Here is a 72,089-nt window from a genome sequence, read left to right on the forward strand (position 1 = left end):
GACAAAGGAGGCAAAAATATACAATGGAGAAAAGACAATCTCTTTAACAAGTGGTGCTGGGAAAATTGGTGAGTCATGTGTAAAAGAATGAAACCATAATACTTTCTAACACCATATACAAAAATAAACTCAAAATGTATTAAAGATCTAAGTGTGAGACCAGAAACTATAAAACTCTTAGAGAAAAACATAGGTAGAACATTCTCTGACATAAATCACAGCAAGATCCTCTATGATCCATCTCCCAGAGTAATAGAAATGAAAATAAACAAATGGGAGCTATATAAGCTTAAAAGCTTTTGTACAATGAAGGGAATTATAAGCAAGGTGAAAAGGCAGCCTTCAGAATGGGAGGAAATAATAGTAAATGGAGCAACTGACAAAGGATTAATCTCCACAATGTACAAGCAACACACGCAGCTCAATACAAGAAAAATGAACAATACAATCTAAAATTGGGCCATACATTGACATGAATCAGCAATGGGTGCACATGTGTCCTTTCATCCTGAACCTCCCTCCCACCACCAAAATCAGTTTAGTTCAGTCGATCAGTCATAACCGACTCTTTATGTCCCCATGAATTGCAGCACTCCAGGCATCCCTGCCCATCATCAACTCCCGGAGTTCATTCAAACTCATGTCCATCGAGTTGGTGATGCCATCCAGCCAGCTCATTCTCTGTCATTCCCTTCTCCTCCCGCCCCCAATTCCTCCCAGCATCAGAGTTTTTTCCAGTGAGTCAACTCTTCGCATGAGGTGGCCAAAGTACTGGAGTTTCAGCTTCAGCATCAGTCCTTCCAGTGAACATCCAGGACTGATCTTCTTTAGGAGGGACTTGTTGGATCTCCTTGCAGTCCAAGGGACTCTCAAGAGTCTTCTCCAACATCACAGTTCACAAGCATCAATTCTTTGACACTCAGCTTTCTTCACAGTCCAACTCTCACATTCACACATGATCACTGGAAAAACCATAGGCTTGACTAGACTGACCTTTGTTGGCAAAGTAATGTCTCCGCTTTTCAATATGCTATCTAGGTTGGTCATAACTTTCCTTCCAAGGAGTAAGCATCTTTTAGTTTCATGGCTGCAGTCATTATCTGCAGTGATTTTGGAGCCCCAAAAAATAAAGTTTGACACTGTGTCCGCTGTTTCCCCATCTCTTTCCCATGAAGTGATGGGACCAGATGCCATGATCTTTGTTTTCTGAATGTTGAGTTTTAAGCTACCTTTTTCAGTCTCTTCTTTCACTTTCATCAAGAGGCTTTTTTTCTGCCATAAGGGTGGTGTCATCTGCATATCTGAGGTTATTGATATTTCTCCCGGCAACCTTGATTCTAGCTTGTGCTTCTTGCAGCCCAGTGTTTCTCATGATGTACTCTGCATATAAGTTAAATATGCAGAGTGACAATATACATCCTTGACATACTCCTTTTGCTATTTGGAACCAGTCTGTTGTTCCATGTTCAGTTCTAACTGTTGCTTCCTGACCTGCATATAGGTTTCTCAAGAAACAGGTCAGGTCTGGTATTTCCATCTTTTTCAGAATTTCCCACAGTTTATTGTGATCCACACAGTCAAAGGTTTGGCATAGTCAATAAAGCAGAAATAGATGTTTTTCTGGAACTCTCTCGCTTTTTCCATGATCCAGCAGATGTTGGCAATTTGATCTCTGGTTCCTGTGCCTTTTGTAAAACCAGCTTGAACATCTGGAAGTTCACAATTCACATATTGCTGAAGCCTGACTTGGAGAATTTTGAGCATTACTTTCCTAGCATGTGAGATGAGTGCAATTGTGTGGTAGTTTGAGCTTTCTTTTGCATTGCCTATCTTTGGGATTGGAATAAAAACAGACCTTTTCCAGTCCTGTGGCCACTGCTGAGTTTTCCAACTTTGCTGGCATATGGAGTGCAGCACTTTGACAGCATCATCTTTCAGGATTTGAAACAGCTCAACTGGAATGCCATCACCTCCACTAGCTCTATTCATAGTGATGCTTTCTAAGGCCCACTTGACTTCACATTCCAGGATGTCTGGCTCTAGATAAGTGATCACACCATCATGATTATCTTGATCATAAAGCTCTTTTTTTTGTTGTTTTTTTTACAGTTCTTCTGTGTATTCTTGCCACCTCTTCTTAATATCTTTTGCTTCTGTTAGATGCATGCCATTTCTGTCCTTTATCAAGCTCATCTTTGTATGAAATGTTCCCTTGGTATCTCTAATTTTCTTGAAGAGATCTCTAGTCTTCCACCATAATGTTGTAATGTAATTATTCTCCAATTAAAATAAATTAACTAATTTTGAAAGTGGGCCAAGGAACTAAGCAGACATTTCTTCAAACAAGACATACAGATGGCTATGAACACATTGAAAGATGGTCAACCTCACTCAATATTGGTGTAATGCAAATCAGATCCACATAGAAATACCATCTCACACTGGTCAGAACTACTGCCATCCAAAAGTCTACAAAGAATAAATTTTGGAGAGTGTGTGGAGAAAAGAACCCTCTAACACTGTTGGTGCAAATGCAAACTGGTACAGCTATTATAAAGAACAGGAATCTGTTCTTGTAAAGATCAGATTCCTGTTCTTTATAATAATAAAAACAAAAGTTTAAAATAAAACTTAAAATACAATGTGGAGATTCCTTAAAAAATTGGATATAGAACTGCCATGTGACCCAGCATTCCCACTGCTGGGCATAAACACTTAGGAAACCAGAAATGAAAGCGATACATGTCCAATGTTCATTGCAGCACTGTTTATAATAGCTAGGACATGGAAGCAACCTAGATGTCTATCAGCAGACGAATGGATAAGGAACTTGTAGTACATATACACAATGGACTATTACTCAGCTATACAAAGGAAGACACCTGAGTCAGTTCTAATGAGGTGGATTAAACCGGAGCCCATTATACAGAGTGAAGTAAGTCAGAAAGAGAAACACCAATACAGTATATTAAGGCATATATATGGAGTTTAAAAAGACAGTAACAATGGTTCTGTATGCTAGGCAGCAAAAGAGACAGAGATGTAAAAACAGACTGTTGGACTATGTGAGAGAGATGAGGGTGGTATGATTTGAAAGAATAGCATTGAAATCTGTTATTACTGTATGTAAAATAGATGACCAATGCAAGTTTGATACCTGAAGCAGGGCACTTAACCCAGAGGGATGGGGTGGGGAGGGAGGTGGGATGAGTTCCAGGATGGAGGGGGGACACATACATGCCCATGTCTGATCCATATCAATGTATGGGAAAAGCCACCAAAGTATCATAGAACAATTATCCTCCAAATAAAATAATTTAAATAAATGACTAAATAAAAGTGTATTATTATTATTTGTACATTTATTCCTTTTTTTGCTTTTCTACTTTTCTTTTCCTATTGCAATTAATCTTTAATATATATATATATCTTCTTTATCTACCCCTATTTAACTTTGCATTTCTATTCTTTCTTTTTCTAACCATATTTGTTAGATTATTTTGTTTTAATTGTTTTATTCCCCAGTTGACACTTTGCCTAGCTTTGTTTTCCAGTTTGTGCTTTAATTAGTTTTGTTCTTAACTGTTGGATATCATTTTTGGTGTCCTTTGTTTGCTGGCTTTCTCCATTGTATTTTGTTTATTGGGCTGTTTTGGTTTTGCTTATGGGTGTATATGTATGTGCATATATTACATGACTTTACTTATTTGCCTGATTTTGTAATTGGCATTTGTCGGGGGGGCGTGCCTTCTGTATCTCACTTTTGTGAATTTGCTTCAATCCTGTTTTATTCCATATCAAACCACCTGTGGATCTCTTTTCTTGGCCAGAGATCAAGCAACGAGCCTTTGGAGTGGGAACACTGACTCCAATATCCTACACTAACAGAGAACTCCTAAACCTAGGGAGTACCAAATAGTGAGAACTCCCACAAAGGCAATGACTTGTATACAAGGCCTGGCATTACACAACTGTCAGCAGAACCCTGTGCAGGATGCCCCATCCAAAAAACGAGCAAGATGAAAATAGAAACCTAATCATCAGCAGACAAGATTACCACCTAACTGAACCCTGCCCAGCAGAGGAAGAAAACACAACAACTCACCTCCTCCCACCAGAGTGCAAACACAAATCACACCTTACGTGGAGCTTATACCAAACACTGTACTGATCTTATGAGGGCAGAAACCAACAGGAAGAAAGAATTTGACTATGAAGCCTGGGAAGAGGAGGCTTTAACAATAAGTTTTTAAATAATAATAATAATAAAGAGAGAAATACTGCACAAAGGAACAACTTAGAGACACACAAGGCCAAATAAATGAAGAGGAAATAGGTAAACTACCTGAAAAAGAGTTCAGAATAATAAAAGCAAAAATGATCCAAAACGTCAAAAATAGAAGAGAGAAAATGCAAGAATCAATTAGCAAAGACCTAGAAGAAATAAAGAATAAACACAGAGAGACAAACAACACAATTACTGAAGCTAAAAATACTCCAGAAGGAATCAACAGCAGAATATCTGAGGCAGAAGAATGAATAAGTGAGCTGGAAGATAGAATAGTGGAAATAACTGCTGAAGAGCAGAATAAAGTAAAAAGAATGAAAAGAACTGAGGATAGTCTCAGAGACCATTGAGACAATATTGAATGCACCAATATTTGAATTATAGGGTTCCCAGAAGGAGAAAATAAGAAAAAAAAATGAGAAAAAAATTTAAAAGATTATAGTTGAAAATTTCCACAATCAAGTCCAAGAAGAGCAGAATCCTGTACTGGATAAACCCAAGGAGAAACATGCCATGACACATATTAATCAAACTAACAAAGATTAAACACACAGAAAGAATATTAAAACCATCAAGAGAAAAGCAAGAAGTAACATACAAGGGAAACCCCATATGTTTAATAGCTGATTTTTCAGCAGAAACTCTGCAGGCCAGAAGGGAATGGAATGATATATTTAAAGTACTGAGAGGGAAACATCTACAATCAAGATTACCCTACCTTCAAAGATCTCATTCAAAATTGATGAAGAAGTCAAAAGCTTAACAGAGAAGCAAAAGATAAGAGAATTTAGTACCACCAAACCAGCTTTACAACAAATGGTAAAGGGATTGATGTGGTCAGGAAATAGAAGGAAAAGATCTACAGAAATAAACCACAAATAATAAAGGTAAAGACCATATATATACATATATATATCTCAATAAATATTTTAAATGTAAACAAATTAAATGTTCCAACCAAAAGACACAGATTGGCTGAATGGATATAAAAGCAAAACCCAAATATATGCTGTTTACAAGAAACCCACTTCAGACATCAAAACACATATAGACTGAAAGTGAGAGGATGGAAAACCAGGAGTAGCAATCCTGATATCAGACAAAATAGGCCTTAAAATAAAGAATATTACAAGAGACCATGAATGACACTTCATAATGATCAAGGGATCAGTCCAAGAGGAAGACATAACAATTGTAAATATCTATGCACCCAACATAGGAGCATGTCAGTACTTAGGACAAACACTAACAGACATAAAATGAGAAACAGATAGTAACACAATAATAGTAGAAGAGTTTGACATCCTACTTACACATATGGGCAAATCATCAAAACAGAAAGTTAACAAGGAAATACAAGCCTTAAATGACACATTAGGCCCGCTGGAACTCACTGATTACTTCAGGACATTCCATCCAAATGCAGAATACACTTTCTTCTCAAGTGTACATGGAACATTCTCCAGGATAGAGTGCATCTTGGGTCACAAGTAAAGCCTCAGTAAATTTAAGAAAATTGAAATCATATCGAGCATCTTTTCTGACAACAACACTATGAGACTAGATATCAATTACAAAAACAACAACAACAACAAAACAAACCTTGTAATAAAACCACAAGCACATGCAGATTAAACAATACATTTCTAAATGGACAAGTTACTGAAGAAGTCAAAAGGGAATTTAAAAAATACCTAAAAAAAAAAATGACAAATGAAAACAAAACAACTCAAAACCTATGGGATGCAGCAAAAGCAATTCTAAAAGGGACGTTTAGAGCAATACAATCCTTCCTCAAGAAATAAGAGAAACATTGACTAGACAACTGAAATTTACACTTAAAACTATTGAAAAAAGAAGAACAAAAAACCCACCAAAGTTAGCAGAAGGAAAGAAATCATAAAGTTCAGAGCAGAAATAATTGAAAAAGAAATGAAAGAAACAATAGTAAAGATTAATAAAGCTGAAAGCTGGTTCTTTGAGAAGATAAAATTAACAAAACTTTTAGTCAGACTCATCAAGAAAAAAAGAAAGAAGAATCAAATCAACATAATTAGAAACGAAAATGTAGAGGTTACAACAGATAATGCAGAAATACAAAGGATTATAGTAGACTATTATTAGCAACTATATAGCAAGAAAATGGACAACCTGAAAGAAATGGGCAGATTCTTAGAAAAGTTCAATCTTCCAAGACGGAACCAGGAAGAAATAGCTATCACAAACAATTCAATTACAAGCACTAAAATTGAGACTGTTATCAAAAATCTTCCCCAAAACAAAAGCCCAGGACCAGATGGATTCACAGGGGAATTTTATCAAATGTTTAGAGAAGAGTTAATGCCTATCCTTCTAAAATTCTTTCAAAATGTTGTAGAGGAAGGTAACATCCAAACTCATTCTATGAGGCTACCATCACCCTGATACTGAAGCCATGCAAAGACAACACAGGAAACACAATTACAGGTAAATATCACTGATGAACATTGATGCAAATATCCTCAACAAAATTCTAGCAAACATAATCCAACAGTACATTAAACAGCCCATACACCATGATCAAATCATGTTTATTCAAAGCGTGCAAGGATTCTTTGATATATACAAATATCATTCATTGTGATACACTATATTAACAAATTGAAAGATAAAAATCATATGATAATTTCAATAGGTGCAGGAAAATCCTTTGACAAAATTCAGCACCTATGAATGATAAAAATCTTAAAAAAATGGGCATAGAAGAAACCTGTCTCAACACAGTAAAGGCCATATATAATAATCCCACAGTAAACATTATTCTCAATGGGGAAAAATAGAAAGCATTCCCTCTAAGATCAGAACAAGACAAGGGTGTCCACTCTCACCACTATTAATCAACATAGGTTTGGAAGTCCTAACTGTGGCAATAGGAGAAGAAAAAGAAATAAAAGGAATACATATTGGAAAAGAAGTAAAACTCTCACTGTTTGCAGATGATATACTATACAAAGAAAACCCTAAAGATACTATCAGAAAATTACTAGAGCTAATTAGTGAATTTAGTAAAGTCACAGGATACAAAATCAATACACAGAAATCACTTGCATTCCTATATACTAACAACAAAAAATCAGAAGGAAAAATTAAGGAATCAATCCTATTCACCATTACAACAAAAAGAATAAAATATCTAGGAATAAACCCACCTAATGAGACAAAAGAACTGTATACAGAAAAGTATAAAACACTGATGAAAGAAATCAAAAGTGACATGAACAGAAGGAGAGATATTACATGTTCCTGGGTTCAAAAAATCATTATTGTGGAAATGTCTCTACTACTAAATATAATGTACAGATTCATCTTGCTGCTGCTACTAAGTCGCTTCAGTCGTGTCCAACTCTGTGGCCCCATAAACAGCAGCCCAACAGGCTCCCCCGTCCCTGGGATTCTCCAGGCAAGAACACTGGAGTGGGTTGCCATTTCCTTCTCCACTGCATGAAAGTGAAAAGTGAAAGTGAAGTTGCTCAGTCGTGTCCGACTCTTCATGATCCCATAGAGTGCAGCCTATCAGGCTCCTCTGTCCATCGGATTTTCCAGGCAAGAGTACTGGAGTGGGGTGCCATTGCCTTCTCAGACAGATTCATCTTAATCCCTATCAAACTACCAATGGGGGTAATTTTTCACAGAATTAGAGCAAAAAATCTAACAGTTTATATGGAAAGACCAGAGACTCTGAATAGATAAATCAGTCTTGAGAAAGAACAATGGAACTGGAGGAATCAACCTTCCCTGACTTCAGATTATACTACAAAGCTGCAGTTATCAAGACAGTATGGTATTGACACAAAGACAGAAATATAGACCAATGGAACAAGATAGAAAACCCACAAATAAACCCATGCACCTACGGGTACCTTATTTTTGCCAAAGAGGCAAGAATATACAATGGGGCAAAGACAGCCTCTTCAATAAAAGGTGCTGGGAAAACTGGACAGCTACATGTAAAAGAATGAAATTAGAACACCTCCTAACACCACACACAAAGATAAACTCAAAATGGGTTAAAGACTTAAATGTAAGACCAGAAACTATAAAACTCTTAGAGGAAACCATAGGCAGAACACTTGATGACATAAATCAAAGCAAGATCTTCTATGACCACCCCCTAGATTAACAGAAATTAAAAAAAAAGTAAACAAATGGGGCCTGATTAAACTTAAAAGCTTTGCACAGCAAAGTAAAATATAAGCAAGGTGAAAAGACAACCCCCAACATGGGAGAAAATAATAGCAAATGAAACAACTGACAAAAGATTCATTTCCAAAATATACAAGCAGCTCATAAAATTCAATGCCAGAAAAGCAAATAACCCAATTAAAAAGTGGGAAAAAGTCCTACACAGACATTTCTCCAAAGAAGATATACAGATGGCTAACAAACACATGAAAAGATGCTCAACATTGTTCATTATTAGAGAAATGCAAATCAAATCCACCATGAGACGTCACCTCACACCTGTCAGAATGGCCATCATCAAAAAGTCTACAAACAATAAATGCTGGAGAGGGTGTGGAGAAAAGGGAATGCTCTTTCACTGTTGGTTGGAATGTAAATTGATACAGCCACTATGGAAGACGATATGGAGATTCCTTTAAAAACTAGGAATAAAACCACCATATGACCCAGCAATCCCACTCCTAGGCATATACCCTAAGGAAACCAAAATTGAAAAAGACACATGTATCCCATTGTTCATTGTAGCACTGTTTACAAAAACTAGAACATGGAAGCACCCCACTCCAGTACTCTTGCTGGAAAATCCCATGGACGGAGGAGCCTTGTGGGCTGCAGTTCATGGGGTCGCTAAGAGTTGGACACAACTGAAGTGACTTAGCAGGAGCAGCAGCAGCAGAACTTGGAAGCAACCTAGATGCTTCCAAGATGCTATCATCCATGGACAGATGAATGATAAAGAAGTTGTGGTACATATACACAATGGAATATTACTCAGCCTTAAAAAAGGACACATTTTTGTTAGTTCTGATGAGGTGGATGAACCTAGACCCTTTTATACAGAGTGAAGTGAGTAAGAAAGAAAAAGATAAATATCTATCTAATGCACGTATATGGAATCTAGGGAAATGGGACTGAAGAATTTATTTACAGGGAAGCAGTGGAGAAACAAACATACAGAATAGACTTATGGACATGGGGAGAGGAGAGGAAAGATATGGAAACAGTAACGTGGAAACTTACATTACCATATGTAAAATACATAGCCAAGGTAAATTTGCTGTATGGCTCAGGCAACTCAAACTGGGGCTCTGTATCAACCTAGAGGGATGGGATGGGGAGGGAGATGTGAGTGAGTTTCAAAAGGGAGGGGATATATGTATACCTATGGCTGATTTCATGTTGAGGTTTGACAGAAAACAACAAAATTCTGTAAAGCAATTATCCTTCAATAAGAAAATAAATTAAAAAAAAAACATAAAGGGAAAAAAAAACTCTCTGGGACATTCTAATCATATTTCTTTTTGATAGCTGACTGTTCATATTTTGATGCTCCACCAAATCTTCATTCTCAAAAAGTCAAAAAGCAAGACCATAATCAAAGCCCCAAACCTGATTTCTTTTAATATTGGGTTGGCCAAAATGTTCATTCGGATTGTAAGAACTTTTGGCCAGCCCAGGAATTACTGTTCCTATTTTCAGTGTTGAAACTTCAGAGTTATTTTTGTGTCTTTCTACATCACTCTGTGCATTGAACTATTCAATAAGCATTATCAATTTTTCCATTACAATGTTTCTCACATAGGACTCCAGAAACCTAGTTCAATATTTCATAACACATTTATGAACTATTAAAAGTATCTCCTAATTGTTTCCTTCAAGTAATATTTGCTCTAGTGCAGTCATTTCCATATAGAAATAAAATAACTCTAAGTATTCAAAGTACTCAAAATGATCCTCTAGATTTCAAGACAGAAAATCATAGATTTGTTTTACATTAATTTGATGTCTTAAAAATCAGAAAGAAGCTTATTTTTTACCAATATTTAACATATATGTTGATGCTGGCTTCCAACTCAATTTATAAGTTTATGATTATTTGACAGGGGCTTCCCTGGTGGCTCAGAGGTTAAAGCATCTGCCTCCAGTGTGGGAGACCCGGGTTTGATCCCTGGGTCGGGAAGATCCTCTGGAGAAGGAAATGGTAACCCACTCCAGTATTCTTGCCTGGAGAATCCCATGGACAGAGGAGACTGGCGGGCTACAGTCCATGGGGTCATGAAGAGTCGGACACGACTGAGCTACTTCCCATATAGAAATAAAATAACTCTAAGTACTCAAAGTACTCAGAATGGTCCTCTAGATTTCAAGACACAAAATCATAGATTTGTTTTACATTAATTTGATGTCTTAAAAATTAGAAAGAAGCTTATTGTTACCAATATTTGACAATAATGGGAGACATGTTATCTTGAAGAAAGAGAGGAAGGGCCATAATATGGAGGAGTTGGATCTTTCACTCTTCATTTTTCTTCAGTTTGCATTAGATATTGTTGTTTATTCATTCCAGTTCAGTTGATTTAAAGACTATATTGTCTATTTTTAAGGAAATGAATGACCAATATTGACCAAAGTCCCTAAAAATGTTAGATGTTGACTTAAAAATATTCACAATCTAAAAGTAGAGAGTGTTTTATTCTGTAAGAAATTTTAGGACTTCAAGTCCGGGAGATAGCACCTAAAATAACCCTGAAAGAATTGCTCTGAGGAGGCAGAGGGAAGAGGAAGCTTATATAGAAGTTTTTCAACAAAGAGTAGCTAGTCTGAATGTCAATTTTTCTGTAAATTAAAGAAAATCAGATATCCCAAGTTAATCTATATATGGGGAGATGTAAGAGTCTGGGCTTAATTAAATCATTCCTTTGATATGCACCTCAGCTATCCTGGGCCAGTATCCTGTTTTCATATCCTGAGTTCCTCAGAACTCACAGTAGGGAGTGGCTAGAGTATGATTACTGCTAGATAGCAGATATTCTTCTTGCTGAGTTCTCTAAAGGCTCACCTGGTCATATTGGAGGGCTGCAATTGCTGATGACTGTGACATTTTTGTTTACTGATATGGCAGGAAATATTTCATTTCTCTAAAGATGGAAAATTATATTAATATTGCAAATACAAATGGATTTTATGAAAATTCAGCATACACTTCTAAAAATAGCACTTCTTCAGTTTATCACAAGATAAAAATGACATTAGATCAGATGTAAGAAATTTTTGAAATGTTGCTAACATTAGCAAAAATACTTAAATATATATTTATATCCACTACTATTAATGATGATGATGTATATGTGCTTTGAGATAATGGCTAGTGCTAATGCAAAGTATCACAATAAGAAATACATCGTAAAATAATATTTATGTCATTTAAATTTCATCCTTCTTAAATTTTTATCTTTGAATATACTTTATAATATGCATATTTAGCACAACAGGAAATGTATATACTTTCAACCAAATAATTATCTGTATATTAGAAAGTATATAATCAAATAGTTTTTATTGAGTGTGTGATCACAAAAGACACCACTGTTCTAGTACATCTTTTGTATCATGTTGATTATGCTTTATGAAATACTATATAAGTCCTGCCACTTCCATGTTAAAAGTCTCCATAACTTTCCCATTGTTACTGAATAAAGTATAACACTTTAGCAAGGCTTCTAGTGTGTAGTTCCCGCTAACGTTTCTACCTTTTCTTTTATTTTTTTTTTTGCCATTTTCCATCAATTGTTTGCATGTTGGAAATCTCCAATTATTAAGCTAGTTCTGCCCCCCAAGACTTTGATAATTTGATGTGCAAGATATTAAATTACATAAGATTATTTAACTTATTTATCCCATTACCAAAAAGTCATATTTCTCAGAAACATCTGAATTTTCAGTTTGTTTTAAATATCAAAAGATGTGCCAACACTCGGCTTTTACTCTTGAATGGCAACAAGAAGATAGAGCTGATATTCCTTTTGAACTAAACATGTATTCTCCAGGTCATCACATTTTCAGTCTCTCTCTTTTGTCTCTGTCATTCTAAGGCCAAATGTCAACTGATATTTTTCACCAGTTTTGGCTGTGGTAAAACAAAATACACAAGGATTGTAATGTATTTTAAGAGAAATGGAAGAGTATGCATATGTATATGGAAGAGAAGCATTTCCTTTCATCTAGGCACTTGTATCTCTTAACACCTACTTCTTCTATAAGAAAAACTTATATAACTCAGAATTACATGAAGCACATTTAGACTTATTCTTGTGGTTTTATTCACACTGTTTTCTCTACTTGAGAAATTTCTTCTTTATCCTTTATAACTAAAACAATTCATGTAACACCTCTCTTTTTTTTATTATAGATACTTAGAGTCTTCAAGTGACCATTCAGTTCTTCAACAACTAAAACTTTGCAAGATATTTGTTATGAAACATTGAAGGTCTCACAAAAGGTATAGAAGGTCCCAAGTAGTCTTCAGTTCAGTTCAGTTCAGTCACTTAGTCGTGTCTGACTCTGCAACCCCATGAACCACAGCATGCCAGGCGTCCCTGTTCATCACCAACTCCCAGAGTCCACCCAAACCCATGTCCATTGAGTCAGTGATGGCATCCAACCATCTCATCCTCTGTTGCCCCCTTCTCCTCCTGCCCTCAATCTTTCCCAGCCTCAGGGTCTTTACACTTAAAGGAAAAAAAGAAAAAAGAAAAAGGAGATCAGTTAAGGAAACAATAGAAACTGTGGTCCAGCTAAATTTAAAACCAAAAAAAAAAAAAAAAAGATGCGGAAGGATCATAGATGCCTGAGGTAGAGTTGCTATCTGAAAATTGATCTCTAGGCCACATGGTAAAGTACATTTGGCCTTAAGCTCTGAAGTGAGACCCTATAGGGAATGCTTATTGATTCTAGCTCAATGGTCTAGATAACTGCTAGAAATGGAAGAAGTAAATCATTTTTGCAAGAATGGTTCCCCATTCCCATTTAAAATTCCAAACAATTAACAGGTAGTAAAGTTCTATCCATCAAAGATCATAACATTTAAAAAAAAAAGCCATTATTACAAAAAGTAATAGTTTTGGCAATTTGAACCAGAGATCAAATTGCAAACATCTGTTGGATGATTGAAAAAGGAATAGAGTTCCAGAAAAACATCTAGTTCTTTTTTATTGATCACACTAAAGACTTTGACTGTTGGCTTCACAATAAACTGTGGAAAATTCTTCAAGAGATGGGAAGAATCTCTTGAATTGCCTCCTGACCTGCCTCCTGAGAAATCTGTATGCAGGTCAAGAAGCATCAGTTAGAATTGGATATGGAACAATAGACTGGTTCCAAATCAGGAAAGGAGTATGTCAAGGCTGCATACTGTCACCCTGCTTATTTAACTTATGTGCAGAGTACATCATGAGAAATTCTGGGCTGGATGAAGCACAAGCTAGAATAAAGATTCCTGGGAGAAATATAAATAACCTCAGCTATGCAGATGACACCATCCTTATGGCAGAAAGCAAAGAAGAACTAAAGAGGCTCTTGATGAAAGTGAAAGAGGTAAGTGAAAAAGTTGGCTTAAAACTCAATATTCAGAAAACTAAGATCATGGCTTCCAGTCCCATCACTTCACGGCAAATAGATGGAGAAAGAAAGGAAACAGTGAGAGACTTTATTTTGGGGGGCTCCAAAATCACTGCAGATGGTGACTGCAGCCATGAAATTAAAACGCACTTGCTCCTTGGAAGAAAAGCTATGACCAACCTATAGAGCATATTAAAAGCAGAGATATTACTTTGCCAACAAAATTCTGTCTAGTCAAAACTATGGTTTTTCAGTAGTCATTTATGGATGTGAGAGTTGGACAATAAAGAAGGCTGAGCACTGAAGAATTGATGCTTTTGAATCGTGGTGTTGAAGAAGACTTTTGAGAGTCCTTTGGACTGCAAGGAGATACAACGAGTTAATCCCAAAGGAAATCAGTCCGAATATTCATTAGAAGGGCTGATGCTAAGGCTGAAGCTCCAATACTTTGGCCACCTGATGTGAAGAACTGACTCACTGGGAAAGACCATGATGGTTGGAAAAATTGGAGGCAGGAGGAGAAGGGGATGACAGAGGATGAGATGGTTGGATAGCATCACTAACTAGATGGACACGAGTTTGAGTAAGTTCCGCGAGTTGGTGATGGACAGGGAAGCCTTGCGTGCTACAGTCCATGGGGTTGCAAAGAGTCAGGCACGACTGAACGACTGAACTGAACTGGACTAAACTGAATTACAGAAAGTAAGTAGAGGGGGACAAAAGCTAATAGATTTAGAGCTCTAAGGGATTCAGTTATTGTATTATTCAGATATAGAATATAGAACAGCACCCCACTCCAGTACTCTTGCCTGGAAAACCTCATGGACGGAGGAGCCAAGTAGCCTGCAGTCCGTGGTTTCGTTGAGTGTCGGACACGACTGAGCGACTTCACATTCACTTTTCACTTTCATGCATTGGAGAAGGAAATGGCAACCCACTCCAGTATTCTTGCCTGGAAAATCCCACGGATGGAGGAGCCTGGTGGGCTGCAGTCTATGGGGTCGCACAGAGTCGGACACGACTGAAGCGACTTAGCAGTAGCAGCAGCATACATATAATGGTTAAAAAATAAAGGACATCATCACGAAAGTCATCCATCAAGTCTAGCATATTGGAAATTGACATACAACTTCAAAACACAAGTGGAACTTCTAAATATGAAAAATAATACAATTACTCAAACACATACACACACACACTCTCACATTTAAGAAGAAAAATAGCAGGATAGATAACTAAAAATAGAATTAATGAAGTGGAAGATGCACCAGTAGAAATGACCAAAATAGCAGCTCAGAAATGTAAAGATATTGAAATTAAAAAAAATTATGTGAAAATATATGGAGATTTTAATTTAAACGTCTTGCATAAGTCTAACAAAAATCACAAAAAGAGAATAAAGGTAATTGAAGGAGAAGCAGTTTTCAAGGAGATAATGACTGAAAAATTTTCTAGAACTCTTAAAAACAATAATGTACAGGTGAAGAAACCATACCCAAGCATCTGGAAAGAAGGCCAGAACATTTAAAAAGAAACAATAATTATAATTACAGCACCTTAGAATACAGTAAAACCAGGCCTTCAAAGTTCTGAGACAAAATAATCTGGATTACCATATGATGTTAGATTTTCACTAACTGTTCTAAGTAAGTTTTTTCTACTTTTAACCATGTTCTTATATAGTCCTCCCCCACATTAACTCTAAGGTTGTTCTTGTGCTTTGATTAATATGATATTATCAAATTTGAAGCTTAAAAGCCCTTGGGAATTGAAGCATAGCTTCCTGCTTCTGGGAACTCAACCTCTATAATATGAAGAAGTCTAGGATAGCTCACTGAAGGATGAAAGTATGTGAACTCACTCCAAGTGAGATCCTCCCAGGTCAACTGTGGCAAAATAATACACTTACAACCCTACCAAAGATGTTCACATCCTAATCTATGGGATATGCGGGTATATTACCTTACTAAGCAAAAGGAACCTTGCATTCAGATGTGATTAAATTAAAAGCCTTGAAATGGAGATGTTATCCTGGACTATTTGAGTGAGCCTAATGTCATCACAGGATCTTTAAAAGAGTCAAAGTAAGTCTAGTTCAGTTAAGTCACTCAGTAGTGTCCAACTCTTTGTTACTCAATGGACTGTAGCATGATAGGCCTTCCTGTCCATTGCCAATTCCTGAAGATTACTCAAACTCATATCCATTGAGTCAGTGGTGCCATCCAACCATCTCATCCTCTGTCATCTCCTTCTCCTCCTGCCTTCAATCTTTCCCACCATCAGGGTCTTTTCCAATGAGTCAGTTATTCACATCAGGTGGCCAAAATATTGGAGCTTCAGCTTCAGCATCAGTCCTTTCAATGAATATTCAGGACTGAGTTCCTTTAGGAGGGACTGATTTGATATCCTTGCAGTCCAAGGGACTCTCAAGAGTCTTCTCCAAAACCACAGTTCAAAAGCATCAATTCTTTGGCACTCAGCTGTCTTTATGGTCCAACTCTCACATCCATACATGACTGCTGAAAAAACCATAGCTTTGACTAGACAGAATTTTGTTGGCAAAGTAATGTCTCTGCTTTTGAATATGCTGTCTAGGTTAGTCATAACTTTCCTTCCAAGGAGTGAGCGTCTTTTAATATCGTGGCTCCAGACACCAGCTGCAGTGATTTTGGAGCCCCCAAAATAAATTCTGTCACTGTTTCCACTGTTTTCCCATCTATTTCCCATGAAGTGATGGGACCAGAGGCCATGATCTTTGTTTTCTGAATGTTGAGTTTTAAACCAACTTTTTCACTCTCCTCTTTCACTTTCATCAAGAGGCTCTTTAGTTCTTCTTCACTTTCTGCCACAAGGGTGATGTCATCTGCATATCTGAGATTATTGATATTTCTCCTGGCAATCTTGTTCTCAGCTTGTGCTTCATCCAGCCCAGCATTTCTCATGATGTACTCTTCATATAAGTTAAATAAGCAGGGTGACAATATACAACCTTGACATACTCCTTTTCCTATTTGGAACCAGTCTGTCGTTCCATGACTAGTACTAACTGTTGCTTCTTGACCTACATACAGACTTCTCAGAAGGCAGGTCAGGTGGTCTGTTATTCCTATTTCTATCAGAAATTTCCACATTTTATTGTGCTCCACACAGTCAAAGGCTTTGTCATAATCAATAAATCAGAAATTTAGATGCTATCTGGATTATCTGAGTGAGCCTAATGTCATCACAGGATCTTTAGAAGAGTCAAAGCAAGAGATGACAACAAAAGAAGAAATGAGAGAGAGAGACATAAAGGGGGTGAGGAGAAGAGATTTGAAGATACTACACTGCCATACTGCTGGCTTTGAAAAGAGGAAAGAGCCGCAAGCCAAGGAATGCATTCAACATCTAGAAGCTGGAAAAAGTAAAGAAATAGATTGTTCCCTAGAGCCTCCAGAAGGATTTCATCTCTACTAACACATTGATTTTGTATAATACATTCCTTTTGGAATTGTTATGAGATAATAAATTGGGGTTATTTACAATTACTGCTTGTATTGTTTTTTCCAGCTACAATGGAAAACTAGTACATAAGTGTGTCCCAACCATAGAGAGACAATTTTTCTTCCTAGGGGACATCTATCGGGAGATATTTTGCTTGTCACAGTTTTGGGTGTTCTGATGTCATTAAAAAGATAGAAACAATCAGTTCAGTTCAGTTCAGTTGCTCAGTCGTGTCAGACTCATTGTGACCCCATGAATCGCAGCACGCCAGGCCTCCCTGTCCATCACCAACTCCCGGAGTTCACTCAGACTCACGTCCATCGAGTCACTGATGCCATCCAGCCATCTCATCCTCTGTTGTCCCCTTCTCCTCCTGCCCCCAATCTCTCCCAGCATCAGAGTCTTTTCCAATGAGTCAACTCTTCGCATGAGGTGGCCAAAGTACTGGAGTTTCAGCTTTAGCATCATTCCTTCCAAAAGAAATCCCAGGGCTGATCTCCTTCAGAATGAACTGGTTGGATCTCCTTGCAGTCCAAGGGACTCTCAAGAGTCTTCCCCAACACCACAGTTCAAAAGCATGAATTCTTCGGCACTCAGCTTTCTTCACAGTCCAACTCTCACATCCATACATGACCCCTGGAAAAACCATAGCCTTGACTAGACGGACCTTAGTCGGCAAAGTAATGTCTCTGCTTTTGAATATGCTATCTAGGTTGGTCATAACTTTTCTTCCAAGGAGTAAGCATCTTTTAATTTTATGGCTGCAATCACCATCTGTAGTGATTTTGGAGCCCAGAAAAATGAAGTCTGACACTGTTTCCACTGTTTCCCAATCTATTTCCCATGAAGTGATGGGACCAAATGCTATGATCTTCGTTTTCTGAATGTTGAGCTTTAAGCCAACTATTTCATTCTCCTCTTTCACTTTCATCAAGAGGCTTTTTAGCTCCTCTTCACTTTCTGCCATAAGGGTGATGTCATCTTCATATTTGAGGCTATTGATATTTCTGCAGGCAATCTTGATTCCAGCTTGTGTTTCTTCCAGTCCAGTGTTTCTTATGATGTACTCTGCATATAAGTTAAATAAGCAGGGTGACATTATACAGCCTTGATGTACTCCTTTTCCTATTTGGAACCAGTCTGTTGTTCCATGTCCGGTTCTAACTGCTGCTTCCTGACCTGCATACAGATTTCTCAAGAGGCAGGTCAGATTGTCTGGTATTCCCATGTCTTTCAGAGTTTTCCACAGTTGATTGTGATCCACACATTCAAAGGCTTTGGCATAGTCAAGAAAGCAGAAATAGATGTTTTTTTGGAACTCTCTTGCTTTTTCCATGGTCCAGCGGATGTGGCAATTTGATCTCTGGTTCCTCTGTCTTTTCTAAAACCAGCTTGAACATCAGGAAGTTCACAGTTTATGTATTGCTGAAGCCTGACTTGGAGAATTAATCGATACTGCTTAATATCATATAATACATAGAAGAGCCCCATGAAACATAATATTGTTAAGGTTTGTTACCTCTACCCTAGACTAACAAGCTCATGTTGATACACAAACTGAATGAACCCCGAATAAGACCAGCAGAAGAGCCATCCAACTGAACACAGACTAAAGTGAAGACTCAAAATCAACACCAAATAAAATAAATTGTGTTCTGCTACATAGCAGTATATAACTGATACGCACAGCCAGAAAAATCAATGTATGAAAAATTAGACCAGAAAAAAGACACTTTCAGATGAGTCAGTTCAGTTCAGTTCCATTGCTCAGTTGCATCTGACTCTTTGTGATGCTATCTGATCCTCAAATATCTGCATCCTGATTCACATGCTACTTTTGTTTATGATTTTATTTCTGTTGTTCTAGCACCATATATTATATGTTATTTTTATTAATTCATAAAGAAATTTACAGAGAGAGATATATATACCCCTTTAACATTTTACTTATTTGCTTACTATTATGTATCTCAGACTCTTCTTATGACATCATTTGTTCATTCTTAAGAAGTTAATTTGGCATAGGTCTCATTGTTAATCTCACCTTTTATTTATCTGAATTTAAAAGACATTTGCTCCTTGGCTAAAAGCTATGACAAACCTACACAGTGTATTGAAAAGCAGAGACATTACTTTGCCAACAAAAGTCTGTCTAGTCAAAGCTACGTTCTTTCTATTAGTCATGTATGGATGTAAGAGTTGGATCATAAAGAAAGCTGAGCACTGAAGAAATGATGCTTTTGAACATCATTGTTCAAAAAGAGCCTTTGGAGAAGGCTCTTGAGGGTCCATTGGACTGCAAGGAAATCAAACCAGTCAGTCCTAAAAGAAATGAATCCTGAATGTTCATTAAAAGGACAAAAATATATAAATGGGATGAAATTAAATTTAAAGGATTTTGCACATCAAAGGAAACTATAAACAAGGTGAAAAGATAACCCTCAGAATCAGAGATTATAATAGCAAATGAAAAAAATGACCAAGAATTCATTTCCAAAATAAACAAACAGCTCATACAACTCAATACCAGAAAAGATAAGCAACCCAATCAAGAAGTGGGAAAGAGACCTAAACAGACATTTCTCCAAAGAAGACATACAAATGGCTAACAGACACATGAAAATATACCCAACATTTCTCATTATTTGAGAGATGAAAATCAAAACTACAATGAGATATCACCTCATACTGGTCAGAATGGCCATCATCAAAATATCTACAAACAATAAACCCTGGAGAGGACGTATAAAAAGGGGAATCCTCTTGCAGCGTTGGTAGGAATTTAAATTGATACAGCTTCTATGGAAGATAGTATGGAGACTCCTTAATAAACTAGGACTAAAACCATCATATGACCCAGCAATCCCACTACTAGGCATATACCCAGAGGAAACCAACATTTAAAAAGATACTTACACCCCAATGTTTATTACAGTACTATTTACAATAGCTAATAGAGGTGGCAAGAATACACAGAAGAATGGTACAAAAAAGATCTTCATGACCCAGATAATCATGATGATGTGATCACTAATTTAGAGCCAGACATCCTGGAATGTGAAGTCAAGTGGGCCTTGGAAAGCATCACTAAAGACAAAGCTAGTGGAGGTGATGGAATTCCAGTTGAGCTGTTTCAAATCCTGAAATATGATGCGGTCAAAGTGCTGCACTCAATATGCCAGCAAATTTGGAAAACTCAGCAGTGGCCACAGGACTGGAAAAGGTCAGTTTTCATTCCAATTCCAAAGAAAGGCAATGCAAAAGAAAGCTCAAACTACCACACAATTGCACTCATCTCACATGCTAGTAAAGTAATGCTCAAAATTCTCCAAGCCAGGCTTCAACAATACATGAACTGTGAACTTCCTGATGTTCAAGCTGGTTTTAGAAAAGACAGAGGAATCAGAGATCAAATTGCCAACATCCACTGGATCATGAATAAAGCAAGAAAGTTCCAAAACAAAAACAAAAAACAAAAAACAAAAAACCCCCCACATCTATTTCTGCCTTATTGACTATGCCAAAGCCTTTGACTGTGTGGATCACAATCAACTGTGGAAAATTCTGAAAGAGATGGGAATATCAGACCACCTGACCTGCCTCTTGAGAAATCTGTATGCAGGTCAGGAAGCAGCAGTTAGAACTGGACATGGAACAACAGACTGGTTCCAAATAGCAAAAAGAGTATGTCAAGGCTGTATAATGTCACCCTGCTTATTTAACTTATATGCAGAGTACATCATGAGAAATGCTTGACTGGAAGAAACACAAGCTGGAATCAAGATTGCCTGCAGAAATATCAATAATGTCAGATGTGCAGATGACACCACCCTTATGGCAGAAAGTGAAGAGGAACTAAAAAGCCTCTTGATGAAAGTGAAATTGGAGAGTGAAATAGTTGGCCTAAAGCTCAACATTCAGAAAACGAAGATCATAGCATTTGGTCCCATCGCTTCATGGGAAATTGATAGGGAAACAGTGGAAACAGTGTCAGACTTTATTTTTCTGGGCTCCAAAATCACTGCAGATGGTGATTGCAGCCATGAAATTAAAAGATGCTTACTCCTTGGAAGAAAAGTGATGACCAACCTAGATAGCATATTCAAAAGCAGAGACATTACTTTGCCGACTAAGGTCCATCTAGTCAAGGCTATGGTTTTTCCAGGGGTCATGTATGGATGTGAGAGTTGGACTGTGAAGAAGGCTGAGCCCTGAAGAATTGATGCTTTTGAACTGTGGTGTTGGGGAAGACTCTTGAGAGTCCCTTGGACTGCAAGAAGATCCAATCAGTCCATTGTGAAGGAGATCAGCCCTGGGATTTCTTTGGAAGAAATGATGCTAAAGCTGAAACTCCAGTACTTTGGCCACCTCATGCTTAGAGTTGACTCATTGGAAAAGACTCTGATGCTGGGAGAGATTGGGGGCAGGAGGAGAAGGGGACGACAGAGGATGAGATGTCTGAATGGCATCACAGACTCGATGGACGTGAGTCTGAGTGAACTCCGGGAGTTGGTGATGGACAGGGAGGCCTGGTGTGCTGCGATTCACAGGGTCACAAAGAGTCAGACACGACTGAGTGGCTGAACTGAACTATGCAGATAAACCATTAAAGAAAATGTAGTACATATATACGATGGAATATTACTCAGCCATAAAAAGGATTGCATTTGAGTTAGTTCTGATGAGGTGGATGAACCTAGAATCTGTTATACAGAGTGAAGTAACTCAGAAAGAGAAATATAATATTTAACACATATATATGGAATCTAGAAAGATGACACCAATGAATTTATTTTAAAGGCAGCAATGGAGAAACAGACATAGAGAAAAGATTTATCGACATGGAGTTGGGAAGAGGAAGGTAAGGTTGAAATTTATGGAGAGAGTAACATGGAAACTTACATTATCATTTGTAAAATAGATAATCAATGGAATTTATGATTCAGGGAACTCAAACAGGGGCTCTGTAACAACCAGATGGTCCAGATGTATAGAAAGATTTGAGGAGGTTCATGAGGGAGGGGACATACATATGGCTATGGCTGATTCATGTTGATATTTGGCAGAAAACAACAAAATTCTGTAATTATCCTTTAATTAAAAAAATCCCTAATAAAGTGTATGAAAAAGAATATATATGTTGTATAATAACTGAGGCACTTTGCTGTAGAATAGAAATTAACACACTGTAAATCAACTAAACTTCAATAAAATTAATAAAATAAAATAGAGAACCAACAAGGAACTGTTGAATAACATGGGGAAGTATACTGAAAATTTTGTAATAACTTATAAGGGAAAGACTCTGTATATATTATTATTTATTAATATATATTAATTAATATAACTAAATCACTTTTCCACTTTGCTGTACACCTGATACTAACACATTGTTCTAAATCAACCATACTTTAATAATTTTAAAAAGAATCAGGAAACATCATTAGGATGGTACTTTGGGTCATTTCTAACCTTAGTTCCCTTCACAGGAATATCAACTGGCAACTATCTATAGATAAAGCATCACTGTGAAAATACCAGAACCTAAGAGTCAGGCTGAGTCACCCTTCTGGAGCAATGAGACTGATGAAGAACTTGTTAGAAGGGTAAATGAAGCAATTTCACTGTGACCATATTGTCCTTCCTCATGACTGGCACAGCATTTCACCAACAGGGTGGTCCTGGGTCTATAGTTTCTCTGGTAGGAAGCGAACCTGAGGTGGATATTTAGCTGAAGGATGCTCTTGGGCCCTCCCTTAGGGATTACTTGTGGGGATTACTGGGGGTATCTGTATAACTTGACCACTGGGGATAAAAGAGAAATGGAGAAGTGGGCCAGGGCTCACCTGAACTGGTACTGACATCCTGACAGACCAAGTTCTTACAGTGCTATCTGAGTAGAGATCCCAGGCAGCAGCTCAGGCCATCTGAAGAGCCAAACTGCTGAGAGCTGCCAGAGAGCTCAGCTGGAAGCACTTTCTGATTTAGTTCCCAACCAATGGCCATATCAGCTATGGAGTCCATTCTGAGTCCCTACCTGGGCAGAGAAGCAAATTTAAAGCTATACCCAACAGCCTAACGAAGTCCCAAACTTTGGAAAATATGGTCACAGACATCCAGTACCCATAGAGCACATCTAACAGCCTACTTGATCTTGAAGACCAGACTGCAGCCCGGCTCAACTTTGGGGCATAGCTGGTGTTTTGCCTGATACCAGAGGCTCCACCCATCTGAACATAGAGTATAGCCAAAAACACTATCTAGTTGGAGAACACAGATTGAGGCCACACCAAACCAGGAATGATTGCAGAACCCTGCTACCAGGGATATTGCCCTGCCAGGGAGCACAGCCTGCAAAACAAGAGATGATTGCAGAAATTGAAGATGTCACAAATAAATGGAAATTGTTCATATACTGGAATGATTAGTATTGCTAAAATGTCCAAAATGACGTAAAGCAATCTAGATTCAATGTGAAAAGTGAAAGTGTTAGTTGCACAGTCATATTCAGCTCTGCACAATCCCATGAACTGTAGTCTGCCAGGATCGTCTACAGAATTCTCCAGGCAAGAGTGGGTTGCCATTCCCTTCTCCAGGGGATCTTCCCAACCCAGGGATTGAACCAGGGTCTCTTGAATTGCAGGCAGAGTCTTTATTGTCTGAACCACCTGGTAAGCCCAGATTCAATGTAATACCTATCAAAATTTCAATGGCATTTTTTTTTTTACAGAAATAGCAAAACATGCTAAAATTTGTATGAAACCAAAAAGACCCCAAATAGTCAATCTTGAGAAAGAAGAACAAAACTGGAGGCATCACACTTCTTGATTTCAAACTTTATAATAATCAAACTGTATGGTATTGCAAGCAAATAAAAGACAAACAAAAAAAAATTACAACAGACACATAGACCAATGAAATAGAACAGAGCCCAGGAATAAATTCATATATATATGGTCAACAAATGTTTGACAATTATTCACAATATTCAAAAGGGAAAAGACAATTTGCTTAATATATGGTGCTAGGGAAATTGAAAATGGTCATGCAAAAGAATAAAACTAGACCTCTATCTTAAACCACTAAGACCTGAAAACTGTATAATTCCTAGAAGAAATGTCCTTGACATTGATCTTGGCAATTATCTTTTGGATATGACATAGCAATAAAAGCAAATATAAAGTGGGATTATATAAAACTAAAAAGTTTCTGTCCAGCAAAAGAAACAATTAATAAGTGAAAACTCACCAGGAAGTGGAAGAAATAATTTACAAACCATATATCCTCTAAGGGATTAATATTCAAAATATATAAGGAACTCACCCAACTCAATAGCACAAAAATAATTTAAATTGGGCAGAGGACCTGAAGGGATGTTTTTCCAAAGAAGACATACAAAGGGGCCAGTTACATGAAAGGGTGCTCACCATCAATAATTATCAGAGAAATACAAATTAAAATCACAATGGGATATTATATGTGGAAGGCAAAAAAGCTAAACTCACAAAACAGACAATAGATTTGTGGTCAACAGAGATAAAGATTAGGGAAAATGATTCAAAGTAGTCACAAAGTACAAACTCCTCTTATAAGAGAAATAAATTCTGGGGAGTACTGTAAAGAATGGCAACCACAATTAATAATGTGTGTGTGTGTTTAGTCAGTAAATCGTGTCCAGCTCTTCTGTGATCTCATGGACTGTAGCCTGCCAATTTCCTCTGTCCATGGGGTTTCCCAGACAAGAACACTGGAGTGGGTTGCCATTTCCTTCTTCAGGAAATCTTCCTAACCCAGGGATTGAACCTACATCTCCTGCACTACAGGCAGATTCTTTACCACTGAACAACCAGGGAAGACTACAGTTAGCAATACTGGATTGTACAGTTTGAAAATTGCTAAGAGAGTGGACCATAATGTTTCTCAACTCACATGCCTATACATAATGTTAAGTTACGGATGAGTTAACTAAACTTATTATGTCATTATTTCACAACATTTATTTATATCAAGTCATGGTATATATCTTAAACTTATACAATATTATGTCAATTTTATTTCAGTAAACCTGAAAAAAAGAAGAGAGTCTTAGAAAGGTAAGCTGGACCCCAATGTTGAGTAATGTGAGGACTGCTTAAAACTTTGTCTTTACTGATTAGAACAAGTAGTCTCCTTTTATTTTTTTTACCAATAATTGGCTCTTAGATTAAAATGAACACTATCTAATCTTTTGGATTTGGCAAATGCTGAGTTCTTTCTCCTCCTAACTGATATTATGTGGACTGCTGGCTTTGAGAAACATTGGTAATTGAAATTTGGAAGATGTTGCTTAAAATTCAATCATATTATAAAATTCTAATTATTTAAAACAACAACAACAACAACAACAACCAGGTACAATAATTTTGAGTAGGAAGACCCAAATTGAGCATTATTGATCAGGAGGATTGTCATGTAGCATGAATTTGGATGATGAGAGTAAGGGAACCCAGATTCCAGTAGAGATATGGAAGCATTTTATGTTCAGCTGTGAAATCCCTTGGTACTTTTTCCCCCTGAACCCTAGAATCCTTATCCATAGTGTTATTTGACAATGTTCTGACTCAGAACTGTTTTTGACTTATAAAGATACAACATTATTTCTGAATAAGCTAGATATATACTTCCAACTTGATGCCCAATCAGCTCTACAAAATTGAGGTATTCTTCAATTCATTAAGGATATCATTGTATCACTTGAATTTAAGAGTGGCTCAAAGAAAATTTAATATATGTTAAAGTGCATTAAATTCAACTATTCCAAAATCAGAATTATAATTTGTAAGAGCTACCCTTCAACATTTACTTGGGATGTATCTGGTAGTTCTATACATCAAATTCATCCTGAGACCAAAATATTTGAGAACTCCTGCTTGAGTTAAGTGCATTTACAGTGTGCTCATAGCACCCAGTAAAGAGCTATGTACTTGCACCACACCTTTTTTTAAAAAAATATAAATTTATTTATTTTAATTGGAGGTTAATTACTTCACAATTTTTTATTCTTTTTGCCATACATCAACATGAAAAAGTTGGTTGTATTAAACTGCAACTCAACATTATAATCCTATGTTGGCCTGTGCTAAGAATATGACAATAAACAGTCCTCTGAAATTAATCATTTTATGGATTCAAACAAGTAGTTGGAAAGATTTGATGATTTTTATTCAAAGTGTACACTGTTCGAGGTCCACTAGAGAAATTTCTCTGACAGTACAGTATCATAAAAAATTTGATCTCACCTCAGTAAAGGATTTGTCATTTTAGATAACACTAGTTATGCAGTTTATCCTCTTTCTCTCTCTTTTTACTTTAATGTCTTGAAATCTTACTATCTTTCAACCAAATGTTCACCTCCTCTTCTAGCCACCATTTTGCTTAATCTTTTGGCATGGATTTTCACATATTGATCATCTGGCTTTTTCTGACTTTTGTACTTTTATTTTGTCCCAATTTCTACATGTATTTCCCACACATTTATACACATACATTTTTTAAAGACAGGGAGTAAATGCATATGCACATAGACAAGTTTGAATACACTTCAATTTGACTCTTATAGTTTTAGGAGAGGATCACAGTTAGAGTAGTCCCTGGTTTGCTGATAAGGAAACGGAGTGCTGATTGATTTAACCAAGGCCAGTTCAGTTCAGTTCAGTCGCTCAAATCACAGCACGTCAGGCCTCCCTGTCCATCACCAACTCCGGGAGTTCATTCAGATTCACGTCCATCGAGTCCGTGATGCCATCAAGCCATCTCATCCTCGGTTGTACCCTGCTCCTCCTTCCCCCAATCCCTCCCAGCATCAGAGTCTTTTCCAATGAGTCAACTCTTCACATGAGGTGGCCAAAGTACTGAAGTTTCAGCTTTAGCATCATTCCTTAAAGAAATCCCAGGGTTGATCTCCTTCAGAATGAACTGGTTGGATCTCCTTGCAGTCCAAGGGACTCTCAAGAGTCTTCTCCAACACCACACTTCAAAAGCATCAATTCTTCGGCGCTCAGCCTTCTTCACAGTCCAACTGTCACATCCATTCATGACTACTGGGAAAACCATAGCCTTGACAAGACGGACCTTAGTCGGCAAATTAATGTCTCTGCTTTTGAATATGGTATCTAGGTTGGTCATAACTTTGCTTCCATGGAGTAAGCATCTTTTAATTTCATGGCTGCAATCACCATCTGCAGTGATTTTGGAGCCCCCCACCCCACCCCCCAAAAAAAGTCTGACACTGTTTCTACTGTTTCCCCATCTATTTCCCATGAAGTGATGGGACCAAATGCCATGATCTTCATTTTCTGAATGTTGAGCTTTAAGCCAACTTTTTCACTCTCCTCTTTCACTTTCATCAAGAGGCTTTTAGCTCCTCTTCACTTTCTGCCATAAGGGTGGTGTCATCTGCATATCTGAGGTTATTGATATTTCTCCCTGAAATCTTGATTCCAGCTTGTGTTTCTTCCAGTCCAGCATTTCTCGTGATGTACTCTGCATATAAGTTAAATAAGCAGGGTGACAATATACAGCCTTGATGTACTCCTTTTCCTATTTGGAACCAGTCTGTTGTTCCATGTCCAGTTCTAACTGTTGCTTCCTGACCTGCATACAGATTTCTCAAGAGGCAGGTCAGGTGGTCTGATATTCCCATGTCTTTCAGAATTTTCCACAGTTTATTGTGATCCACACAGTCAAAGGCTTTGACATAGTCAATAAAGCAGAAATAGATGTTTTGCTAAAATTCTCTTGCTTTTTGCACGACCCAGCGGATGTTGTCAATTTGATCTCTGGTTCCTCTGCCTTTTCTAACACCAGCTTGAACATCAGGGAATTCACGATTCACGTATCGCTGAAGCCTGGCTTGGAGAATTTTGAGCATTACTTTACTAGCATGTGAGATGAGTGCAATTGTGCGGTAGTTTGAGCATTCTTTTGCATTCCCTTTCTTTGGAATTGAATGAAAACGGACCTTTTCCAGTCCTGTGGCCACTGCTGAGTTTTCCAAATTTGCTGGCATATTGAGTGCAGCACTTTCACAGCATCATCTTTTAGGATTTGAAATAGCTCAACTGGAATTCCATCACCTCCACTAGCTTTGTTCGTAGTGATGCTTTCTAAGGCCCACTTGACTTCACTTTCCAAAATGTCTGGCTCTAGATTAGCGATCACATCATCATGATTATCTGGGTTGTGAAGATCTTTTTGTACAGTTCTTCCATGTATCTTTGCCACCTTTTCTTAATATCTTCTGCTTCTATTAGGTCCAGACCATTTCTGTCCTTTATCGAGCCCATCTTTGCATGAAATGTTCCCTCGCTATCTCTAATTTTCTTGAAGTGATCTCTAGTCTTTCCCATTCTGTTGTTTTCCTCTATTTCTTTGCATTGATCGCTGAAGAAGGCTTTCTTATCTCTTCTTGCTATTCTTTGGAACTCTGCATTCAGACGCTTATATCTTTCCTTTTCTCCTTTGCTTTTCACTTCTGTTCTTTTCACAGCTATTTGTAAGGCCTCCCCAGACAGCCATTTTGCTTTTTTGCATTTCTTTTCCATTGGGATGGTCTTGATCCATTTCTTCTGTACAATGTCACGAACCTCATTCCATAGTTCATCAGGCACTCTATCTATCAGATCTAGACCCTTAAATCTATTTCTCACTTCCACTGTAAAATCATAAGGGATTTGATTTAGGTCATACCTGAATGGTCTAGCGGTTTTCCCTACTTTCTCCAATTTAAGTCTGAATTTGGTAATAAGGAGTTCATGATCTGAGCCACAGTCAGCTCCTGTTCTTGTTTTTGTTGACTGTATAGAGCTTCTCCATCTTTGGCTGCAGAGAATATAATCAATCTGATTTTGGTGTTGAGTATCAGGTGATGTCCATGTGTAGAGTCTTCTCTTGTGTTGTTGGAAGAGGGTGTTTGCTATGACCAGTGCATTTTCTTGGCAAAACTCTTATTAGTCTTTGCCCTGCCATCCTGCATTCCAAGGCCGAATTTGCCTGTTACTCCAGGTGTTTCTTGACTTTGTACTTTTGCATTCCAGTTTTTATAATGAAAAGGACATCTTTTTGGGGTGTTAGTTCTAAAAGTTCTTCTATGTCTTCATAGAATTGTTCAACTTCAGCTTCTTCTGCGTTACTGGTTGGGACATAAACTTAGATTACTGTGATATTGAATGGTTTGTCTTGGAGACTAACAGAGATCATTTTGTCATTTTTGAGATTGTATCCAAGTACTGCATTTCAGACTCTTTTGTTGACCATGATGGCTACTCCATTTCTTCTGAGGGATCCTGCCCACAGTACTAGATATAATGGTCATTTGAGTTAAATTCACTCATTACAGTCCATTTTAGTTCACTGATTCCTAGAATATTGAAGTTCACTCTTGCCATCTTTTGTTTGACCACTTCCAATTCGCCTTGATCCATGGACATAACATTCCAGGTACCTATGCAATATTGCTCTTTACAGCATCGGATCTTGCTTCTGTCACCAGTCACATCCACAGCTGGGTATTGTTTTTGCTTTGGCTCCATCCCTTCATTCTTTCTGGAGTTATTTCTGCAGTGATCTCCAGTAGCATACTGGTCACCTACCGACCTGGCGAGTTCCTCTTTCAGTATCTTATCATTTTGCCTTTTCATACTGTTCATGGGGTTCACAAGGCAAGAATACTGAAGTGCTTTACCATTCCCTTCCTCCAGTGGATCACATTCTGTCAGACCTCTCCACCACGACCCACCCATCTTGGATTGCTCCACGGGCATGGCTTAGTTTCATTGAGTTAGACAAGGCTGTGGTCCTAGTGTGATTAGATTGACTAGTTTTCTGTGAGTATGGTTTCAGTGTGTCTGCTCTCTGATGCCCTCTTGCAACACTTACCATCTTACTTGGGTTTCTCTCACCTTGGGTGTTGGGTATCTCTTAATGGCTGCTCCAGCAAAGCACAGCTGCTGCTCCTTACCTTGGATGAGGAGCATATCCTCACCGCCACCCTTCCTGACCTTCAACGTGGGATGGCTCCTCTAGGCCCTCCTGCACCCGCGCAGGCACCGACCTTGGACATGGGGTTTCTCCTCCCGGCCACTGTTCCTGGCTTCGGGTGCAGGGTGGCTCCTCCTGGCTGCCCCCCTGGCCTCAGATGCGGGGTAGCTCCTCTCGGCCATTCCTGCGCCGTCACAGCCAGCACTTTGGCCACTGCCCCTGACCTCGGATGTGGGGGAAGTCCTCTTGGCCGCTGCCCTTTGGGCATGGGGTCCTCCCTGCTTCTGCCTCTGACCTCAGCCGTGGAGTAGCTCCTCTCAGCCATGCTTAGTGTACCTGTCGCAGCCGCCTGTGCATAGTGCACAGGTCACCTCCTCGTAAAAATTTCTAGATCTTTGAACTTCAATTTCACATTCTTAAAATCACCACATTTCTGGAGCTAACTTTTGAAGAAACCATCCTATTGAAGCCTCTTAACCCTTTAAGATGATCAAGTGGGTTCTCTGTTGTGAAATGAATCTTGCTGGCTCAATCCAGTTCCTTAAATTGCCAAAATTTGAGGAATGGGTAATTCCAACATTTTATGGTTCACATTATTATAATTGCATCTGATCATGATTAGAAAAATCCTAAATTATATGTTTATTTTGAAGTCATATAAATGATGGCATACAAACTGTTGAAAATTTTCTTGGTGACTATAATTCTCCAGTAGCATAGTTATTACTACTATAGTAAACTACTTTCATTATCTCAATATGTCTCATAACAATTTATTGCTTGCTGTCTGGCAGATTAATACACAGGGTCTAAGATATGTTTTCATGGTGAAAAAATGTAAAGTAGGCAATTTGTTGCTTTCTTTTATTTAGAATACATAGTTAAGATAAAAAAATCATTTCTTTACCAATTACTTTTTATTTGACATGAGCTAGGAGAAGGCAATGGCACCCCACTCCAGTACTCTTGCCTGGAAAATCCCATGGACAGAGGAGCCTGGTGGGTTGCAGTCTACGGGGTCGTTAAGAGTCGGACAAGGCTTCACTTTCACTTTTCACTTTCTTGCATCTGAGAAGGAAATGGCAACCCACTCCAGTATTCTTGCCTGGAGAAACCCAGGGACGGAGGAGCCTGGTGGACTGCCGTCTCTGGGGTCTCACAGAGTCAGACACGACTGAAACAACTTAGCAGCAGCAGCAGCAGCAGCAGCAGCAGCAGCAGCAGCAGCAGCAGCAGCAGCAGCAGCAGCATATCTGCTAAGATTACTTTTTCATATGCTATAGCTTTCTAAAACCCATTGTAAACATTACTAAGACTCTTCCCTATTGGTAGCAACAAATGGAAAAAAGAGAAGAGTGAGGCACTCTGAAATTGAATTAGCAAAGAGAAGGAAAGGGACTCACTGCAGAAAACCATGTGGTAGCTTTTCTGCTCTCATTTGGTAGGTGGTCTGATAGCTTTCCTAAAATAGTAATACATTACAGCTTTTCCTAGAACTCCTAATAATATTCACTGAAAAAATAGTTTAATTTATTTTCTTTGAGGGAGTCTGGACTGTATTTAACCTTCATGAGGAATTCATAATTCTTATGACTGAGTATGTGAATGACTCAGTTTGAATTCTATATATCATGTGTAGGTGGTGGGACTTCCCTCATGGTGCAATGGTTAAGAATCTGCCTTGCAATACAGGCAACATGGGTTTGATCCCTGATCATGGAACTAAGATCCCACATGCTCTGGGGCCTCCAGGCTACAGGTAGAGAGTCTGTGTGCCTCATGGAAGATCCTGCATCCTGCAGTTGAGATCCAATGCAATCAAATAAATAAATAATTTTTGGCTTCCCTGGTGAGCAGGATATAAACCTTCTATTTGAGTTTGGATGCCCACTGATAAATTTGTGCCCAAAGAGTCAGTAAAATACATCCAAGTCTGACTATATTTGGTTAAATTGCAGAAATGTACTATGACGTTTGGAGACCAAATCACTACAAGGTTAGTTGGGCTTCCCAGCACATAACATTTTCCTTATTTGCACTGTTTTGGCTTTGTCACTTTGGGTATTGGCATGGGAACCTGTTCTTTGTTGTTTCAGACTTTTTAGTTGCCTTTTTTTTTTTTTCTCAACTTGAGTAATAATCCTCTTTTGCTGATAGCTCTTTAGCTACTGTAAAAATAATTGTGTTATCATAAACAAAATTTTAGAATTTCAGATATGGGTAGTGTATAATTAGAAAGTGTTAATTTTGTTTTGTTTTGTTTTGTTTCCACCCAAACACACCCATGTAAGTAGTTACAAAAGACTCAGGGAAACACAGAAGTAGAATTATTTTCCCTGTTCTACTTTTGAAAGTTTCTTAGTGGAATCAGATGCTTTTAATACATGTTTGAAAAGAGTCTTTCATTTAACCTCTAAAACAAACCGCAATTCTGCTCCCCATTTTTTTTTTTCAATTTAATAAATTGTTCCAATTTTCCTACCTTTGAAATCAGATGATTCAGCTCTCTCTTTTCTGGCTTGAAAATTTGGCTTGATTCAAATTTCTGAAGCTAATGCTTCATTCCTCAGTTTTCCTTATTTTTAAGTCATTATAGTCTTAAATAATGTTTTCTATCTAGTTTCTTTTATGATTTGAATCTCTTTAAGCTAGTAAAGTAATGCTCAAAATTCTCTAAGCCAGGCTTCAGCAATATGTAATCTGTGAAATTCCTGATGTTCAAGCTGGTTTTAGAAAAGGCAGAGGAAACAGAGATCAAATTGCCAACATCTGCTGCATCATGGAAAAAGGAGGAGAGTTCCAGAAAAACATCTATTTCTGCTTTCTTGACTATGCCAAAGCCTTTGACTGTGTGGATCACAATAAACTGTGGAAAATTCTGAAAGAGATGGGAATACCAGACCACCTGACCTGCCTCTTGAGAAATCTGTATGCAGGTCAGGAAGCAACAGTTAGACCTGGACATGGAACAACAGACTGGTTCCAAATAGGAAAAGGAGTACATCAAGGCTGTATATTGTCACCCTGCTTATTTAACTTATATGCAGAGTACATCATGAGAAACGCTGGACTGGAAGAAACACAAGCTGGAATCAAGATTGCCAGAAGAAATATCAATAACCTCAGATATGCAGATGAAACCACCCTTATGGCAGAAAAAGAAGAAGAACTTAAAAGCTTCTTGATGAAAGTGAGAGGAGAGGGAAAAAGTTGGCTTAAAGCTCAACATTCAGAAAACAAAGATCATGGCATCCCATCCCATCACTTCATGGGAAATAGATGAGGAAACAGTGCGAACTGTGTCAGACTTTATTTTTTTGGGGTTTCCAAAATCACTGCAGATGGTGATTGCAGCTATGAAATTAAAAGACGCTTATTCCTTGGAAGAAAAGTTATGACCAACCTAGATAATATATTCAAAAGCAGAGATATTACTTTGCTGACTAAGGTCCGTCTAGTCAAGGCTATGGTTTTTCCTGTGGTCATGTGTGAATGTGAGAGTTGGACTGTGAAGAAGGCTGAGCGCTGAAGAATTGATGCTTTTGAAGTGTGGTGTTGGAGAAGACTCTTGAGAGTCCCTTGGACTGCAAGGAGATCCAACCAGTCCATTCTGAAGGAGATCAGTCCCAGGATTTCTTTGGAAAGAGTTATGCTAAAGCTGAAGCTCCAGTACTTTGGCTACCTCATGCGAAGTGTTGACTCACTGGAAAAGACTTGGATGCTGGGAGGGATTGGGGGCAAGAGGAGAAGGGGATGACCGGAGGATGAGATGGCTGGATGGCATCACTGACTCGATGGCCATGAGTCTGAGTGAACTCCGAGATTTGATGATGGACAGGGAGGCCTGGTGTGCTGCGATTCATGGGGTCGCAAAGAGTCGCACACGACTGATCGACTGAACTGAACTGAACTGAACTGAAGTTTCCATTAGACCCATTCTCTGTTCTGTCCGTTTTCTTTTTTAGTATAAATCTCACTCTCCATTCTTGTCCTGAGGATATGAACCTTCTTTCTGATGAGTTCATATCCCCTTTCTAACATCCACCCCTTGTGTTCCATTTTATACTTCTAAGTCAGTAATGAGATCTTACTTAAAGCATAGCTCAGATCTCATATTTTAAAAGCACTTCTTCACCTAAGCTGGACTCTGACTCTGCTCTGGTGATATCTGGTTATTTCCATTCTAATCTACCTGCTTGAGTTGCTTCCTTCCTCCTCTGTCTGATTTGCAGTTTCCCAATATAGTGCAGCCAACAGAAAATGAGTTCCATACCTCTATGAATCTGAAGCTCAGTTCTGCCAGAGCTGTATGGCCTTAAGCAAATTACTTGGCATCTGAATTTTCTTCCCTGCAAAATGGGGATGATAATAACTATATCACAATATTTTTTGGAATGATTAAATGAGAGCATACAATATAACTGCAGTTTTAGTCTACAGAACAATCTGGCAATGGTTTGTTGATGAAAATAGAAGTAGAAAATTAGAGTTTTATAATAAATTGCCAGTTTCCAACAGAAAATGCTCCTGGTAGCATGTCTTCTTCCTCCCCCACCCCTTTCATGCACATCCATTCTTTTTTTAAAAAGGTAAAATCATGAAATACTTCAACAGATTCAATTCCAGGGATGGACTCAGACCAGTTGATTGCTCACCCTGGGACCTCAGTGAGTTTGGGGTCTGTTCTTCTGTATGATGTCATATTGCTCCAACTAGAAACAACATAGGGAAGTCACACAATGTCCTGATACCTGGGCCTTGGACTTCTCTAGTGATGACTCCATTTATTAGTAACTCTGGATGATATTTATAATTCTTTAAGAACTTTCTCCTTAAGGGATGCTAAGTTACTAAAAATGCATGCAAATTAGCTTGTATCTAGCTGTTTAGAAAATGTTTAATAAATGACTCATGGATTTTGTATTAAAGGACTTTAAATCTGACACAGTTCACTGCCTAGTGGTTTTAGTCACTAAGTCGTGTCCAACTCTTGTGACTCCCTGGACTATAGCATGCCAGTCTCCTCTGTCCATGGGATTTTCCAGGCAAGAATACTGGAGTATGTTGCCATTTCCTTCTCCATATTGAAATGTATAAATGTGATTCTCTACATCAATTTTCCCTCACTTTATTTGCAATAAATTAAGAGTAACCTAGACCCAGACACCTAGAGAAGGAAATGACAACCCACTCCAGTATTCTTGCTTGGAGAATCTCATGGACGGAGAAGCCTGGTAGGCTACAGTCCATGGGGCCGCAAAGAGTCAGACACGACTGAGAGTGTCACTTCACTTCAGATCCAGACAACCTGGAATATAAAGTCAAGTGGGCCTTAGAAAACGTCACTATGAACAAAGCTAGTGGAGGTGATGGAATTCCAGTAGAGCTATTTTAAATCCTGAAAGATGATGCTGTGAAAGTGCTGCACTCAACATGCCAGCAAATTTGGAAAACTCAGCAGTGGCTACAGGACTGGAAAAGGTCAGTTTTCATTCCAATCCTAAAGAAAGGCAATGAAAAAGAATGCTCAAACTACCGCATAATTGCGCTCATCTCATGCTAGTAAAGTAATGCTTAAAATTCCCCAAACCAGGCTTCAGCAATACGTGAACTGTGATCTTCCAGATATTCAAGCTGGTTTTAGAAAAGACAGAGGAACCAGAGATCAAATTGCCAACATCTGGTGGATCATCAAAAAAGCAAGAGAGTTCCAGAAAAACATCTATTTCTGCTTTATTGACTATGCCAAAGCCCTTGACTGTGCGGGTCACAAACAACTGTGGAAAATTCTGAGAGAGATGGGAACACCAGACCACCTGACCTGCCTCTTGAGAAATCTGTATGCAGGTCAGGAAGCAACAGTTCGAACTGGACATGGAACAACAGACTGGTTTCAAATAGGAAAAGGAGTACATCAAGGCTGTATATTGTCACCCTGCTTATTTAACTTATATGTAGAGTACGTCATGAGTACTGGGCTGGAAGAAGCACAGCTGGAATCAAGATTGCTGGGAGAAATGTCAATAACCTCAGATATGCAGATGAAACGACCCTTATGGCAGAAAGTGAAGAGAAACGACAATACATCTTGATGAAATTAAAAGAGAGAGTGAAAAAGTTGGCTTAAAGCTCAACATTCAGAAAACTAAGGTCAGGGCATTTGGTCCCATCACTTCATGGGTTCATGGAAAATAGATGAGGAAACGGTGGGAACAGTGTTAGACTTTTTTTTTGGGGGGGGGGTTCCACAATCACTTCAGATGGTGATTTCAGCCATAAAATTAAAAGACTCTTACTCCTTGGAAAAAAAGTTATGACCAACCTAGATAGCATATTCAAAAGCAGAGACATTACTTTGCTAACAAATGTCTGTCTAGTCAAGGCCATGGTTTTTCCAGTAGTCATGTATGAATGTGAAAGTTGGACTGTGAAGAAATCTGAGCACCAAAGAAATGGTGCATTTGAACTGTGGTGTTGTAGAAGACTCTTGAGAGTCCCTTGGACTGCAAGGAGATCCAACCAGTCCATTCTAAAGAAGATCAGCCCTGGGATTTCTTTGGAAAGAATGATGCTAAAGCTGAAACTCCAGTATTTTGGCCACCTCATGCAAAGAGTTGACTCACTGGAAAAGACTCTGATGCTGGGAGGGGTTGGGGGCAGGAGGAGAAGGGGACGACAGAGGATGAGATGGCTGGATGGCATCACGGACTTGATGGATGTGAGTTTAAGTGAACTCCGGGAGTTGGTGTTGGACAGGGAGGCCTGGTGTGCTGCAATTCATGGGGTCAGAGAGTCAGACACGACTGAGTGTCTGAACTGAACTGAACTGAACTGAACTGAACTGAAGAGTAAATAATAGTACCATTTTTATTGTGTTTGCAGGCCACATAACCCTTTACATGTCTTTACTGAGCAAGTAGTAGTTGAAATTAATTTTTTTTTGAAATTGAATTACACCCACATAGTAACTCTAAGTGGTAATAATCCCCCATCTTTTACAGTTTTTATTCAACATAGTCAAGATTAGATATAAGTACATAAACGTCCAAAGGAGGGCATGACAATCCACTCTAGTATTCTTGCCTGGAGAATCCCATGGACAGAGGAGCCTGGCAGACTATAGTCCATGAGGTCACACAGAGTTGGACATGACTAAAGCGACTTAACAACATGCACAAAAGTCCCAGGTTAGTTCTTCAAATAGATCTCAATAATTTTAGGTCAGCAGTTGAACAATTGGGGAAAAATGGTAAAAAAAAAAAAAAAAGAAGAAGAAGAAGAAAAGAAAAGAAACCATTTTAAACAGAAGGGTCAGTCCAGTTCATAAGTTAGAAATGGATTTAGAAAGAGCCTGGGATAGAATTGATTATTAATCTGATAAAAAGAATACTTAGAATTTTGTCCCTAGAGTTTTTTTCTTATAGATTTGGACCAAATATAAATAACTTTCTCATGGAATTGAAGATTTTCATGTGAGTGTAAAATGTCATTTAATAAGAATTTTAAAAATTTAGATATAATTGACATATAATGTTCTAAAACATAATGATTTTATATTTGTATATATTGCAAGCTGATCAGAATAAGTCTAGTTAACATCTGCTCGTCATACATAGTTACAAGTTTTTCCCTGTGATGAAAATTTTTAAGGTCTATTCTCCCGCAACTATAAAATATACAATGCAGTATTATTAATTATGGGGCTACCCAGGTGGCTCAGTGGTAAAGAGTCTGCCTGTCAGGGAGGAGGTGTGGGTTCAGTCCCTGGATTGGGACTGTCCCTTGGAGAAGGAAATGGCAACCCATTCCAGTATTCTTGCCTGAGAAATCACACAGATAGAGGAGCCTGGTGGGCTACAGTCCACAAGGTCACAAAAGAGTCACACATGACTAAGCGACAACAAAATGTTGTATATAACAACAACAAAATGTTATATACCCCTATGAATTACTTATTTTATAGCTGTAACTATGTACTTTTTAACTTAAAAATGTCATTTAATAAAGATTTGGTTTTGATCAACGGTTTGGTTATAGACTGTTACTTAGTTATATTTCATTTCCAACCCCCCCCCCCCCCCCCCCCCCCCGCCGCTCCCAGCCATCAACCCTACTATACATTTAGAACGGAGAAGGCAATGGCAACCCACTCCAGTACTCTTGCCTGGAAAATCCCATGGACACAGGAACCTGGTAGGCTGCAGTCTATGGGGTCACGAAGAGTTGGACACGACTGAGCGACTTCAGTTTCACTTCACTTTCATGCATTGGAGAAGGACATGGCAACTCACTCCAGTGTTCTTGCCTGGAGAATCTCAGGGACAGGGGAGCCTGGTGGGCTGCCGTCTATGGGGTCGCACAGAGTCGGACACGACTGACTTAGCAGCATACATTTAGAAATTAGGTTTAAAAATCTCATTTTTTGGCAGGAAGGGGTGACTCTTTGGAAAATGTCAAAGTGAGCTTAAATATACATTTTTAATTATTCATTAGTTCAGTTAAGTCTAGGTTGGTCATAGCTTTTCTTCCAAGGAGTAAGCATCTTTTAATTTCATGGCTGTAGTCATCACCTGTAGTGATTTTGGAGCCCAAGAAAATAAAGTCTGTCACTGTTTCCATCGTTTCCCCGTCTATCTGACATGAAGTGATGATATCAGATGCCATGATCTTAGTTGTTCATTATTCATTTTTAGAACTGTTTAACTATGAAGAATCTTTCATGGCTTTATATTTTTCCTATTTATAAATGGTGATGAGTGAAAAACTTGATAATCAAAATTATAGCAACAATTACAGCAACACAATTATAAAGATTGCCATTTACTTACTAATTTAATAAATTATTGGCTTTTTAAATCTATGGGTGATAGCTGGTGAGTATGGCTATAGAGGACTATCATTTTTGTTTTTGATGACAAACAATTTATGCAACAATAAGTAATGTTTTCAGAAACATTACTGGTCCTTGGTTCTGGAAAAGGAGTTGTATTTTATGTAAGCACCACAACAAATTATTTCATCATGTAGAATTTGCTTTATAATTAAAATGCCCTGAATCTTTACTTGTTTAAAGAGAGAGAAGGAAGGGTGTAAGAAAAAGATGACAATATTACCTTCTTGTGTTCGAAATTAGGTGATAATAATAAGAATAACAATTGAAAAATGTATACTGAATATGACCATATGGCAGATACTGTGCTAGTATCTAAGTGTTCTATATGTATATACAGGACTGTAATTTCTGGCCTATGATTCTAACACTCAAAAAGTTTGTTTTAAGCTCAATTAGCAGGGAGATGAGATCTGAACTCATTTAGTGGCAAAAACCATCCTGAATGGACAGTGTTTAATTTATATTCTTAACTCATCCCACTTAGTTCAGTTCAATTCAATTGCTCAGTCGTGTCCGACTCTTTGCGATCCCATGAATCGCAGCACGCCAGGCCTCCCTGTCCATCACCAACTCCTGGAGTTCCCTCAGATTCACGTCCATTGAGTCCGTGATGCCATCCAGCCATCTCATCCTTGGTCGTCCCCTACTCCTCTTGTCCCCAATCCCTCCCAGCATCAGAGTCTTTTCCAACGAGTCAACTCTTCGCATGAGGTGGCCAAAGTACTGGAGCTTCAGCTTTAGCATCACTCTTTCCAAAGAAATCCTGGGACTGATCTCCTTTAGAATGGACTGGTTGGATCTCCTTGCAGTCCAAGGGACTCTCAAGAGTCTTCTCCAACACCACAGTTCCAAAGCATCAATTCTTTGGTGCTCAGCCTTCTTCACAGTCCAACTCTCACATCCATACATGACCACAGGAAAAACTGTAGCCTTGACTAGACAGACCTTAGTCGACAAAGTAATGTCTCTGCTTTTGAATATGCTGTCTAGGTTGGTCATACTTTTCTTCTAAGGAGTAAGCGTCTTTTAATTTCATGGCTGCAGGCACCATCTGCAGTGATTTTTGGAGCCCCCCAAAATAAAGTCTGACACTGTTTCTACTGTTTCTCCATCTGTTTGCCATAAAGTGATGGGACCAGATGCCATGATCTTCGTTTTCTGAATGTTGAGCTTTAAGCCAACTTTTTCACTCTCCTCTTTCAATTTCATCAAGAAGCTTTTTAGCTCCTCTTCACTTTCTGCCATAAGGGTGGTGTCATCTGCATATATGAGGTTATTGATATTTCTCCCTGAAATCTTGATTCCAGCTTGTGTTTCTTCCAGTCCAGCATTTCTCGTGATGTACTCTGCATATAAGTTAAATAAGCAGGGTGACAATATACAGCCTTGACGTACTCCTTTTCCTATTTGGAACCAGTCTGTTGTTCCATGTCCAGTTCTAACTGCTACTTCCTGACCTGCATACAGATTTCTCAAGAAGCAGGTCAGGTGGTCTGTATTCCCATCTCTTTCAGAATTTTCCACAGTTTATTGTGATCCACACAGTCAAAGGCTTTGGCATAGTCAAGAAAGCAGAAAGAGATGTTTTCTGGAACTCTCTTGCTTTTTCCATGACCCAGCAGATGTTGGCAATTAGATCTCTGGGTCCTCTGCCTTTTCTAATACCAGCTTGAACATCAGGGAGTTCACAGTTCACGTATTGCTGAAGCCTGGCATGGAGAATTTTGAGCATTACTTTACTACCATGTGAGATGAGTGCAATTGAGTGGTAATTTGAGCATTCTTTTTCATTGCCTTTCTTTGGAATTGAATGAAAACGGACCTTTTCCAGTCCTGTGGCCACTGCTGAGTTTTCCAAATTTGCTGGCATACTGAGTGCAGCACTTTCACAGCATCATCGTTTAGAGGTTGAAACAGCTCAACTGGAATTCCATCACCTCCACTAGCTTTGTTCGTAGTGATGCTTTCTTAAGGCCCACTTGACTTCACATTCCAAGATGTCTGGCTCTAGATTAGTGATCACATCATCATGATTATCTGGGTCTTGAAGATCTTTTTTGTACAGTTCTTCCGTGTATTATTGCCACCTCTTCTTATAGTGTATATATATTAATGCTATTTTTCCATTTCTCCCACTCTCTCCTTCCCATCCTGTGTCCACAAGTCTGTTCCCTATATCTGCATCTCCATTTCTTTCTTACAAATAGGTTCATCAATAGCATTTTCTAGATTCCATATATGTTAATATACAATATCTTTTTTTCTTTTTCTGACTTACTTCACTCTGTGTAACAGGCTCTAGGTTCATCCATCTCACTAGAACTGACTTAAATTGTTTATTTTCTATGGCTGAGCAATATTTTATTCTATATATGTACCACATTTTCTTTATCCATTATCTGTTGATGAACATCTAGGATGCTTTCATGTCCTAGCTATTGTAAATAGTACTGTGATAAAACTTGGAGGTATATGTGTCATTTTCAATTGTGGTCTCCTCAGGGTACATGCCCAGTAGTGGGATCCCTAGGTAGTATAGTAGATTTATTTCTAGTTTTTAAGGTATCTCCATATTGTTCTCCATAATGGCTGTATAAGTTTACATTCTCACTAGCAGTGTAAGAGTTTCCTTTTCTCCACATCTTCTCCAGCATTTGTTGTTCATAGATATTTTGATGATGGGCATTCTGACTGGTCAGAATTCTCCACCATGACCTGTCCCTCTTGGGTGGCCCTACACTATGTGGAGCACAAAAAACTGAGGAAAATTCTCAAAGAGATGGGACTACCCGACCTCTTGACCTGCCTCCTGAGAAATCTGTATGCAGGTCAAGAAACAAGTTAGAACTGGACATGGAATAACAGACTGGTTCCAAATTGGGAAAGGAGTATACCAAGGCTATATATTGTCACACTGCTTATTTAGCTTATATGCAGGGTACATCATGAGAAATGCTGGACTGGATGAAGCACAAGCTTGAATCAGACTTGCCAGGAGAAATATCAATAATTTCAAATATGCAGATGACACTACACTTATGACAGAAAGCGAAAAAGAACTAAAGAACCTCTTGATGAAAGTGAAAAAGGAGAGTGAAAAAGTTGGTTTAAAACTCAACATTCAGAAAACTAAGATCATGGCATCTGGCCCCATCACTTCATGGCAAATAGATGGGGAAACAATGGAAACAGTGAGAGATTTTTATTTTTTTTTTTTGGGGGGGGAGGCTCCAAAATCTCTGCAAGTGGTGACTGCAGCCATGAAATTAAAAGACCCTTGCTCCTTGGAAGAAAAGTTATGACCAACCTAGACAGCATATTCAAAAGCAGAGATTTTGCCAACATAGGTCCGTCTAGTCAGATTTATGGTTGATATACAGCAGTCATGTATGGATGTGAGAGTTGGACTATAAAGAAAGCTGAGTGCCAAGAATTAATGCCTTTAAGTATGGTTTTGGAGAAGACTCTTGAGAGTCGCTTGGACTGCAAGGAGATCCACAGTCCATCCTAAAGTAAATCAGTCCTGAGTGTTCATTGGAAGGACTGATGCTGAAGCTAAAACTCCAATATTTTGGCCATCTGATGGGAAGAACTGACATATTTGAAAAGACCCTGATGCTGGGACAGATTGAAGGCAGGAGGAGAAGGGAACGACAGAGGATGAGATGGCTGGGTGGCATCACCAACTCAATGGACACGATTTTGAGTAAGCTCTGGGAGTTGATGATGGACAGGGAAGCCTGGCATGCTGCAGTGCTTGGAGTCACAGAGTCGGACATGACTGAGGAACTGAACTGAACTGAACTGATTCTGACTGGTGTGAGGTGATACCTTATTGTACTTTTGATTTGCAGTTCTCTAACAATATGTTTATTGGCCATCTGAACGTCTTCTTTGGAGAAATGTCTGTTTAGGTCATTTACCCAATTTTTGATTGGGCTGTTTGTTTTTCTGACATTGAGCTGTATAAAGGGCTTATATATTTTAGAGATTAATCATTTGTCTGTTGTTTTGCTGGCAATTATTTTCTCCCATTCTTAGGCTTGTCTTTTCTCTTGTTTATTGTTTTCTTTGTCTGCAAAATCTTTAAGTTTAATTAGGTCTATTCGTTCATTTTTTGTTTTATTTCCATTACTTTAGGAAATGGGTCAATAAGGATCTTGCTGTGATTTCTGTCGAAGAGTGTACTGCCTACATTTTTTTCAGAGTTTTACTGTTTCTGGCCTTAAATTTAAGTCTTTAATCCATTTTGATTTTAGTTTTGTGTATGGTGTTAGGATGGGCTGGATGAAGCACAAACTGGAATCAAGATTGCCAGGAGAAATATCAATAACCTCAGATATACAGATGACACCTCCCTTATGACAGAAAGTAAAGAAGAAATAAAGAGCCTCTTGGTGAAAGTGAAAGAGTGAAGTCGCTCAGTCGTGTCTGACTCTTTGAAACCCCATGGACTGTAGCCTACCAGATTCCTTCATCCATGGGATTTTCCAGGTAAGATACTGAAGTGGGTTGCCATTTCCTTCTCCAGGAGATCTTCCTAGCCCAGGGACTGAACCCAGGTCTCCCGCATTGGAGGCAGACGCTTTACCATCTGAGCCACCAAGGCAGGGCTCAGTGAAAAAGGAGAGTGAAAAACTTAGCTTAAAACTCAACATTCAGAAAACTAAGATCATTGCATCATGTCTCATCACTTCATGGCAAATAGATGGGAAAATAGTGGAAACAATGACAGACTTTATTTTTTGAGAGGTTCTAAAATCACTGCACATGGTGATTGCACACATGAAATTAAAAAACGCTTGCTCCTTGGAAGAAAAATTATGACCAACTTAGACAGCATATTAAAAAGCAGAGACATTACTTTGCCAACAAAGTTCTGTCTAGTCAAAGCTATGGTTTTTCCAGTTGTCATGTACGGATGTGAAAGTTGGGCTGTGAAGAAAACTCAGCACCAAAGAATTGATGCTTTTGACCTGTGGTGTTGGAGAAGACTCTTGAGAGTCCCTTGGACTGCAAGGAGATCCAAGCAGTCCATCCTAAAGGAAATCAGTCCTGAATATTCATTGGAAGGACTTATGCTGAAATTCCAATATTTTGCCCACCTGATGTGAAGAACTGACTCCTTTGAAAAGACCCTGATGCTGGAAAAGATTGAAGGCAGGAGGAGAAGGGGATGACAGAAGATGAGATGGTTGGATGGCATCACCAACTCAATGGACATGAGTTTGAGAAAACTTCAGGAGTTGGTGATGGATAGGGAGGCCTGTCATGCTGCAGTCCACCGGGTCCCAAAGAGTCAGACACGACTGAGTGACTGAACTGGACTGAACTGATGGTGTTAGGAAGTCCTGTAGTTTCATCCTTTCATTCAAATTTTATACATGTAGCTGTCGAGGTTTCATAGCACCACTTATTGAAGAGACTGTCTTTGTCTCCTTTGTCAAAGATAAGATGCCCATAGGTGTATGGGTTTGTCTCTGGGCTTTCTATCTTCTTCCATTAGTCTATCTTTCTTTCTTTCTTATTTATTTATTTTCCAGAACTGTACTGTATACTGTTTTGTTGACTGGTAGCTTTGTGGTACAGCCTGAAGTCAGGAAGATTGATTCCTCAAGCTCTGATTTTCTTTCTCAAGATTGCTTTGGCTATTTGGGGACTTTTGTGTTTCCATAGTAATTGTGAAATTTTTTGTTGTAGTTCTGTGAAAAATGCCATTGGTAATTTGATAGGGAATACATTGACTCTGTAAATTGTTTCGGGTAGTACAGTTATTTTCAAAATATTGATTCTTCTAATCCAAACATGGAATATATTTCCCTTTGTTGGTGTCATTTTTTATTTCTTTCATCAGTGTCTTGTAGTTTTCTTCATACAAGTCTTTTGTCCCTTGAGGTAGAATTATTCCTAGGCATTTTACCATTTTAGTTGCAATGATGAATGGTATTGATTCCTTAATTTTTCTTTCTGATTTTTAATTGTTAACATACAGGAAGGTAAAGGATTCAGTACAGTTCAGTGGCTCAGTCGTGTCCAACTCTTTGCAACCCCATGGACTATAGCACGCCAGGCCTCCCTGTCCATCACCAACTCCTGGAGTCTACCCAAACCCATGTTCATTGAGTCAGTGATGTCATCCAACCATCTCATCCTCTGTCATCCCCTTCTCTTCCTGCCCTCAATCTTTCCCAGCATCAGGGTCTTTTCCAATGAGTCAGCGCTTCGCATCAGGTGGCCAAAGTATTGGAATTTCAGTTTCAACATCAGTCCTTCCAATGAACACCCAGGACTGATCTCCTTTAGGATGGACTGTTTGGATTTCCTTGCAGTCCAAGGGACTCAATCTTTTCATGTGTTTGTTAGCCATCTGTATGTCTTCTTTGGAGAAATGTCTATTTAGTTCTTTGGCCGACTTTTTGATTGGGTCATTTATTTTTCTGGAATTGAGCTGCAGGAGTTGCTTGTATATTTTTGAGATTAGTTGTTTGTCAATTGCTTCATTTGCTATTATTTTCTCCCTTTCTGAAGGCTGTCTTTTCACCTTGCTTATAGTTTCCTTTGTTGTGCAGAAGCTTTTAATTTTAATTAGATCCCATTTGTTTATTTTTGCTTTTATTTCCAGTATTCTGGGAGGTGGGTCATAGAGGATCCTGCTGTGATTTATGTCAGAGAGTGTTTTGCCTATGGACTCCTCTAGGAGTTTTATAGTTTCTGGTCTTACATTTAGATCTTTAATCCATTTTAAGTTTATTTTTGTATATGGTGTTAGAAAGTGTTTGATTTCATTATTTTACAAGTGGTTGACCAGTTTTCCCAGCACCACTTGTTAAAGAGATTGTCTTTAATCCATTGTATACCCTTGCCTCCTTTGTCAAAGATAAGGTGTCCATAGGTGTGGATTTATCTCTGGGTTTTCTACTTTGTTCCATTGATCTATATTTCTGTCTTTGTGCCAGTACCATGCTGCCTTGATGACGGTAAAAACTATTCAGTTCAGTTCAGTTCATTTCAGTTGCTCAGTCGTGTCCGACTCTTTGGGACCCCATAAATAGCAGCACGCCAGGCCTCCCTGTCCATCACCATCTCCCGGAGTTCACTCAGACTCACGTCCATCAAACCCATGATGCCATCCAGCCATCTCATCCTCTGTCGTCCCCTTCTCCTCCTGCTCCCAATCCCTCCCAGCATCACAGTCTTTTCCAATGAGTCAACTCTTCGCATGAGGTGGCCAAAGTACTGGAGCTTCAGCTTTAGCATTATTTGTTACAAAGCAATCCCAGGGCTGAACTCCTTCAGAATGGACTGGTTGGATGGACAGAAAGAATGGACAGAAAAAGCCCCAAGACAAATGGTGAAAGTAATACTCAACAGACAAGAACACCCAAAGAAATTCACACACTTAGAGAAAAGAAGAGAGTAAAAAGAGAAAAATAAGTTAGCCTCTAATTAAAATAAATAAAATAAAAAAAAAAAAACTGGAACCAAAAAGAAAAACATCAATCGAGCCAATTAAAAAAACCCACGCGTGAAAATGAATACTAAAAACTAGACTAACAAAAATAAAACGTTGAGAATATGAAAAAATGCAATATAACTAAAGAACACTGTAAAAATAGAATAAATCATTTGCAAATAAAATCTTTTAAAAAAGGAAAAAGTAAATTGTAAAAGTAAAAATTAAAGGAATAATAAAGCAGAATATTAGAATAATATGCTATATATATATATATATACACACACACACACACTTTAGCTGCAAAGAATATAATCAATCTGATTTCGGTGTTGGCCGTCTGGTCCATGTGTAGAATCTTCTCTTGTGTTGTTGAAAGAGGGTGCTTTATGACCAGTACATTCTCTTGGCAGAATTCTAATAGCCTTTGCCTTGCTTCATTATGTACTCCAAGGCCAAATTTACGTTATTCCAGGTGTTTCTTAGGGATTCCCTGGTGGCTCAGATGGTATAGCATCTGCCTGCAATGTGGAAGACAAGGGTTCGATCCCCAGGTCGGGAAGATCCCATGGAGAAGGCAATGGCAACCCACTCCAGTACTCTTGCCTAGAAAACTCCATGGATGGAGGAGCCTGGTGGGCTACAGTCCATGGGGTCGCAAAGAGTTGGACACAACTGAGCGACTTCACCTTGCCAGGTGTTTCTTGACTTCCTACATTGCAGTCCCCTATAATGAAAAGAACATCTTTTTTGGGTGTTAGTTCTAGAAGGTCTTTTAGGTCTTCATAGAACCATTCAACTTCAGCTTCTTCAGCATTACTGGTTGGGGCATAGACTTATATACTCCCTTAGATGTATGTTTAATGAACTTTCACAAAGTGAACACAGACAACCACTACACAGATCAGGAATAAAAAATCAAGAATAGTCCAAAAGCCACCTTCATGCTCTTTTTGGTTACTAACTCCCATAGGTAACATGCCTGACCAAAACACGATTGGATTATCCATTCTATTCATTTTTCCCTTTTTAAGTTGAATATTAACTTCAAGTGTACAACATACTAGCTGAATATTTTATACATTATATTTCATTTTAAGGTTATTATAAAATATTGGCTACATTCCTTAGCCAATATATCCCTATAGCTTATTTATTTTATACATAATAGTTTATGTCCCGTAACCTCCCTAACTTACCCCTGTCTGCTTTCGTCTCCTCACTGATAACCCTTAGTTTGTTCTCTGTATCTATGAATCTATTTGTACTTTGTTATATTCATCATTTGTTTTATTTTTTCAAATTCCACATATAAGTGATAACATACAGTATTTATTATCTGACTTCATTTACTAAGCATAATACCCTCCAGGTCACCCACGTTGTTGCAAATCACAAAATTTCTTTCTATAGCTGAGTAGTATTCCACTGTATATATGACACATCTTTTCCATTCATCTGCTAATGAACACTTGGGCTGCTTCCTTATCTTGACAATTGTAAATAATGCTGCTTTGGACCCTGGTGAGTATGTATCTTTTTTCTAATTAGTGTTTCTTTTCTCTCTCTCTCTCTCTCTCTCTCTCTCTCTCTCTCTATATATATATATATATATATATATACCCAAGAGTGGAATTTCTGGACCATATGGTAGTTCTGTTTTTAGTTATTTGAGTAGTCTCCATAATGTTGTCCATAGTTATTGTACCAATTTTCATTGCTACCAACAGTGTAAAGGGTTTCCTTTTCTCTACATCTTTACCAAGATTTGTTATTTGAGGTATGTTTGGTGATAGCATTCTGACAGATGTGAGGTGCTATCTCATTGTAGTTTCAATGTGTTTTTCTCTGATGATTTATGATTTTGAACATCTCTTCATGTATATGCTGGCCCTGTATGTTTTAGGAAAAATGTCTATTCAGGTCTTTTGCCCACTGATAATTGAGTTCTTTGTTCTTTTGATATTGAATTTTATGAGTTGTTTATATATTTTGGTTTTGAACCCCTAAATAATCATATCATTTGCAAATATTTTCTCCAGTTCAGTAGGCAGTCTTTTTGTTTCATTAATGGTTTCCTTTGCTGTGCAAAACTTTTAAATTTAATTAGATCCCATTTGTGAACTTGTGCTTTAGTTCCCTTTGCCTGAAAATGTACTAATATACACACATACAGACATACATACATATATACATAGATATATATAGATGCAAACATTCTCAACAAAATATTAGCAAGTTGAATTTAATAATAAATAAAAAATAACATATATCATTATTAAATGGGACTTATTCCAGTGTTATAAGGGAAATTCAGTATCCAAAAAAATGGAGGATAAAAATCACATGAATATTTCAATAGATGCAGAAAAACTTTGGAGAAAATTTAGCATCCATTTATGATTTAAAACTCCCATCAAAATTGATATATAGAGAATGTATCTCAGCATAATAAAGTCCACTTATCACAAAACCATAGCTAACATCATGCTCAATGGTGAAAAGCAGAAACCTTTTATCTAAAATCAGGAACAAGACAAAATACCCACTCTAACAACTTCTATTTAATGTTGAATTGAAAGTGTTAGCCACAGCAATCAGACAAGAAAAATAAACAAAAGGAAGGGAAGAAATCAAACTCACTACTTGCAGATGGCATGATACTTTATTTACAAAACCCTAAAGTCTCTAGGTAAAAACTATTCAGTTCAGTTCAATTCATTTCAGTTGCTCAGTCGTGTCCGACTCTTTGCGACCCCATAAATAGCAGCACGCCAGGCCTCCCTGTTCATCACCATCTCCCGGAGTTCACTCAGACTCACGTCCATTGAGCCCGTGATGCCATCCAGCCATCTCATCCTCTGTCGTCCCCTTCTCCTCCTGCTCCCAATCTCTCCCAGCATCACAGTCTTTTCCAATGAGTCAACTCTTCACATGAGGTGGCCAAAGTACTGGAGTTTCAGCTTTAGTATTATTTGTTACAAAGCAATCCCAGGGCTGATCTCCTTCAGAATGGACTGGTTGGATCTCCTTGCAGTCCAAGGGACTCTCAAGAGTCTTCTCCAATACCACAGTTCAAAAGCATCAATTCTTCGGCGCTCAGCCTTCTTCACAGTCCAACTCTCACATTCATACATGACCACAGGAAAAACCATAGCCTTGACTAGATGGACCTTAGTCAGCAAAGTAATGTCTCTGCTTTTGAATATACTATCTAGTTTGGTCATAACTTTTTTTCCAAGGAGTAAGCGTCTTTTAATTTCATGGCTTCAGTCACCATCTGCAGTGATTTTGGAGCCTAAAAAGATAAAGTCTGACATTGTTTCCACTGTTTCCCCATCTATTTCCCATGAAGTGATGGGACCAGATGCCATGATCTTCATTCTCTGAATGTTGAGCTTTAGCCAACATTTTCACTCTCCTCTTTCACTTTCATCAAGAGGCTGTTTAGCTCCTCTTCACTTTCTGCCACAAGGGTGGTGTCATCTGCATGTCTGAGGTTATTGATATTTCTCCCTGAAATCTTGATTCCAGCTTGTGTTTCTTCCAGTCCAGTGTTTCTCATGATGTACTCTGCATCGAAGTTAAATAGGCAGGGTGACAGCTATACAGCCTTGACGTACTCCTTTTCCTATTTGGAACCAGTCTGTTGTTCCATGTCTGGTTCTAACTGTTGCTTCCTGACCTGCATACAGATTTCTCAAGAGACAGGTTAGGTGGTCTGGTATTCCCAGCTCTCTCAGAATTTTCCACAGTTTATTGTGATCCACACAGTCAAAGGCTTTGGCATGGTCAATAAAGCAGAAATAGATGTTTTTCTGGAATTATCTTGCTTTTTCCATGATCCAGCAGATGTTGGCAATTTGATCTCTGGTTCCTCTGCCTTTTCTAAAACCATCTTGAACATCAGAGAGTTCACAGTTCACATATTGCTGAAGCTTGGCATGGAGAATTTTGAGCATTACTTTACTATTAGAACTAATAAATTAAATCATCAACGTTTCAGGATTTAAGACTATTATACAGAAATCTGTTGCTTTTTGTATACTAATAATGAACTTTAATAAGGAGACAGCAAGAAAACTACTCTATTTAAAATCAAAACAAAAAGAATAAAACACCTGGGAATAAACTTAACCAAGTTTATTAACAAACTTTAAGTTAATAAACAAAATAATTTAAAAGTTGTTAAATAACTTAACTTTTAACTTAACCAAAAGTTAAGTTCAAAAACTTAAATGACTTAAAAGTTAATAAACTTAAAGCAAGGAGGTGAAAGAGTGATACTCTGAAAACTATAAAACACCGATGAAGAAAATTGACGGTGATACAAAGAAAATGGAAAGATATCCTGTGTTTCTGGTTTTAAAGAATTAACCTTGTTATGTCAAAAAATCTGTAGATTTTAAGCAATTTAAAATAATCCATAAAAAATAAGTGGTTTGGTGGTTCAGTCATTAAGTCGTGTCTGACTCTTGTGATCCCATTGACTGTAGCCTGCCAGGCTCCTCTGTCCATGGGATTCTCCAGGCAAGAATACTGGAGTGGTTGTCATTCCCTTCTCCAGGGAATCTTCCCAACCCAAGAATCAAACCCAGGTCTCCTGCCTTGCAGGCAGATTCTTTACCAACTGAGCTACAAGGGAAGCCCCTTAAAAAAAAAAAAAAAAAAAAACAAAAAACAAAAAAAAAAAAACCTCTTGATGAAACTTTGTGTGAGTCCTTTAGCTGTGTTTTCCTTCTTTAAGGTTGTCTTGGCTATTGGGGAGTTTGTGTGTTTATTATTGCATTTCTGTGTATAAATTTGGAATCATGTGTTGAAGAACTATAGGAAAAAGAAGAAGAAATCTGCTAGGATTTTGATTGGGATTGTCTTACATTTATAGATCAATATATATATAGATGACGTCTTTAAAATATTGAAATCTGAGTTGAAATTTGATTCTATTGTGAATGCACCCCTCCTACCATCTCACTCTGGCTGTTTCTTTGTCTTTGAAAGTAGGTTCCAGTCTTCTTTGTCAATTGTTATACAGCAGTTGTGATTTTTGGCACAAGTGAAAGAGGAGAGTGAAAAAGTTGGCCTAAAACTCAATATTTAGAAAACAAAGATCATGGCATCTTGTCCCATCACTTCATGGCAAATAGGGTAATGTGTGGAAACAGTGCAAACTTTATTTTGGGGGGCTCAAAAATCACTGCAGATGGTGACTTCAGCCATGAAATTAAAAGACACTTACTCCTGGGAGAAAAGTTATGACCAACCTAGACAGCATATTAAAAAGCAGAGACATTATTTTGCCAACAAAGGTCCATCTAGCCAAGGCTATGGTTTTTCCAGGTAGTCATGTATGGATGTGAGAGTTGGACTATAAAGAAAGCTGAGAGCCAAAGAATCGATGCTTTTGAACTGTGGTGTTGCAGAAGACTCTTGAGAGTCCCTTGGATTGCAAGGAGAACCAACCAGTCCATCATAAAGGAAATCAGTCTTGAATGTTCATTGGAAGGACTGATATCGAAGATGAAACTCCAATACTTTGGCCACCTGATGCAAAGAGCTGACTCATTTGAAAAGACCCTGATGCTGGGAACAATTGAAGGCAGGAGGAGAAGGGGATGACAGAAGATGAGATGGTTGGATGGCATCACTGATTCAATAGACATGAGTTTGAGTAAACTCTAGGAGTTGGTGATGGACAGGGAGGCCTGGCATGCTGCAGTCCATGGGGTCGCAAAGAGTCGAACACGACTGAGTGACTGAATTGAGCTGAATACACACACACACACACACACACACACAGATAGAGAGAGGTAGCAAGAAGAATGTTCTCTGAATGCTCCGTTTTCTTCACCCATATGGTGAACACCAACAAATCTGCCTGTTCAGGAAGTCTTCCAATATTTCTAGGAAGGGCTCTGGACCTGTTGTGGGCACTATAGGGTCAGCTCAGACTCAAATTTGCCCTTATTCCAATCTGTACTTTCTTCCAAAGTCAATAATTGCCCTCAAAGTCCACAGTCTCAAGCTAGCTGCTGGGATTTAATTTGCAGGAGTGAATTTCTCTTCTCTTCTTTGGTCACACTGTCTCTAGAGCTCAGCTTTTGTTTTGTACCTATTTCTGCTTTTACGCTACACTCTGGTGTTTTTTCTCTTCCCAGACATGAAGGGGTAAAAGTAAAAGCTTTTAAGGCTCACTTTCTTAGTTGGGCTGGAAGAGGGGAGATATACAGCAGGCACAGTTGGGGTGTGTGGGGAGGGCTTCTTGTAGCCAAGACCTGCAGGAAGTCACCAGAGTCTAAGAGAGGTCGTATGCTTCCCCAGAGGAGTTGGCCTCAGGTTGTGGGTCCCTTGGCAGAGCCAAGTTGCACAGGTTCCCAGGAAGGTATGGGCAGTGATCCATGCCCATTCGCAGCTTGGCCACAGCTGTGACCCCTAGAGTGGAGACCACAGTGAACCCCTGTCCTCCACCCATGACACCCAATGGTGGCCCATATTCCCCGTTCTAGTTCACAAACTGTACTCATGGATAGTCCTGCCTCTGACACTTGCAGCAGCTTTAGCATATATACCTCTGGGGTCACAGTCCACAACTGTGGCTTGTCCAGCTTGGACTCAGGCTTTTTCTGGAGTCCCTCAGGTGTCCTACTAGCCCCCTCAAAATATCTTCATGGTAGTCAACCTCAGTGTTCTCATTGGGGTTTGACCCCTGAAGCATGAGCTCAGCACCCAATCCCAATTCTCCACAGCAAGCATACAAACAGCATCTCAACTGAGCAGTGTTAGTCAGCAATGATCTCTGTGGTGAATTCTCTCTGTTTTGCCGTCCAAGCTTCTGTTGCTTTACTCATTTCTGAGGTTTCAGAGCTCCCCCCACCCCCTCATCTCTGCCTAAGATGGAGTTTCTGAGTGTGTGGAAATTTCTCCTCCTTCACAACACCCTCCCTGAGACTTAGGTCCTTATTCTAAGTCCTTTGTCTCTTTAATTGCCTATATCTTTGCACTACTTCATTATGTGGAGAATACTTGCCTTTTTGAAACTCTAGGGTCTTCCTCTAGCATTCAGAATGTGTTCTGAAGGAGTTGTTCCACAAGCAGATGTATTTTTTGATATAACTGTGGTGAAGAGGGTTATCTCCCCATCTTACTCCTCTGCCATCTTGAAAGTTTCCAGAAAAAAATTTTAAACTGTCATCAGTCTTCATGATATCTTGTAGATTCATCAGAGGAAAAGGAGGTTTACCATGTAAGTACATGTTAAAACTTCAGGCTTTATTACAATCCCGCTGTTTCTAGGAAGTTTCAAATGGGTTAAATACAAATTTAGAAATCTGCTTCTTTTGAGTGACTCCTACTGCCAAAGTATGATGGTTCTCTGCCATGAGGAGCTCCATAATATAGTCATAGAATAGACAGCTCACACTGGAATCATTTCACTGACATCTAGATTTATTTTTGCTATGTATCCAGTAGCTATTATGAACTTTTAAATGTAGGTATTTATTGAAATTTGTTTAAATTATAATATAGTCATGTTTTTAGATCCATTTCAAATATCTTTCTGAGTGTAATGAACACCATATTTAATGGCTTTCCCAAGTTTCTTTCAGAGTTCAAAGTTTGTGTTTAAATAAACGTAACTCAGTGATTAATTTCCCATATACTCATGACTTTTACATGACTTGTTGATCTTTGTATACTGATATATTTCATAGATAACAGCATTGTACTCATAATTGTTTTGAAGAGAAACTATCGAAATCAACATAGGCTGATCCTTGTCAAAGTTGTTGCCTTTGGCTCTTTTGCTAATTGTAAATGCAGTAGGAAATTTCCTTTGCCTTCAGAGGATGTCCATATAAAGGTTAATGCAGAACATCTTACCAATTGTTGCAGAGAGTAGTCTCAAATCACACTGCTGCATGGGAAGAAGTAAACTGCCAAGTTGAAGGGTGATGCTATCTATAATGCACATGGATTTTATTGTGTTAAGCTTCTCAGGAATGTGTGGAGGATAATGTAGTTTAATTCAGATTGCTTTGGAAAGTTGTAATTTTCCCTTGGCTGTTGTTGGTATTTAACATGTTTTGATTTGTGAAAAAAAATTAGAAGCAAAGACTTCAGTTAAATAGTGTTGGGAGACCAGAAGGGGGATGTCTCACATCTTGTGATGATAGATGAGCCCACAGGAAGAAGAATGACTCATATTCTTTCCTGGCAATGACCCAGCCAATGAAAATCCATGCACTCTGCTCACTACATCCCTCCTGACTTCCTTTTCCTCTCTACAAAAGAGTTTTTTTTATCTCTTGTCATGTAGGAACTTGCACATAGCTCATCACACTTGCAGACCCAAAACTGCAAGTCTCTGCTGATCCCAAATCAGTCTTTGCTGAAGTGTATTTGATTCAGGTAAACAGATTGAATTATTTTAGATCCATCTAAAAACTGCCAATGATTTGAGAAAATTTTCTGACCTACTGCAATTGTTTGGCCCACATTTTGAGTGTAGATGCCAACTTCCTTCCTATCTGCCTACATTTTGAAATCGTCACATTGTCATAATAGGTTCACATTCACATACATGTAAGGAATAGGAATCTCTGTCTTTCCCTTCTCTCCCTCAATTCTGTCTCCTGTGTGTGCATGTACACAGGTACACACACGTCCACACAAGCTTCACTTTTTTTTTTAATAATATGCAGGATTCTTCTTTTATTAAGTGCTGTTTTTTGATACTTTTCCTTATATTTTGCAGAGAAAATTATTTTATCCTTAAAAATATATTTATTTAAATTTTCTATCTAACTTGGGCAAGAACATGAGGCTAAAGGAAGCCATTAACTTTCAATGTCAATTAGGGTTGCTAAGCTCTCATAACGTGTGTTAAAAAATATGAAGAAATCACATGTGAAAAACAGCTGCTTGTGTAGTGAGAGATTATTAATTTAGAAATTTATTGTTTTATTTTTTAATTAATTTAATTGGAGGTTAATTACTTTAAAATATTTTGGTGGTTTCTGCCATACATTTACACGAATAACACATGTACATGGGTATACATGTATCCCACAATCCTGAAACAGCTCCCACCTCCCTCCTCACCCCATCCCTCTGGGTTGTCCCAGAACACCAGCTTTGAGTGTCTGCTTCGTGCATAGAACTTAGATAAAATTCATGTCCAGTTCAAGGTCTATGCATGAAGCAGATACTCAAAGCTGGTGTTCTGGGACAACCCAGAGGGATGTTTCAATGCTATTCTTTCATATCGCCCCATGCTCTCCTTCTCCCACACCATCCAAAAATCTGTTTTTTTAACCTCTGTGTCTCTTTTGCTGTCTTGCATATAAGGTCATCATTACTGTCTTTCTAAGTTTCATTTCATTTCAGTTCAGTTCAGTTGCTCAGTCGTGTCTGACTCTTTGTGACTCCATGAACTGCAGCATGCCAGGCCTCCCTGTCCATCACCAACTCCTGGAGTCCACCCAAACCCATGTCCACTGAGTCAGTGATGCCATCCAACCATCTCATCCTCTGTCATCCCCTTCTCCTCCTGCCCTCAATCTTTCCCAGGGTCTTTTCTAATATATCAGCTCTTTGGATCAGGTGGCCCAAATATTGGAATTTCAGCTTCAACATCAGTCTTTCCAATGAACACCCAGGACTGATCTCCTTTAGGATGGACTGGTTGGATCTCCTTGCAGTCCAAGGGACTCTCAAGAGTCTTCTCCAACACCACAGGTCAAAAGCATCAATTCTGTGCTCAGCTTTCTTTATAGTCCAATTCTCACATCCATACATGACCACTGGAAAAACTATAGCCTTGACTAGACCGACATTTGTTGGCAAAGTAATGTCCCTGCTTTTTAATATGCTGTCTAGATTGGTCATAACTTTCCTTCCAAGGAGTAAGTGTCTTTTAATTTCATGACTGTAATCACTATTTGCAGTGATTTTGGAACCCAGGGGAAAAAAAAGTCAGCCACTGTTTCCACTGTTTCCCCATCTATATGCATTAAAATACTGCATTGGTGTTTCTCTTACTGGCTTACTTCACTCTGTATAATAGGTTCTGATTTCATCAACCTCATTAGAACTAACTCAACTGCATTCTTTTCTATAGCTGAGTAACATAACATTGTGTATATGTACCACAGCTTTCTTATTCATTTTTCTGCCTATGGACATCTAGGTAGCTTCCATGACCTAGTTACTGTAAACAGTGCAACATTGGTGAACATGTGTCTCTTTCAATTCTGGTTTCCTTGGTGTATATGCCCAGCAGTGGGATTCCTGGGTGGTACGACAGTTCTATTTCCAGTTTATTTTTTAAATACAAATTTATTTATTTCCAGCTTTTAAAGGAATCTCCACACTGTTCTCCATAGTGGCTGTACTAGTTTGCATTCGCACCAACAATATAAGAGGGTTCCCTTTTCTCCACACCCTCTCCAGCATTTATTGTTTGTAGACTTTTGGATGGCAGCCATTCTGACTGGTGTGAGATGGTACTTCATTGTTTGGATTTGCATTTCTCTGACAGTGAGTGATATTGAGCATCTTTTCATGTATTTATTAGCCATCTGTATGTCTTCTTTGGAGAAATGTCTATTTAGTTCTTTGGCTCATTTTTTTTTGATTGAGTAGTTTATTTTTCTGGTATTGAACTGCATGAACTGCTTGTATATGTTGGAGATTAATTCTTTGTCAGTTGCTTCATTTAGTATTATTTCCTCTCATTCTGAAGGCTACCTTTTTGCCTTGCTTATAGTTTCCTTCATTGTGCAAAAACTTTTAAGTTTAATTAGGTTCCATTTGTTTATTTTTGGTTTTATTTCCATTGCTCTGGGAGTTGGATCATAGAGGATCTTGCTGTGATTTATGTCAGAAGTGTTCTGCCTATGTTTTCCTCTAAGAATTTTATAGTTTCTGGTCTTATGTTTAGATCTTTAATCCATTTTGAGTTTATTTTTGTGTATGGTGTTAGAAAGTGTTCTGATTTCATTCTTTTACACATGATTCACCAATTTTCTTAGGAACCACTTGTTAAAGAGATTGTCTTTACTCCATTGTATATTTTTGCTTCCTTTGTAAAAGATGAAGTATCCATTGGTGGGTGGGTTTATCTCTGAGCTTTCTGTTTTGTTTCATTGATCTATATTTCTGTCTTTGTCCCAGTACCATACTGTCTTGATGACTGTAGTTTTGTAGTATAGTCTGAAGTCAGGCAGGTTGATTCCTTCAGTTCCATTCTTCTTTCACAAGATTGCTTTGGTTATTTGAGGTTTTCTGTGTTTCTATGCTAATTGTGAAATTATTTATTCTAGTTTTATGAAAAATACTATTTGTAGCTTGACAGGGATTGCATTGACTGTAAAATTGCTTTGGGTAGAATACTCATTTTCACTATGTTGGTTCTTCCAATCCAGAGCATGGTATATTTCTCCATCTATTTGTGTCACCTGTGATTTTTTTCAACAATGTTTTATAGTTTTCTATATATAGGCCTTTGTTTCTTTAGATAAATTTATTCATATTTTATTCTTTTCATTGCAGTGGTGAATGAGGTTGTTTCCTTAATTTCTCTTTTTTCATTTTTTTTTTTTTTAGGAATGCAAGGGATCTCTGTGTATTAGCTTTATATCCTGCAACTTTACTATATTCATTTGTTGGTGCTATTAATTTTCTGGTGTTGTCTTTAGGGTTTGTGTAGAGGATCATGTCATCTACAAACAGTGAGAGTTTTACTTCTTTTCCAATCTGGATTTCTCATATTTCGTTTTCTTCTCTGCTTGCTGTGGCTTTGACTTCCAAAACTATGTTGAATAGTAGGGTGAGAGTGGGCACCCTTGTCTTTTTTTTTTTTTTTCTTTCTTTTTTTAATTACTATTTAGATTTTATTTTATTTTATTTTTTTAAATCTTTAATTCTTACATGCATTCCCAAACATGAACCTCCCTCCCACCTCCCTCCCCATAACATCTTTCTGGGTCATCCCCATGCACCAGCCCCAAGCATGCTGCATCCTGCGTCAGACATAGACTGGCGATTCAATTCACATGATAGTATACATGTTAGAATGTCATTCTCCCAAATCATCCCACCCTCTCCCTCTCCCTCTGAGTCCAAAAGTCCGTTATACACATCTGTGTCTCTTTCCCTGTCTTGCCTACAGGGTCGTCATTGCCATCTTCCTAAATTCCATATATATGTGTTAGTATACTGTATTGGTGTTTTTCTTTCTGGCTTACTTCACTCTGTATAATCGGCTCCAGTTTCATCCATCTCATCAGAACTGATTCAAATGAATTCTTTTTAACGGCTGAGTAATACTCCATTGTGTATATGTGCCACAGCTTTCTTATCCATTCATCTGCTGATGGACATCTAGGTTGTTTCCATGTCCTGGCTATTATAAACAGTGCTGCGATGAACATTGGGGTACATGTGTCTCTTTCAATTCTGGTTTCCTCAGTGTGTATGCCCAGAAGTGGGATTGCTGGGTCATAAGGTAGTTCTATTTGCAATTTTTTAAGGAATCTCCACACTGTTCTCCATAGTGGCTGTACTAGTTTGCATTCCCACCAACAGTGTAGGAGGGTTCCCTTTTCTCCACAGCCTCTCCAGCATTTATTGCTTGCAGATTTTTGGATCGCAGCCATTCTGACTGGTGTGAAGTGGTACCTCATTGTGGTTTTGATTTGCCTGACTTCAGGCTCTACTACAAAGCCACAGTCATCAAGACAGTATGGTACTGGCACGAAGACAGACATATAGATCAATGGAACAAAATAGAAAGCCCAGAGATAAATCCACACACATATGGACACCTTATCTTTGACAAAGGAGGCAAGAATATACAATGGAGTAAAGACAATCTCTTTAACAAGTGGTGCTGGGAAAACTGGTCAACCACTTGTAAAAGAATGAAACTAGATCACTTTCTAACACCGCACACAAAAATAAACTCAAAATGGATTAAAGATCTAAATGTAAGATCAGCAACTATAAAACTCCTAGAGGAGAACATAGGCAAAACACTCTCAGACATAAATCATAGCAGGATCCTCTATGATCCACCTCCCAGAATTCTGGAAATAAAAGCAAAAATAAACAAATGGGATCTAATTAAAATTAAAAGCTTCTGCACAACAAAGGAAAATATAAGCAAGGTGAAAAGACAGCCTTCTGAATGGGAGAAAATAATAGCAAATGAAGCAACTGACAAACAACTAATCTCAAAAATATACAAGCAACTTATGCAGCTCAATTCCAGAAAAATAAACGACCCAATCAAAAAATGGGCCAAAGAACTAAATAGACATTTCTCCAAAGAAGACATACGGATGGCTAACAGGCACCCTTGTCTTATTTCTGATTTTAAAGGAAAGGCTTTCAACTTTTTTGCTTTGAGGATAATGCTTGCTGTGGGTTTGTCATATATGGCTTTTATTATGTTGAGGTATGTACCTTCTATGCCTGCTTTCTGGAGAGTTTTATCATAAATAGGTGTTAAATTTTGTCAAAGGCTTTCTCTGCATCTATTGAGATAATCATATAGTTTTTATCTTTCAATTTTTGAATATAGTACATCATGCTGATTCATTGGCAAGTATTGAAGAATCCTTGTATCCCTGGGATAAAGTCCACTTGCTCATGTGAATGATCTTTTTAATATGTTTTTGGATTCTGTTTGCTAGAACTTTGTTGAGGATTTTTGCATCTATGTTCATCAGTGATTTTGGCCTGTAGTTTTATTTTTGTGTGTGCCACCTTTGTGTGGTTTTGGTATGAGGGTGATTGTGGTTTCATAGAATGAGTCTGGGATTTTGCCTTCCTCTGCCATTTTCTGGAAGAGTAGGATATGTGTTAGCTCTTCTCTAAATTTTTGGTAGAATTCATCTGTGAAGCAGTCTGGTCCTGGGCTTTTGCTTGTTGGAAGATTTTTTATTACAGCTTCTATTTCCATGTTTGTGATAGGTCTGCTCAGGTTTTCTGTTTCTTCCTGGTTCAGTTTTGGAAGGTAATACTTTTCTAATCATTTGTCCATTTCCTCCAAGTTGTCCATTTTTTTTTTTTTTGGCATATAATTACTCATAGTAGTCTCTTATGATCTTTTGTATTTCTGTGTTGTCTGTTGTGATTTTTTCATTTTCATTTCTAATTTTATTGATTTTATTCTTCTCCCTTTTTTCTTTTCCTGGTTAATGGTTTCTCTATTTTATTTTTCTTCTGAAAGAACCAGGTTAACATTTGTTGATCTTTGCTATAGTCCCCTTCATTTCTTTCTTTTCTGATTTTTATTAATTCTTTCCTTCTGCTTACTTTGGGGTTCTTCTTTTTCTAGTTGATTTAGATGTAAATTTAGGTTGTTTATTTGATGTTTCTCTTGTTTCTTGAGGTAGGTTTGTATTGCTATGAATGTCTCTCAGCACTGAATCCCATAGATTTTGGGCTGTGTTTTCATTTTCATCTGTTTCTATGCATATTTTGATTTCCTATTTTATTTCTTCTGTGATCTGTTGGTTATTCAGAAGCATGCTGTTTAGCCTACATATGTTTGTATTTTTGACATTTTTTCCCCCTGTAGTTGACATCAAAACTTAGTGCATTGTGATTAGAAAAGGTGCTTGAAATGATTTCAGTTGTTTTCAATTTACAAAGACTAGATTTATCACCCAGGATGTGATCTAACCTGGAGTTGCGTGTGCATTTGAGAAAAAGGTGAATTCTGTTGTTTTTGGGTGAAATGCCCTATAGATTAGTTCTAACTGCTCCATTGCATCATTTGGAGCTTGTGTTTCCTTGCTGATTTTCTGTTTGGTTGGTCTATCCATAGGTGTAAGTGGGGTATAAAATTCCCCACTATTATTGTGTTACTGTTAATTTTCCCTTTCATATTCTTTAGCATTTGCCTTACATATTGAGGTGCTCCTATGTTGGGTGCATCCATATTTATAATTGTTTTTATCTTCTTCTTGGGTTGATCTCTTGATCATTATGTAGTGTCCCTCTTTGTCTCTTACCACAGTCTTTATTTTAACATCTATTTTATCTAATATGAGCATTGCTACTCCTGCTTTCTTTTGGTCCCCATTTGCATGAAATATCTTTTCCAGCCCTTCAGTTTCAATCTTTATGTGTCCCCAGGTTTGAAGTGAGTCTCTTGTAGACAGCATATATATGGACTTGTTTTTGTATCCCTTTGGCCAGTCTTTTTCTTTTGGTTAGAGCATTCAACCTATTTACATTTAAGGTAATTATGGATAAATATGATCCCATTACCATTTACTTTGTTGTTTTGGGTTAGTTTTTATAAACCTTTACTGTGTTTCCTGTCTAGAGGAGATCCTTTAGCATTTGTTGAAGAGCTGGTTTGCTGGTGCTGAATTCTCTCAGCTTTTGCTTGTCTGGAAAGCTTTTGATATCTCCTTCATATCTGAGTGAGATCCTTGCTGGGTAGAGTAATCTTGGTTGCAGGTTTTTCTCTTTCTTCACTTTAAGTATGCCTGAAGAATTTCTATTGAAAGATGAGCTGTTATCCCTATAGGAATCCCCTTGTGTGTTATTTGTTGCTTTTAATATTTGCTCTTTATTTTTGACCTTTGTTAGTTTGATTAATATACATCTTGGGGTGTTTTGCCTTGGTTTATCCTGTTTGGGACTCTTTCAGCTTCTTGTGCTTGGGTGACTATTTCCTTCCCCACATTAGCTAAACTTTCAACAGTTATCTCAAGTATTTTCTTAAAGCCTTTCTTTTTTTTTTTTTTGCTTCTGGAACACTTATGATTCAAATGTTGGTGCATTTAACATTATCCCAGAGGTCTCTGATGGTGCCCTCAATTCTTTTTATTCTTTTTTTCTCTTTTACTCTTTGCTTCATTTCTTTCGACTGTTTCCACCTCACCTACCCTCTCTTTTGCCTCAGTTATTCTACTGTTCCCCTCCCCCGAGTGTTTTTTATCTTTGTTATTATATTATTTATTATTGATTGATTCTTCTTTATTTCTTCTAAGTCCTTGTTAAACATTTCTTGAATATTCTGAATCCTTGTCTCTAGTGTATTTATCTGCAGCTGCATTTTGTCCTGAAGGCTTTGGATCATCTTTGCTATCATTTCCATCATGACTTCATAATTATGACTTTATCATTGCATAGCATTTTTCAGGTAGACTCTCTCCTCCTCCTCCTTTGTTGGTTGTGGGGTTTTATCATGTTCCTTCACCTTTTGAATATTTCTCTGCTTTTTCATTTTGTTTAGATTGCTGTGTTTGGTGTGCCGGTTCTGCAGGCTAGAAGTTCATGCTTTCTCTTAATTGTGGAGTCTGATCCCTGTGACTGGGGTTAGACTAATGGCTTGTCACGTTTTCCTGGTTGGGGGAGCTTGAGTCTGTGTTCTGGTGGGTGTAACTGGATCTCTTCTCTCTGGAGTGCAATGAAGTGTCCAGTAGTGAGTTTTGGGGTGTCTGGGTTTAACTTTCCTTTGGGCAGCCTGTCTTTTAATGTTCAGGGTTTTATTCCTGTTTTGCTGGAGAATTATTGTGGTGTGTCTTGCACTGAACATTTTTGGATCTTGGGTGGAGCTTGATTTCAGTGTAGGTGTGGAGGCTTTCGGATGAACTTTTGTCTATTAATGTTCCCTTGAGTCAAGAGTTATCTGATGTTCTGAAGTTTTGGAGTTAAGCCTTCCACCTCTGGCTTTCAGTCCTTCTCTTATAGTAGCCTCAAGTCTTCCCCACCCATACCATATAGAATATAAAACCCCTAGGTTTATTGGTGAAAGAATTCTCCACAGCCAGGAACAGCTAGAGATTCACAAAGTTACATAGAGAAGAGAAGATGGAGGAGAGTGACAGAGGTGACCAGGTGGAGAAAAAGTGGAGTCAAAAGGGGAGAGTGTGTTTTAGTCAGTAATCTAATTCCTAATTACTCTCCATAGCTTAGAACACCCAGAGAGATTCATGGAGTTATGTAGAAAAAAGAAGAGGGAGGAAGGAGATAGAAGTGACGTGGAGGAGAAAAGGGAGAGTCAAAAAGGGAAACAGTAATCAAGACAATAATCAAATCCCTAAGTGAAAGTGGACACTGAGCATTAGATTCTTAGAAGTATAAAATTGTTAACAAATCTCAAAAATCAAATGTTTAAAATCTAAAATAGAAGTTAGATGGTCAAAAATACAATATAAGAAAATACAAAACATAATCACAATAATTTTAAAAAATATTGAATTTTTAATAGTTTTTTTTGGGGAAGGTAATAATAAGCTATAAAAATGAAAGCTAAGGAGTAATAAAGAACTAATTTTTTAAAAAAAAATTAAAAAATGATAATAGTAAAGATATATCTAGGAATTTCTCTGGAGCTGTGTCAGATAGTCCCTTTTTCCAGCTTTTACTTGTTCTCATGGTTTATAGGTGCCCCCCTCAAATGTCCCCAGTGTTAAATGCAGAGTTTTAATCTATTGAACCTGTTACTTCCAGAACAGTCCCCCCGTCTTTGTTTGTTTTGGCTTCCTCTGTTTGCGGGTCTTTTCAGTGTCTAATTTCCACCCTGACACAAGGGGGCAAACGTGGCCACTTATTTAGGGTCACTTGTTCAGTTGTGTTGTGGGGAGGGAGGGACACTGCAAACAAATACCACTGGCATGTGTGGGGAGTGCTCACAGTGGATGGACCACACTGGGTTTGCCACAATCCAGGGTGGCATATAGGTACCGGGTGTACACTGCTCAGTCTCCAGAGTGCTCTGAAATAGCACTGTCCCAAGTGGCCCTGCATTTCATGCACTTCCCAGATCTAAACCACTCAGGTTCGTGGGTGCTCTGCAAGGGCACAGACCTGGGTTGGCTGTGCATTTTGTGCCCTTCCCAGGTCTGAACATCTCAGGTGACCAGTGATTGGCAAGCACACTGTCCCATGTGGACTGTGCATCTTGTTCATCTGCCCAGCCCCGCCTTTTAGTTACCTAGGTGCACCACGACAGCACAGTCCCAGGTGTGCTGTGTGTTTCATCTGGGATGCTGACCTCAGGCTGTGACAATCCTTGCAGATGTCAACCGTCCAGGATCCCAGGAAGGGAGGTTAGCAAATGGGAGCCTACTCACAGTTTGGTGGAAGACATGGTCTCTGGGGTTGAGACTGCAGCAGCAGCCCCTTGCCTTCAGGCTCTGGCTGTCTTTTGCCTGCCTCATTGCCTCTGCAGAGGGAGGGCCCTATACAGCAGCTGGCTTGCTCTCCTTTGGTATTCACTCAGTCCGTTGTTCTGTGAGGGCAACTGTGGTCACTGTGTTGCAATAAATCCTTTCATGGGAAAAGTCTTTTTTTTTTTTTTTTTGGTTTTGGTCTCTCTGGTGATCCTGTGGTTTGGGCTGGTATCTCAAATAAGCTCCCTCAGATGGTCCTCAGAGCATTCAGGCCCAGTCCTTACCCTAAGGATGAATGATGCACCTCTCTGCCCAGCCCCCACTCACTGGAAGCGGATGCAAGTGTCTGGGCCACTTCTCGGTGGGCAGTTGTGGTTAGGCACATATTCTGTGAGTTTTTTCTTTTTTTATCCTGGTTATGTTTGTCCTCTGAGATTCCAACACTCCCCACAGACACACGTGTGAGAGGGTTTCCTACTGTATGGAGATTTCTCCTCCTTCCCATCTCCTTCCCAACTCCCTCCCCAGGGTAGGTCTCCATCTTTAAATATTTTGTCTCAGTTTCTGACTTTTATATTTTGTGCTATCCCCTTTTGAAGAGATTGGACTGCCTTTCTAGGTGCCTGGTATCCTTTGCCAGCATTCAGAAATCATTTTGTGAAAGTTGCTCAGCATTCAAATGGTCTTTAGATGAATTTGTAGGGGAGAAAGTGGTCTCCTCATCCTATTCCTCCACCATCTTGGGACTGCTTCCCAATTTAGAAATTCCTTGATTAAGGATAGTTATTGAAGTTTTCTTCAGTGAAGGAATGTATTCAGAATGGAGAAAATATTCTGTACCTGTTTCTTCAGCTTTTCCTCTGGGGAAAATTGAGAACTATTGATTGTGAACTTAAAAGGATTAGTACAACTTTTTAAAAATATAAATTTTTGGTGAAAAATTGAAATCATTTCCCCTAAAGTCAGGAACAAGACAAGGGTGCCCACTTTCACCACTACTATTCAACATAGTTTTGGAAGTTTTGGCCACAGAAATCAGAGCAGAAAAAGAAATAAAAGGAATCCAAATTGGAAAAGAAGAAGTAAAACTCTCACTGTTTGCAGATGACATGATCCTCTACATAGAAAACCCTAAAGACTCCAGCAGAAAATTACTAGAGCTAATCAATGAATATAGTAAAGTTGCAGGATATAAAATCAACACACAGAAATCCCTTGCATTTCTATACACTAATAATTAGAAAATAGAAAGAGAAATTAAGGAAACAATCCCATTCACCATTGCAACGAAAAGAATAAAATACTTAGGAATATATCTACCTAAAGAAACTAAAGACCTATATATAGAAAACTATAAAACACTGGTGAAAGAAATCAAAGAGGACACTAATAGATGGAGAAATATACCATGTTCATGGATCAGAAGAATCAATAGAGTGAAAATGAGTATACTACCCAAAGCAATCTATAGATTCAATGCAATCCCTATCAAGCTACCAGCGGTATTTTTCACAGAACTAGAACAAATAATTTCAAGATTTCTATGGAAATACAAAAACCTTGAATAGCCAAAGCAATCTTGAGAAAGAAGAAGGAACTGGAGGAATCAACCTGCCTGACTTCAGGCTCTACTACAAAGCTACAGTCATCAAGAGAGTATGGTACTGGCACAAAGACAGAAATATAGATCAATGGAACTAAATAGGAAGCCCAGAGATAAACCCACACACTTTTGAACACCTTATCTTTGGCAAAGGAGGCAAGAATATACAATGGAGAAAAGACAATCTCTTTAAACAGTGATGCTGGAAAAACTGGTCAACCACTTGTAAAAGAATGAAATCAGAACACTTTCTAACACCATACACAAAAATAAACTCAAAATGGATTAAAGATCTAAACGTAAGACCAAAAACTATAAAACTCTTAGAGGTGAACATAGATAAAACACTCTCTGACATAAATCACAGCAGGATCCTCTATGACCCACCTCCCAGAATACTGGAAATAAAAGTAAAAATAAACAAATGGGACCTAATTAAAATTAAAAGCTTCTGCACAACAAAAGAAACTATAAGCAAGGTGAAAAGACAGCCTTCAGAATGGGAGAAAATAATAGCAAATGAAGCAACTGACAACTAATCTCAAAAATATACAAGCAACTCCTGAAGCTCAATTCCAGAAAATTAAATGACCCAATCAAAAAATGGGCCAAAGAACTAAATAGAAATTTCTCCAAAGAAGACATACAGATGGCTAACAAACACATGAAAAGATGCTCAACATCGCTCAGTATCAGAGAAATGCAAATCCAAATCACAATGAGGTACCATTTCATGCCAGTCAGAATGGCTGTGATGCAAAAGTCTATAAGCAATGAATGCTGGAGAGGGTGTGGAGAAAAGGGAACCCTCTTACACTGTTGGTGGGACTGCAAACTAGTACAGCCACTATGGAAAATGGCATGGAGATTTCTTAAAATACTGGAAATAGAACTGCCTTGTGACCCAGCAATCCCACTGCTGGGCATGCACACAGAGGATACCAGAGTTGAAAGAGACACGTGTACCCCATTTTTCATTGCATCACTGTTTATAATAGCCAGGACATGGACGCAACCTAGATGTCCATCAGCAGATGAATGGATAAGAAAGCTGTGGTACGTATACACAATGCAGTATTACTCAGCCATTAAAAAGAACACATTTGAATCAGTTCTAATGAGATGGATGAAACTGGAGCGTATTATACAGAGTGAAGTAAGCCAGAAAGAAAAACACCAATACAGTATACTAACGCATATATATGGAATTTAGAAAGATGGTAACAATAACCCTGTATGTGAGATAGCAAAAGAGACACAGATGTATAGAACAGATTTTGGACTCTGTGGGAGAGAGAGAGGGTGGGATGATTTGGGAGAATGGCATTGAAACATGTATAATATCATATAAGAAATGAATCGCCAGTCTAGGTTCGATGCAGGATACAGGATGCTTGGGGCTGGTGCGTTGGGATGACCCAGAGAGATAGTATGGGTAGGGAGGTGGGAGGGGGGTTCAGGATTGGGAACACGTGTACACTTGTGTCGGATTCATGTTGATGTATGACAAAAGCAATACAATATTGTAAAGTAATTAGCCTCCAATTAAAGTAAATAAATTAAAAAAAGAAAATAATAAATTGTGTATAGTCAACTGAGGCTCTTCCACTGAAGAAGAAAGAGGGTGAAACAGATAGTAGCTAAGAAAACAGTGGGTTCTTTTTTCTTTGTCTCGAATCAAAAATCAAAATCAAGTTTATTTTTTCTTAAACTCGAAGCAACGGTCCTTTCAAGATTGAGCAGAGATAGACACATTTAAAATGCAAATTTCCAATGTTGTTTGACTAAATTGGGATGACAGAGTAGATATTAGATTGGAGTACTAGATTTGCTCCAAAACCATGGCTTCTGAACTATGTGCTGAGGCATCCTAGGTGCTGAAAAAATTCCTATGAATACTGTAGGATATTTTAACTTTTCAAAGGAAACACAGGAATACTCCGTACCATTTGATCAGTGTGTGATGCTTAATGTAGTTCACAGTTTCAACATTGGATCATGCTACTCTCCTTTCGTTGATGTCATGTCTTATGAAACTGGAGTTTCAGTGACTCCTACCTTGTTAAAAATGCAATTATTAGGCATTTATTTTGGTCTAGAGAGTGCCACAAAAAAGTTACTGAAACACTAATGATGTCATAAACAGAGAAAGTTTGGGAACTTTGCCTTCGTTCTTTCTCTGTATGTATAAGTATGCATGAATATATACATATACACACAAATATAATACAAATATGTTAATAATATTTAATATTTTATATTTATTCTCATATGTATTTCATAGAACATTATTAATTATTTGGGATATTAAATTGTATTCTCCTTGAATCTGTAAATCATGTTTATAGAAAAAGTGAAGTGGCTCAGTCATGTCTGACTCTTTGCAACCCCATGGACATAGCCCACTAGGCTCCACCCATGGGATTTTCCAGGCAATATTGCAATAGGTTGCCATTTTCTTCTCCAGGGGTTCTTCCTGATCCAGGCTTGGACCTGGGTCTCCCATGCTGCAGGCAGACTCTTTACCATCTGAGCCATCAGGAAGCCTTGTTTTTAGAAAGTCTTCTGTTAACATAGAGATTGTAAGAACTAAGTCTAAGCATTACTATTCACTTAGTGCACTTAACCAAACTACCCATCTACTGCTTTGAAAGGAAATTACAAAATCTTTTCAACTAACATGGCTCTGAAGTTAGACCATATCTGTATTCCTTTGATTTTCTCATTTAGTTCTTGGGATTGAAAGAAGCTTAAACTTATTCAGTTGAGTAAATTTTGTTTTGCATTTTCAGGAATTCACATTTAAAGACTGCTCTACTTCAAGATATCATGTTTTGACTTTTTTAGGTTATAGATGAGTGTCAGGTTAGTGGCTGAAATACAAATACTCTTCTTTGGATGAACAGAGTCTGAAAGCAATAGATTGGTGTCATAAGATTTTGTTTGCTCAGGGTATTGCTTTGGTAATTCTTTTCCAAAATTCCCAAGTCCTAGTGGCCTGTGATTGAGTGGACAATTCCACATATTGTAAGCTAATTAAAGTATCTTGTTTGCCCCAAATATATCAATTCCTTTGATATATAAACTTTCTCTATAGAGAAAATTTGTATCATAAATTCTATTTCTTTATAGCCTATGTTATGGTAGATCTGCCAAAATTATAATAGCAGTTTCAGTCACTGAATCAGAAGGATTTTTGAAACTTGATTTATACCTATAAGTTTCACATAACTCTCAATGAGAATAATCTCTAAAAACCTGTTTAGTTCTCCCTCTATCTACATGGCCCATTACCCTATTCTCAGCACTCCCTTTGGCTTCTCAGTTTTGGCTTTCATCGGTGATCTGACCACTGCTGAAAAGCTGAAGCCTTTGCTCCATGATGCCTGTTAAAATCTGATAGGGGAATGGGGAGCAGCTTTGGAAACTTTAAGATAGACTACTTCTCAGAAACCAGTTTTTGTCTTGACACTGCTAGTATCTGTTTCATAGCAGTGTCATTTCTTGACTCTCTAGGATTCTCTACTAAGACATTAGACAAAGGTCTTCTTCACTTTACACTTGAGGCCTCTGTCTCTCTGAATTTAAAACATACATATAATCTCAAGTGTTAGATGTTTCTTAGTCAAGTAATTTAGAGCAGTGGTTTCCCAATATTTCAGTGTAGACTAGTTTTTAAATAAGTTTTTACATAGTTCATGCATATAAAGTAGAAAAAATCAGAATTAGGTTGTTTCAAGTCATAGCATAACCATTCATGCTCATTTTCTTCTCCAGAAATATTATCTCTCCTTCTCCATGTAAGGAACATAGTCCTTAAAGGGACATCTTTTGGAAAGAATATAATAAGACATGTTGTTGGTAAATTCAGAGAAAGAATTCATCTGATTTTAAGGAAAATTTGTATTTATTGAATATACAAACCATCTCTCTCATAGAAACTTACATGGCAATTCAGTTTGGCAAAGATCAGGAGTTGGCAAACAACAATCTGTGGGCCAAATCTGGCCCATCACCTGATTGTTCAAATAAAAATTTACTGGGATATACACATTTTTGTGTCATCTATGGATGGTCCCACACACCCTGGCAGAGTTCAGAAGAGACTGGGTATTCCACAGAGTCCAAAATATTTACCTGGCCATTTAAATTTTTTAAAATGCCATGAATATATTCCTTGGGAGCCATACATTTATCAGTCTATAAGTAAATAGTATATTAACCTATACTTATGAATTACAAATAAACTATAACAGCATATGTTAACCTATTACTTATGAGTTACAAATAATTAAGTAAGTAAAGATACTCAAGGAGCTGTTATGGTTTAAATTCAATTTTCACTATTTACACTTTAGAATACATTTAAAGTTGACATTAACTTTCATTTTAATTTTATTCCTTTTGTGTTCTGATATTTTTTTTTTTTTTTACATTTCTGGTTTATATCTCAAAAATGTGTGAAAAGTTTCCACTGACATTCTCAATTTATGAATGGCTTTGTATTAATATGTTATGAAAGTTACTTTGTAACAAGGAAGGAAATTCTCTCTTACATAATCCAGTCTTTGAATAATTCTGGATCAATGTGTGTATGCAATGTCCTTGCTTTTATCTAATATGAAGAAAGCTGATGGCCTCTGAAAGGCTTTCCAAGTTGGCCCAAGATGAAATAAATTCTCCTTAAAGTAAAATAAATGGTACCCTACAATACTATTGATATAATACATGCTACCAACAATGTCTTTCCATTTTTAATTATACATAATAGCAGAGGTCAACAGAAAAATTAGCTTTTACTACTGAGAGAGATCCGAAAGAGATTTTCCTTCATCTCTTTCTCTTTAATGGAAAGCTCCCTCTAAGCCCTATTCTTTTAAAAAATGCCAATAATAGATAATCTAAGTAAAGGTGAAATCGTTTGCTGACTTCCTTCAAAGAAAAGTGCTTCTTTAGTTGATTTAGCAAAATATTTCAAATTGACTAAAGGCTTGAACAAATATTTGATTGTTTTGGATCAATGATAATTTCTATTCTGTGAGCTTTAGCATGTAAAATCATGTCAAGTCACAAAATACTGTGAATATTTGGATTAATTGATTTTCAACATTATATGGCCTAGGAGAAGCTACTGTGGACAGTAAAAAATTAGAAGGGGAGAAAATAAAACAATGTCAAAGAAGGAGAAAACAGGTTACCACCTGGATAGGTATGACTAGAGGAAATCTTAGCATTATATTGTGTTGGTCAGTCAGCTAGGCCTATTGGATAAACAACTCTATGTAGTACTCTGTTAAGTTACATTAGGACAACACTATGAGACCTGTGTGCATGCACACGTGTGGGTGTGTGTGTATAGGTGTATGTGTGAACTGAGACTTGTAATATATGATAATCACATATTTGACACACTCAATGAGCATTGCCACAGTCATGTAATTAATTTCAAGCTATTTGGATGTTTTATATATATGTGAGAGACTAGCATTATTGCAGTAATCAGCTGAAAATGTTCTAATATATCTTCCCTGTGTTTGTTGGTAGGAACTTTTTCTGTTGTAACTGATAGAACACTAACCCCAAATGGAATGTTG

Source organism: Ovis aries, chromosome 17, assembly GCF_016772045.2.
Source record: "Ovis aries strain OAR_USU_Benz2616 breed Rambouillet chromosome 17, ARS-UI_Ramb_v3.0, whole genome shotgun sequence".
Classification (NCBI taxonomy): Eukaryota; Metazoa; Chordata; class Mammalia; order Artiodactyla; family Bovidae; genus Ovis; species Ovis aries.